General features: G+C 33.2%; 2 protein-coding genes across 2 annotated transcripts; one reads left to right on the top strand and one right to left on the bottom strand.

The window, feature by feature from the left end:
* The first annotated feature begins 5,340 nt into the window (after positions 1–5,340).
* On the top strand, positions 5,341–46,559 carry LOC143085639 (periodic tryptophan protein 2 homolog). Its single transcript, XM_076262114.1, has 19 exons — positions 5,341–5,435; positions 7,834–7,946; positions 8,695–8,789; positions 15,779–15,878; positions 29,958–30,101; positions 32,042–32,177; positions 32,698–32,809; positions 33,098–33,161; positions 34,108–34,263; positions 34,630–34,837; positions 36,712–36,860; positions 37,950–38,097; positions 38,860–39,010; positions 40,953–41,133; positions 42,066–42,213; positions 43,086–43,260; positions 44,662–44,880; positions 45,793–46,018; positions 46,351–46,559. Exons 1-19 carry the CDS (start codon positions 5,418–5,420, stop codon positions 46,544–46,546), a joined length of 2,739 nt encoding a protein of 912 aa, XP_076118229.1. The 5' UTR covers positions 5,341–5,417; the 3' UTR covers positions 46,547–46,559.
* LOC143085636 (uncharacterized) lies at positions 19,785–24,645 on the bottom strand. Its single transcript, XM_076262110.1, has 3 exons — positions 23,557–24,645; positions 22,752–23,340; positions 19,785–21,048 (listed from the first exon to the last, which is right to left on the bottom strand). Exons 1-2 carry the CDS (start codon positions 24,407–24,409, stop codon positions 22,778–22,780), a joined length of 1,416 nt encoding a protein of 471 aa, XP_076118225.1. The 5' UTR covers positions 24,410–24,645; the 3' UTR covers positions 19,785–21,048; positions 22,752–22,777.
* Positions 46,560–54,384: the final 7,825 nt, after the last annotated feature.

Genomic DNA, 54,384 nt, shown 5'->3' with positions numbered 1-54,384 from the left:
TATTGCTGCAAATAAAATACGTTTGAAAATGGACAAGTGCATGTAACTTTTCCCGTCAACAAATGTTACATGCACCTTTTCATTAGCTGATTAGCTTTGGAAACAAGTTATTGGTCCAGCATGGCAAATTTTGAAAGGTGTCAACAATGGGTACAATTTGGATTTTATGACTTTTATCAATCAACTGAAGTTTGAAAAATATAGAAGGTAAGAAAATTTATTTCATTTTCGTGTCAATACTGCCCAATAATACTCATCTTTTTATAACAGTTGTATACTTTTTATAGTAAGCATTACCATAATTATTTTTTTCACATTTCAACCCACTGACAATTACATTAAAATGTTGCTTTGTCATCTTTCACACTAGGCATCTACCAGTGATCAAGCAGATGATAAGAGAGTGGGACCAGGTTAATTTGACCTCACAATGAAGTGTTACATGCACTTTCTGTGTAAATTAGGTTCTTTGATAATGATGTGTGACTTGCTTTGCAATTTTGTCAAAAAATATAAGTTTATCTTGTATTCAAACAGGTTTGACCCTTACGATATTCATTTTATTGCTGGAGAGATTTCTGTACATAACATTGACACGAAAATATTTACCAAGGAAAGGTGTCTATGATACATGCAAAAGCTTTTTTTTGTACGGTTTGCCTTATCAATCTAATTTTTTACATGAAATACCACAGATTAATTGCCAATTTGATTAACTAGTACTTGTATTCATTCTCAGCATTATAAAGATAACTGGCCACTTAATTTGAAAACATAAAATGTAACATTGACACCAGAATAAAAACAATATTACTTTATTACACTTAAAGCAAAATTGGCCAGTGCATAATATTAAATCAAATGTAAATTTATGCTGAATTCTTAACAGAGAAGTTGTTGATCTTTCTTGATTTCTAGATTTTACAATATTTACTTGTAATTCTTATCGTTTAAAGGCATGTAACATTGACACATCTTCTGCGTCCAGGTTACATGCTACAACCTAATAAATGTGCATACAATTATTCAATCAATAAAATCTTGTTGAAATTTAAATTTGCTTCATTAAAATGATATTAAAGAAATAAATGAGTTTTAATTATTTGTGTTTATTTTTTTCCTGATTGACTAGCAATTTTCCTCATCATTTGTTGGTGTTCCTGTCAATGTTACGTACATAACCCAGAATTATAATGTTTTAAAAGCATTGATTTCCAAACCTCTGTTATGAGCTTTAAAATGAGTTTATCTGAGTTTATAAATGACTAACATCTGAAATATTGTCATCACACAATTTCTTTGATGCTCCTATGATAACTTTATGAGTAACATGGACTACGATTTTTGTATCAGGTCTTTTTTGTGTTACATGAGAAGATTTTACTGTGTTGAAATCAACAGTTAATCTAATTTTTAATATTCAAAGTTATTATTATGATACCTATTTTAAAAAATAATGTATAAAGTAAACCCAAATTAAACTTTTTTTTCATTAAGAAATTGTGTATGTAACATTGACAGAGTCTATTATTTAGACTTTTACATGTTCAGGCCAGTGTTACATGCGTAAACAAAACTTACTGCCATATGGAGCTATTATCTTATTTTTATTTTACAAAATTAAAGCGTTTTCATGTTTTCCTGTTTAATTTGTCTTTTAACACTAGTTAGTAACATTGACAACAATATTTTGTGTCAAGATTTTTTTATGTTACATGCAAAGGTATTACTTCCTTAAAGTCAGACATTTATATAACATTTTATAACCTAAATGATTAATTAGATATTACTGGGCAGCAATTGCATTATTTCTCCAAAGTTGACTATAAAGCACACCACTTTCATCTTCTGGTCTTCATGTATGTAACATTGACTTACAACCTCTTACTTTTCTGTCAATGTTACACGTATGAACAGAACTGATAACATTTACTTACTCCTTTGCTCTATAAAGAGATTATTGATAATTTAACTTGTTTTACCACCATCAAACTTCATCTTTATTTCTAAATATAGATATTCTTTTTAGAAGTGTATTTTCTTCATTGACAACAAAATTGGTGTCAGTCTTGAAAATTTACATGCAATTTTTAATAAAAAAAAATCTACAGGCAATATAAACTTAAGAATGAAAAAGATGATCAGCAATAAATGTGATGAAGAAAACTCTCAGGAAGATGCTGCAAAAAGATACTGTCCCTGTCAACCAGTCAGATGGTGATGTCGCTGGCAGCCAGACAGATGGTGATGTCCCTGTCAGCCTGGAAGATGGTGATGTACATATCAGTCAATCAGTTAGTTGGTGATGTTCCTGTCAGTCAATCAGTCTGTGAAGTTCTTGGTAGCCAGTCAGAGGGTAATGTCCCTGTCAGCCAACAGATGGTGATGTCCTAGTCAGCCTGTCAGATGGTGATGTTTATATTAGTCTGTCAGTTGGTGATGTTCCTGTCAGTCAGTCATATGGTGATGTTCCTGTCAGCCAGTCAGATGGTGATGTCCCTGTCAGCCAGTCAGATGGTGATGTCCCTGTCAGCCAGTCAGATGGTGATATCCCTTTCAGCCTGTCAGATGGTGATAACCCTATCAGCCTGGCAGATTATTATGTCTGTGTTAGCCAGTCTGATAAGGTCCCTATTAGTGAGTCAGGTGGTGACGGTCCTTTCAGCCAGTCAGATAGTAGTTCTGTGTCAGAAAACCAGATGATGGTGACTGTGTATGCAGACATACTAGTGATCTCCAATTTGACCATTCTACAGCAGTGAAGAAGATAGTTATTTCAAAATCTTGTTTATTTATCCCTTTTCATTCACCAGTCAACACATGTATCATGTGTATTTACTGATGCTCATTATAGAAATCATGAGGAATTCAATTTGTAACATTTTTTCTTTTAATTGCTATGCCATTAATTGACATTCCAGAATATCTTTTGCATTATAAGAGGTTCAGGCTCCTTCTGATTTCAAAATAATAATAATAAACTCATCATGGATACCAGAATTGAAATTTTGTAGGCCAGAAACGCTTTTTGTTTACAAAAGACTATTCAGTGACGCTAATGAAACAAAAAAGTAAAAGAAGGCCAAATAAAGTTGAAAACAGGACTATGGTCTAATGGGTGTTGGTTTTCTCTTCTGAATTGTTTTACACTGGTCATTGTGGGGCCCTTTAAATTGTGGCTTCCTGTAGTTTAGGTAACAAGTTTTCAAGATGAAATGGCATTGAACATGTTGAAAAATCGGAACAAGATATTTGAGAGTTTCTATATTATTGTAAATTTTATAATCTATGCATGGATTTTGGTTCTGATTGAGGGTAGATTAATTGTTGTTTTGTTTTTTTCTTTTTTCAGATAGATAGTTGAAGATGTTGGAGACAGAAAACAAGAAACAAGAAACTTGTTTTGAATGTTTGAAATAAAATTTATTGTTTAAACCTTAAAATGTTATCATAAATGTAAGATTAACCAGCAGAAATAAAACGAGATATAGGGTAATATGTCTATCATACAACAACCTCAAAGATGAAACCCAAATTGTTCTTTATAGAAGTTATGTAAACGATTGAAAATAAGATTTTCAATAAATGCAGCAACCTCTTGTAGATTTGTCCATATTTTGTCTTGGTTTTTCATACTATTAGTTTTAAGTGTAACTGTGTCACATGAATGAGGGATACATGTAATCATTTTGTACTCTTACTTTGTCAGTATTAGTTATTGAGTGAGAAACTTTGTGGATGCTGATGGTTGTGTGGTTGTCTTCTTATCAATTTCATCCCTGTGCATAAAAAAAAACGGGTTGCTTACTTACTGATATAAAAATGTTTCATGTTGTGGAAATTTTGGATGACTCCTTCATCAATTGATCTATCTTTAGTCTTAATTTTATTTTTCTGGTTATTTTGACATTTGAATATCTTTTAATTTAGCCTTCCATAGTGTACCACCATGAACAAGCATAACTACTGGTATAGTTAAAAAAATATGTCTGCTGTCTGAAATTTAGGTGAATGGTTTTGGTATAAACCACTATTTAAATAATATCATATATGAGAAATGTGGCAGTATAATTGTATAATTTACATTCAGATGGTTGTTTGGAGGCTTTTTATATCTTTTAAGGTCAATTCTGGCATGGTTCATTATTCATATTTTTTGTGTCCACGTTACATGCAACATTTAAGTCACTATTTTATGACAGAAATGAGATAATTGCAAAAATATTAATACAATTTTTTAATGTGAGGGTAACACAATGAAAAAGAGCCTTTACATGTTCAGAAAGAAAATGATTCTTACTGTATTTATCTCTTAAACATTGCATGTAACATTGACAGAAAAGTAGAGTAAACTTGTTTTCACAAAATTTCTGAAAGAAATGAAAATATACATTTTAGAGTTTTGCTGATAGACAATGTTTTGTGATCAATATATATGATATTGAATGTTGAATAAGTTAAGGAATCATTAATCTCAATTTGGAAAAAGTGTCCATGTTACATGCTCCAAATTCATTATTTGCTTTGGTTCCAAACTGATGCAAGTTTAAAAATGATTTTTTTGGTTACAAATAGAAGGACACCATTTGTAGCAATAATTTGTAAAAAATTTAGAAGCTTATAATGATTTTTATTTTTTTCTTACAATGTCACACTAAAGTAGCATTAGCGAATTCCTGCCCATATACCTTAACATGTATGTGTTATATTAAGGTATATAGGAATTTTTTTCTGAGACAAGTGCCTGTGTCCTCAGCCTACGCAATGTTTTACTGTAATTTGAATTTCAAAGTGGCTGAGAGAGTTTTATCTTTATAAGTCAAGAATTGTTGCATACAAAATAAATAGTACTAGTACATGGGAAATGGCAAAGTTAACGAAGTCTAGTCTGATTAATCATTTTCCAAAAAAAAAAAAAAAAAAAAAAAGTCCAAGCAAAAAGGGGGGGGGGGTACGCCCTCTACGCCCCCCTCTGGATCCGCCACTGACCGTGAAATTTGGGTCAAAACTCTAATTTGCCATTAACATTAGAAAGATCATATCATAGAGCACATATGTGTATATACTAAGTTTCAATTAAGTTGATTGGACTTCAACTTCATCAAAAACTTTAACCTGAAGCGAGACGAACGGACGAACAGACTTTTCATAAAGTTTTTAAAATCAAAATTACAGAATTGTTATTAAAAGCAAGCCAAGCTTCCAAGGACACATATTTTTTTATTATATAAGTCTAAAACGTGTTTTACCGTTAATGTTTATATTGAAGACTCCGTGTCCGATCCGTTTTATTTATTTATTTTATTATCCGTATATTATTCCGTCACCGATATAAATTTAGTTTATTTTCGAGACGAAAACATTGCCATGTGACAATCATGTTTTCATGTTAAAAGTCGTATTACGAAAGCAGAACAATGAAATTTGCATACAAAGTACATGATATAATATGCCTAATTCAAACACATACTTTAAATTAATTCAATATTTCACAAATTCTCTGGCAATCGTTTTTAATGAGTATACATGTAAAGTTGCATGTGCATAGACAAATTTTGCCTTTGGTGTCATCATGTTATCTGGTTTCCAGCAACATGTACATTTAAAAAAATAGAATAGATTTTTTTTCTGTATTAAGGTTCAACTTTAGTCAATATAAAGGACACTTCATAAACATAAACTGCTTGAATTTTCAACCTATAACTAATAAAGTCATAAAAAATGTCTATGGGCACATGTTCATTTTAACATATTAAACATGTACATTGTACACACTGTGCAAATTGTAAATAAACTTGAATTATTATGTGGTTGCTAAACCTGTTCTAGGGGTGAACACTAAATTTTCCAAAAAATTTGGAGGCCTGCTAGATGACTTTATTTGTTTAAAATAAGTATAGACAATGATAGACGAAAACTGTTACGGTGCAGTCCAGTGAATCCGCGCACCTAAGACTTATGACTTCACTTCATTCAACTGATAAAACTAATAATTGGATAATTTTGTGTGAACACATTCATCATGTTCATAACATACTTTTATTTCATAAAATCTTCTGTTTGTAAGGTTTCAGCCTCTAGATTTTGCGTAATGTGTGTCCAAAATTAGGGAAACTGTTCTGAGAGTTCCTCCAATGTCCGGTGATTTCGTGCATGCCTTCCAAAAAAAGCTTATTTGGAATAAAGGAAAGATTTTATGCTACAAAATATAGTTGAGTTTGTACAAAACACACTTCCAACATGTCCAAAATTATTTCAATCTGATATTAATTTGACTTTTAAAAATAAAACAAATGTTATCTGATGATGTAATTTTTTTTAATGGAAATTGGCCAAATATGGTAAATCACGGGATTACAGTTATTAATTAATTCTTGAACTTATCAATTTTATTCTTTTTTATTCCTTCTGAAGGCTTAAACAATAACAAGAACAATTTTATATGTGTAACTGTGTTGATATGACGAAATCAGCTAATGTGCGATATCACAGGCCACGCAGACATTGGGGACTCCACAGTACATGTAATGCAGTACAATTTATCTGCAGGAGTCACATCTAGATGAGTTGCCATTCCAGTTGTTGGTCATATTTTAAAACTGGATCAGGTTCAACTTGGCCCCTAGTTGTGTCAATCATTTCATCATATATTTTTTAGAACAATCAAAATGAAATGTGAAGAAATTTCAGATGGACAGAAGTTTGGATGTCAAGTTGAAGACATATCATTAGATGTCTTACTTGTTAAAAAAAAAAAGACAAGATACTATACTTATATAATCCAGCAAACGCCCAATTAATGCTTTTGGCAATTGTTACAACATTGCAATATATAAAACGAAAGAATAATTTCATACAGAGAAAATCCTGTGGAAAAATGATATCAAATGTTTAAACCTTAACAATAAACAAGTTTTAGATGTGATTGCCAATGAGGCAGCTCCCACCAGAGACCAAATGACATAAGTTTTAAAACAACTAAGTTTCTTTAACGCCTAAATTAATGAGTAACACCAAGCCACATATATTTTTAGCAAGATAAAAAAGGTCCTGAAATGACACGTTAAACAATACAAACAAGTAATTAAAATGATTCAACAGTCTGACTTGTGTAAAACAGTCAAACAAGGTTGGCAAAAAAGTGGTCAATACTAGTACATGTATTGACCATGCCAGCGGGAAATACTGACAAATACTGGTTGATTGAGATTTTGAGTGGTCATTACTATAAAAAAACTCTCTACCTAGTCAATTATCATGATTACTATTAGCATGATTAATTAATAATGAAATATCGAAAGTGTTGAATGTTGAGTCTCATTTCTATTTCTATTGTATATTATTAATAAACAGTGATCTACATTGATTAATGAGTACATACTATTATATGTATTATAGTATTTGCATTTGTGGCAATCTGCAGTCCATTTGCACCAATTTTTTCTTTCATTTGCACTGATTTTTTTAAAAGGAAAATTACAGGTGAATAGATATAAGAAGATGTGGTATGAGTGCCAATGAGACAACTCTCCATCCAAGTCAAGCTATTTTTCATTTATCATTAGACCTCTTCCATTAGCTAGTTGTACAAATGAGTCAAAACAATATTAACTAAAAAAATATAATATACAGCAACAAACAACAAAAACTGAATTACATGTTCACTCTTTCAAAGTTTTGATATGAAGTATGATGATGATGATGATAAATGGTTCAATATACATTGTCCATGAATAAATACAAAAAAATGACAGGCCATCAAATTCCTATAAAGTACATGGGACATATTACAATGTATAATAAGTGTTTATTTTCCTTTATATTTTCTTTCAGTTTTCTAACTTGTTAGGATCTGTTTACAGAAAGGGTAATGTTCTTTTTACCCCTGATGGCAACAGTGTCATCAGTCCTGTGGGAAATCGTATCTCCATATTTGATCTTAGAAAGTGAGTATTTATAAATTTCAATAAACATCCTGTATATATTTAGTGATTTTTTAAGAAGATAGGCATTTATAAAAGTTACTGTTTTTGATTTGGTACAGCCATGCTGGATCTCGGTGATCACAAGTCTACCGTAACATATGATGAAAATAGTAACAGTTATGTGTTTCTATGACTTGCAGAAACTTTTAAAGTTTATATACCATTTTAATCATCAACTACCAACTTTTGCTATGTTATTTGTTGTCCTTGAATTAAGAAAAGTTTGGGCATACAACTTTTTAGATATACACTTGCCTACACAGTCCAACCTCTTTATGTTGACGTCAAAGTGACTAGACAAAAGTATTAAACTTACACGAGGTTTGACTGGTACAAGTTCTAGTGAGTCATTATAAATTGTGGAATCCATGGCTTAGGGCGGTTAAGTTAGTTCATACTGAAATATCAGTGAAAGTAAAATTAACGTACAATGTAGCATGGCTAACCCTCTTTAGTTTTGTTATTTTTCATCATACATTGCTCATGTTGCTTATCAATTTTTCCAGAATTCAAAATCATACCAGATTGAAATAATTTTTTGTTTTGAAATGTATGTTGACTTAAATAATTTTTAATGAGCATGATGAGTTAAAATATTATATAGGAAATATGATTACTAGAATCTAAATTGGTCAAGGGTAAGAAAGAAATTGTTTGATATTTCAAATTTGTAAATGATTATGAAGAAAATGTCTTAATTTTTTTCCAGCAACAAGTCAGAAACCTTGCCGATAGAAACACAGATGAACATAACATGTATGGCCTTATCTCCAGATGGTTATACACTCATTGTAGTTAATGACAGTAAGTCAATAATAAATATGTATATATAAAAAAGAAGATGTGGTATGATTGCCAATTAGGTCACCATATGGCCTTCAACAATGCCCATACTGCATAGTCAGCTTTAAAAGGCCCTGCAAATGACAATTTTAAACAATTCAATTGAGAAAACGAACAGTCTTATTTATGTAAAAAAAAGAACAAAAAACAAATATGTAACACAACAACAAACTACAACAACTTAATTACAGGCTCCTGGCTTGGGACAGGCACATAAATACAGAATGTGGTTGGGTTAAACATATTAGGGGGATGCCAACGCTCCCCTAACATAGGACAGTGGTGTCACAGAACAACATAAGTAAGAACTATAAATATCAGTTTATAAAGGCTTAACTCACCAGATGGATACAAATAGAAATATATCTATCAAAAAACACAGAGTGGACATGGTTGGGTACTTGTATATCCCAACAACAAAAAGACACTTTATACTGATCTGAGAGTATTCACAGTTACTGACAGCTAGTTCAAAGCCACTAATAACTAATAAAAAAAAATATTGTATCTTAGACTTAGTTTCCTATTATTTATTCCTCTTACACTTGACTACAACCATTATAACATCCTTCATGGTTCACATTCACATAAAACTAATCTTAATTGTTGTTAATATCAAAATAAATAAATCTTATTATCAATCTGTTTGACTTTGGGAATTTGATTTAAAATGTATGGCACTTTTCTGTAATATATCTCATCAGGTATTGCTTCAGACTAGAAGATTTGAAATAAAAGACAATAAAAAAATTAATTGTATAAAACAAAAAGGGTTTACTAAAATACTACACGGACGTTCTTAAGAATGAAATTTTAAATTCATCTACATTCAAGTCCATCCGCTTCACAGAGAGTCATATAGTAAACAAGCATATCACAACCACATCAAAGCTTAAGGCTTCCTCTGAACATTTGAAGGTCCCTACTATGTATTGGCTACCTAAACTACACAAAAAACCATTTAAATATCGTTTCATCTCGGCCTCTAGTAAGTGTTCTACAACTAATCTGTCAGTGCTCTTAACTAGTTCATTAACTACTATTAAAGAGCTTATCATAAACTATTGTAATAAAATATATGAACATAGTGGTATAAACCATTTTTGGAGTGTAAAAAATTCTTTGGATGTTTTAGATAAATTACGGGCTTTTGATGGTCCTTTTGATTCTGTTAATAGTTTTGATTTTTCTACTCTTTATACTACACTTCCACACTATCTTATTAAACAAAAGTTTTCCTATTTAATTAAATGGTCGTTTGGTAAAGCTGAATGTAGATATATTTGCTGCAACTCATTTAAAGCCTTCTTCTCTAATGAAAAAGATAAATATGCTAGATATACTTACTGGAGGTGTGATGAGATGATTGAAGCTGTTAATTTTCTCCTTGATAATATTTATGTACGTTTCGGCAACAAAGTTTATCGACAGGTTGTAGGTATCCCCATGGGCACTAATTGTGCCCCTTTAATAGCAGACTTGTTTTTGTACTGTTACGAATCACAGTTTATGACTAAACTCAGTAAAGACCCGTCGAAATTGCATTTAATTGATAAATTCAACAACACTTACCGTTATCTTGATGATATTTTTTCGTTAAATAATCAAGATTTTTCTCAATATACTGCTGAAATTTACCCCAAGGAACTTACTTTAAATAAATCAAATTTATTCGGTAATAACTGTCCTTTCCTGGATTTAGATATTTCGGTTTTAAATGGGAAACTCCACACTAAAATTTACGACAAAAGAGACGATTTTTCGTTCCCTATTGTTACTTTTCCATTTTTAGATGGTGATGTTCCTTTGGCACCATCTTACGGTGTTTATATTTCACAACTTGTTCGCTATGCCCGTGTCTGTTGTGACGTTTTTGATTTTAACGAACGCAACCTATGTATTACTGGTAAATTATTAAACCAGGGATATTGTTACCATAAATTACTGAAAACATTTACTAAATTTTTCCATAGATATAAAGATTTGGTTTTGAAGTTTGGATGTACTTGTAGAAAACTTATTTCAAACGGGATAGCACATCCTCATTTTTACGGAAATGTTGTTAACCATGCCCGGAAATTTAGAAATGATCCATGTAAACTTGTCGCTCCTTTAAAAAAACTTATTCTAAAAGGTTACCTATTCAACACCGTAATAAGATCATTGAATATTGTTTTTATTGGAATAAATATTGATTTTGTTATCAGTAGATTAAAAGCTAACTAAATTTTACTAGTATGTTATATATATACATATTCATGGATCTACAATCTGTCGATACCTGTAACTTGGCATTGCACAAGGTCATGTTTTTCTCTGGCTGTTTATGATGTCTTTACACTAAATCCATAGGATGTTGGATGTGTACGGATTGATAGTTAAGTCTTAGATGCATGATTTTTTTATTAGTTGTTAGTGGCTTTGAAATAGCTGTCAGATAACTGCGAGTACTCTCAGATCTGTTCATTGTGTCTTTTTGTGTCGGGATGTATAAGTACCCGGCCACGTCCACTTATATTTTTGTCCATCTGATGAGTTAAGCCTTTTTCAACTGATTTTTATAGTTCGTTCTTATGTTGTACTGTTATGCCACTGTCCCAGGTTAGGGGGAGGGTTGGAATCCCGATAACATGTTTAACCCCGCCACTTTATTTATGTATGTGCCTGTCCCAAGTCAGGAGCCTGTATATTCAGTGGTTGTCGTTTGTTTATGTGTTACATATTTGTTTTTCGTTCATTTTTTTACATAAATAAGGCCGTTGGTTTTCTCGTTTGAATTGTTTTACATTGTCTTATCGGGGCCTTTTATAGCTGACTATGCGGTATGGGCTTTGCTCATTGTTGAAGGCCGTACGGTGACCTATAGTTGTTAATGTCTGTGTCATTTTGGTCTTTTGTGGATAGTTGTCTCATTGGCAATCATACCACATCTTCTTTTTATGCCCCATTTATTATGCCCCATTTAGGGGCATTATGTTTTCTGGTCTGTGCGTCCGTTCGTCCGTTCGTTCGTCCGTCTGTCCCGCTTCAGGTTAAAGTTTTTGGTCGAGGTAGTTTTTGATGAAGTTGAAGTCCAATCAACTTGAAACTTAGTACACATGTTCCTTATGATATTATCTTTCTAATTTAAATGCCAAATTAGAGTTTTGACCCCAATTTTACGGTTCACTGATAGAAAATGATAGTGCAAATTTCAGGTTAAAGTTTTTGGCTTCAGGTTAAAGTTTTTGGTCAAGGTAGTTTTTGATGAAGTTGAAGTCCAATCAACTTGAAACTTAGTATACATGTGCCCTATGATATGATCTTTCTAATTTAAATGCCAAATTAGAGTTTTGACCCCAATTTTACGGTTCACTGAACATAGAAAATGATAGTGCAAATTTCAGGTTAAAGTTTTTGGCTTCAGGTTAAAGTTTTTGGTCAAGGTAGTTTTTGATGAAGTTGAAGTCCAATCAACTTGAAACTTAGTATACATGTGCCCTATGATATGATCTTTCTAATTTAAATGCCAAATTAGAGTTTTGACCCCAATTTTACGGTTCACTGAACATAGAAAATGATAGTGCAAATTTCAGGTTAAAGTTTTTTGTCAAGGTAGTTTTTGATGAAGTTGAAGTCCAATCAACTTGAAACTTAGTATACATGTGCCCTATGATATGATCTTTCTAATTTAAATGCCAAATTAGAGTTTTGACCCCCAATTTTACGGTTCACTGAACATAGAAAATGATAGTGCAAATTTCAGGTTAAAGTTTTTGGTCAAGGTAGTTTTTGATGAAGTTGAAGTCCAATCAACTTGAAACTTAGTATACATGTGCCCTATGATATGATCTTTCTAATTTAAATGCCAAATTAGAGTTTTGACCCCAATTTTACGGTTCACTGAACATAGAAAATGATAGTGCAAATTTCAGGTTAAAGTTTTTGGTCAAGGTAGTTTTTGATAAGTAGAAGTCCAATCAACTTGAAACTTAGTATACATGTTTCCTTTGATAAGATCATTCTAATTTTAATGCCAAATTAGAGAATTTATTCCAATTTCACAGTCCTTTAAACATAGAAAATGATAGTGTGAGTGGGGCATCCGTGTACTGTGGACACATTCTTGTTTATATTAACAAAAACACCATTTTTATATGACCACAAAATTTTTGCGATCGTATATTGGTATGACGTTGGCGTCGTGGTTGTCATCCCAAGACATTTGATTTTCGCACTATAACTTTAGTATAAGTTAATAGAAATCTATGAAATTTAAACACAAGGTTTATGACAACAAAAGGAAGGTTGGGATTGATTTTGGAGTTTTGGTCCCAACAGTTTAAGAATTAGGGGCCAAAAAAGGGTCCAATAAGCATTTTTCTTGGTTTTCACACAATAACTGTAGTATAAGTAAATAGAAATCTATGAAATTTAAACACAAGGTTTATGACCACAAAAGGAAGGTTGGGATTGATTTTGGGAGTTTTGGTTCCAACAGTTTGGGAATTAGGGGCCAAAAGGGTCCAAAATTAAACTTAGTTTGATTTTAACAAAAAATGAATTCTTGGGGTTCTTTGATATGCTGAATCTAAACATGTACTTAGATTTTTGATTATGGGACCAGTTTTCAAGTTGGTCAAATTTGGGGTTCAAAATTAAACTTTGTTTCATTTCAACAAAAATTGAATCCTTGGGTTTTTTTGATATGCTGAATCTAACCATGTATTCAGATTTATGATATTTGGGCCTGGTTATCAAATTGGTCCACAGTGAGGTCTAAAGGGTCCAAATTCAACTTTATTTGATTTCATCAAAAATTGAATTCTTGGGGTTCTTTGATATGCTGAATCTAACCATGTATTTAGATTTTGGATATTGGAATACCACAAAGGGATGGTAGGAATTGTCTTTGGGAGTTATGGCTCAAACCGTTAAAGAATAAGGTGCAAAAAAGGGGAGATAAGGGTTTCCAGGTTAATGGACAATTACTTAAGTACAAAACATAATTTAAAAGCAGTGTAAGGTTGGTAATTGAAACTCATTTGAATATCTCACCTGAACTGCTTTTAAATTATGTATATTGGAAATTTGCCAAAAACTTTATTATTAATAAATTCCATTGGAAATTTGCCATAACTTTAGTTTAATGAACTTAATTGGAAATTTGCCAATATAAAATGTTGCTGATGAAGCTTTTTTGTTTATTTTTAACCATGATTATTATTCTTTGAAAATTGGAGTTATCTTTCTTTGTCCAGAATAGTAGTTGAATCAACTTAAATCAATACTATATACAATATACAATGCAATATTCACTTTTACTACCAACTGATAAATTAAAACAATCTTTGCCATTCAGTGATTACAAGCATTTTGATTACCATTCTAGGGTTATGCCTCTTTACAAGTGGAAAAATTGAAGATTTTTTTCCTTTCTGTTAACTGAAGTTTGTCTCAACTAAATTTAATGAAATGTTTATATAATTCTTAGTACCTCTAAACTCAGTTCAAGTTCAATTGTTGGCAGCTTCACTTTTACAGTTCTTGAGTTATGTCCCTTTTTAACGTTATATGCTAGTGGGGGCATCATCTGTGTCCCTTTGGACACATTCCCCATTTATTTTTAGCTCACCTAGCCCAAAGGGCCAAGTGAGCTTTTCTCATCACTTGGCGTCCGTCATCGTCGGTCGTCGTTAACTTTTACAAAAATCTTCTCCTCTAGAACTACTGGCCAATTTTAACCAAAATTGACCACAATCATCATTGGGGTATCTAGTTTAAAAAATGTGTCGGGTGACACGGCCAACCAACTAAGATGGCTGCCATGGCTAAAAATAGAACATAGGGGTAAAATGCACTTTTTGGCTGATAACTCAAAAACCAAAGCATTTAGAGCAAATCTGACATGGGGTTAAATTGTTTAACAGGTCAAGATCTATCTGCCCTGAAATTTTCAGATGAATCAGACAACCCGTTGTTAGGTTACTGCCCCTGAATTGGTAATTTTAAGGAAATTTTGCTGTTTTTGGTTATTATCTTGAATATTATTATAGATAGAGATAAACTGTAAACAGCAATAATGTACAGCAAAGTAAGACCTAAAAATAAGTCAACATGACAAAAATGGTCAATTGACCCCCTAAGGAGTTATTGCCCTTCATAGTCAATTTTAAACAATTTTCATAAAATTTGTAGATTTTCACTAACAATTTCCACTGAAACTACTGGTCAGAGTTCATTATAGATTGAGATAATTGTAAGCAGCAAGAATGTTTAGTAAAGTTAGATCTACAAACACATCACCATCACCAAAACACAATTTTGTCATGAATCCATCTGTGTCCTTTGTTTAATATTCACATAGACATAATATTCACATAGACCAAGTTGAGCGACACAGGCTCTTAAGAGCCTCTAGTTTTAGAAGTTACTATTAATTAAAATTAATTTTAACCATGACATTTTATATTTTAATATTTTATGATGTATTTAAATGAGTAGTTATTGTTGCAAACTCCATTAGAAATTTGAATTGAGATCATTTTTGGAATAAGGGAAAGGGGAGTTGAAAAAAAATTGGGGAGGGTGTTCAAGTTTTCGGATTTCAGAAATAAAAAGAAAATTTCTTCAAACATTTTTTATTGAGAGGATTAATATTCAACAGCAAAGTAATATGCTCAAAAGCCAAAAAAAAATGTTCAAGTTCATTAGACCACATTCATTCTGTGTCAACTAATTAATCACAATCCAAATTCAGAGCTGAATCCAGCTTGAATGTTGTGTCCATACTTGCCCCAAGCGTTCAGGGTTCAACCTCTGCAGTCGTATATATGCGGAGCATCTGGTTAACTTGTGTTTTTAGGTCAGGTTTGTTTTTAAGGAAAGTTCAACCTTAGTTCTAGTTATGTATGTATGATGAATTTTGATAGTAAAATAAACCTTTGTGGTTAATGACTAATGTTTTGTAGGTGGTGAAGCCCTGTTATGTAGTTTAATAAGTAAATCAGTTTTACACTCCTACCACTTCCACAGACCAATTCATCAGATCAAGTTCAGTCCTGACGGCAAGTGAGTATACCTTAATGTTAAAAGTTAACTGCTCCAACAAACCATACTCAGTCCTGATGGCAAGTGAGTATACCTTAATGTTAAAAGTTAACTGCTCCAACAAACCATACTCAGTCCTGATGGCAAGTGAGTATACCTTAATGTTACAAGCTAACTGCTCCAACAAACCATACTCAGTCCTGATGGCAAGTAAGTATACCTTAATGTTAAAAGCTAACTGCTCCAACAAACCATACTCAGTCCTGATGGCAAGTGAGTATACCTTAATGTTAAAAGCTAACTGCTCCAACAAACCATACTCAGTCCTGATGGCAAGTGAGTATACCTTAATGTTAAAAGCTAACTGCTCCAACAAACCATGTTCAGTCCTGACGGCAAGTGAGTATACCTTAATGTTACAAGCTAACTGCTCCAACAAACCATTCTCAGTCCTGACGGCAAGTGAGTATATCTTAATGTTAAAAGCTAACTGCTCCAACAAACCATACTCAGTCCTGACGGCAAGTGAGTATACCTTAATGTTAAAAGCTAACTGCTCCAACAAACCATACTCAGTCCTGATGGCAAGTGAGTATACCTTAATGTTAAAAGCTAACTGCTCCAACAAACCATACTCAGTCCTGACGGCAAGTGAGTATACCTTAATGTTAAAAGCTAACTGCTCCAACAAACCATACTCAGTCCTGACGGCAAGTGAGTATACCTTAATGTTAAAAGCTAACTGCTCCAACAAACCATACTCAGTCCTGATGGCAAGTGAGTATACCTTAATGTTAAAAGCTAACTGCTCCAACAAACCATACTCAGTCCTGATGGCAAATGAGTATACCTTAATGTTAAAAGCTAACTGCTCCAACAAACCATACTCAGTCCTGATGGCAAGTGAGTATACCTTAATGTTAAAAGCTAACTGCTCCAACAAACCATACTCAGTCCTGACGGCAAGTGAGTATACCTTAATGTTACAAGCTAACTGCTCCAACAAACCATACTCAGTCCTGAAGGCAAGTGAGTATACCTTAATGTTAAAAGCTAACTGCTCCAACAAACCATACTCAGTTCTGATGGCAAGTGAGTATACCTTAATGTTAAAAACTAACTGCTCCAACAAACCATACTCAGTCCTGATGGCAAGTGAGTATACCTTTATGTTAAAAGCTAACTGCTCCAACAAACCATACTCAGTCCTGATGGCAAGTGAGTATACCTTAATGTTAAAAGCTAACTGCTCCAACAAACCATACTCAGTCCTGATGGCAAGTGAGTATACCTTAATGTTAAAAGCTAACTGCTCCAACAAACCATACTCAGTCCTGACGGCAAGTGAGTATACCTTAATGTTAAAAACTAACTGCTCCAACAAACCATACTCAGTCCTGATGGCAAGTGAGTATACCTTTATGTTAAAAGCTAACTGCTCCAACAAACCATACTCAGTCCTGATGGCAAGTGAGTATACCTTAATGTTAAAAGCTAACTGCTCCAACAAACCATACTCAGTCCTGATGGCAAGTGAGTATACCTTAATGTTAAAAGCTAACTGCTCCAACAAACCATACTCAGTCCTGATGGCAAGTGAGTATACCTTAATGTTAAAAGCTAACTGCTCCAACAAACCATACTCAGTCCTGATGGCAAATGAGTATACCTTAATGTTAAAAGCTAACTGCTCCAACAAACCATACTCAGTCCTGACGGCAAGTGAGTATACCTTAATGTTAAAAGCTAACTGCTCCAACAAACCATACTCAGTCCTGATGGCAAGTGAGTATACCTTAATGTTAAAAGCTAACTGCTCCAACAAACCATACTCAGTCCTGACGGCAAGTGAGTATACCTTAATGTTAAAAACTAACTGCTCCAACAAACCATACTCAGTCCTGACGGCAAGTGAGTATACCTTTATGTTAAAAGCTAACTGCTCCAACAAACCATACTCAGTCCTGATGGCAAGTGAGTATACCTTAATGTTAAAAGCTAACTGCTCCAACAAACCATACTCAGTCCTGACGGCAAGTGGTTATACCTAAATGTTAAATGCTAACTGCTCCAACAAACCATACTCAGTGCTGACGGCAAGTGATTATACCTTATTGTTCAATGCTAACTACTCCAACAAACCATACTCAGTCCTGACGGCAAGTGATTATACCTTATTGTTCAATGCTAACTGCTCCAACAAACCATACTCAGTCCTGACGGCAAGTGATTATACCTTATTGTTCAATGCTAACTGCTCCAACAAACCATACTCAGTCCTGACGGCAAGTGATTATACCTTATTGTTCAATGCTAACTGCTCCAACAAACCATACTCAGTCCTGACGGCAAGTGATTATACCGTAATGTTAAATGCTTACCGCTCCAACAAACCAAGTTCAGGCCCCGGCGCCATAAAACTTTTTTTTGCTGAGTAAAAAAATATTCTCAGAATAAATTATTTTACTCAGCTAAGAATGAGAACTTTTTTATCCGCCATAAAAAATATTCTCAACGTTGAGAATATTCTCAGCTGAGAATTTTTTTTCTCAGCTGAGTATTTTTTTCTCAGTGATGTAAGTGGTAAAATAGTTGTTTGAAAACTAAAACGTATACCAAACTTCTCTAAAACGCAGTTTTATCTCTTAAGAAATAATGTAAAACATAAAAAGAATCTATGATAGATAAGATGACAAGTAGCATTTAGTAAGCATCTGTAACCACAGTCTTGACAAAAAGTCACAGAATATAAAGTCGGCAAATAATTTGTGTTATTATAAGAAATATAGAACCTAATAGATATTATAAGAGAAAGATCTTGAAATACTTGAGTTATTTACCCGTAGCTTCTTATAAATATGCATATATATTTTTTTATATTTCTTTATTTAGATCTATATTTTGTATTTTTTTAAAAGATAAAATGCAATCTTCGTTGACGTTTACGTGAAGAGTGCTTTCTTTCACGTCCGCACTTCTATCGAGTATGGCGTGCCAAATAAACATTTTGAAAAGATAATTATTACGGATCAATAACATACATTATGTATTCAGACGACATAAGACACCATGTGACAATTTTAAGAGAAACAGAGCTGCTTTTTTCTCACATCTACAATGGAAAAAAAAAACCCAAAAAAAAACGACAAACCAAATATTTTTAAATCAATATGAAAGCCAGTAAATAATTTGAATCCGTTTTCAATATTCAAGATATATAAATTTGTAATGTAACTTTAATATTAATATAAATCTGATACAGAATTTTACATGTTTAATACGATTTAACAATTATGCAAGTAGTCATAAAAATTGCTCTGCATAATGAGTTTAATATCATATTGCACAGGAAGAGAAAATAAAAGTATGACGTCGTGTGAGAAGGCATGGCATATATATTTAATGTTCATTGTAAAATTAAATGAGGCTTAGTTATAAGACGATATTTGATTAAAATTTTTATAAACCAATAGTTATGCTAAGAGTTAACATGAGAAGCGCATGCGCAGATAGAGGTCACTATTCAGAGATATTCATGTATAATTGAATAAATTTCTGGGTGGGTAATGATGAAAAAAGGGTGGGCATGTTAACTCTTAGCATAACTATTGGTTTATAAAAATTTTAATCAAATATCGTCTTATAACTAAGCCTCATTTAATTTTACAATTTTTATAAACCAATATTATGCAAGAGTTCCCATGAGATTTGAGAGCCAATTTACTTGAATACGTGTAATTTATACCTGTTGTGTAGGATTACAATAATGTATTGGATTCCCAAATTACTATAAATTAATATAGCAATCAGCTCACAATTAGTTATATATATCATGTATATCTATAACTGTTTCAACGACATACGGAATACCAATATATCTGTAGGTAACAAAGCCATTTCATAATATGGATTTTGGTAATGATAAAGACATTTTCAAATAATATTGTATTAACTTATATACATCATGAACATTGGTACATTATAAGCAAAAACAAAACTATTTTCCACGAAGTACTCGTACACTATAGTTATCATTGTACTCTTGAACAGTAACTGGTCTATTGTAAAATTGCCTAAAAGTAGACTCATTTGTCCATCCTGCTGATTTTAAAATAGAATTTACTGACACCCCAGCTCTAAGTGCTGCTGATGTACTAGCTCCCCTAGTACTGTGTGTTTTAAAAACAGAAGTATTTACACCTGCAAGCTTTAAAACCAATTTAATCCAATTACTAATTGTTGACTTTGTTGGGTGATGGTATGGTTTTACAAATGTAACAAAAAGTTTTTGAGATGTACGTATTGCAGATGTTCTTTCGATATAGGCGTTTAAAACTGTTACAATACACAGTCTTGTGTCATCAACAAATGCTGGCAAACATATTGGTGATAAATGTTTTCCTGGTTTTGAGGTTTTCAAAACCTCATTAATTTCAATTACAACATTGTCTTTTGTAATTTTCATAAAATCTAAATCTACACAATGTAACGTCTGTATTCTCTGTCCAGTAACTAGTGCTAATAACATGACTAATTTCAAAGTTAAACATCTCAGTGACAAAAGCTTTACAGGCGATAAAGTAATCAAAAATTCTAATACAACATTAACATCCCATGTTTGCTGATATCTAGGGAACATTGGTCGTTTATTATAAACTCCTCTGAGGAACCTTTTAACTAAAGGCCACTGACCAATCGGCAGTGTTTTTCCCAATGTCAAATATGACGATAATGCAGATCGTGCTGTGTTAATAGAACTATATCCTACACCGGACTCGTATAAAACTGTCAAAAATTCCACTACATCCACCTCAGTTGGCGTAAAAATATCAATCTTTCGTTGACAACAAAATGTACACCATTTTTTGAGATATGTCCAATACTGTTTTTGTGTGCTTTGTCTCCAGGATGAGATGACAATTTCTGCAGCCTTTTTTGATAGTCCTGTATTTTGAACAATTTGCCCGACAATCTGAAGACACCCAAAATCAGTTTTTTCAACGGATGTTTCTTTTGAGGATCTGTTGGCAGTATCAACAACTGTTGTCCTTTTTCCCTGGGTATTATGTAAGAATCCTGAACAATATGATGCAGTATTTGAGGGAACCAATGTTGAGTGCTCCACAAAGGTGCTATTAAGGTTATTTCTGCTTCCTCCAAAATCAGTTTTTGGATAACTTTTCCTACCATGCTAAAAGGGGGAAAAACAAATGAGTTAAAGTTAGTCCATCTTATAGAAAAAGCATCTACTGCTTCAGCATTAGGATCAGGTAAGTATGAAATATACCTCGATAACTGATGATTTATCCTTGAAGCAAATAAATCAATATCATGCGGACCATATATTGAATTAATACACATAAAAACATTAGTGTTAAGTTTCCATTCTAGATCTGTATTATTAGAACGTGACAATTTGTCGGCTTCAACATTTGTTTTTCCCGGTAAATGACAAGCACTTAACCAAATGTTTCTGTGTATACACCACTGCCATATTTCCCTTGTTAAGGTATTAAGAGATTGAATTCTACCTCCCATTTTGTCTATATAGGTCACAGCTACCATATTATCCATGTATATTCGAACATGTTTATCAGATTTTGTTGAACAAAAACATTTTAATGCTAAAAACGCTGCTTTCAGTTCTAAATAATTTATGTGTAATTTCTGCTCTTCATAAGACCAAAAACCCTTGGTTTGAAGTTGTGTATTGTCGACAACACCACCCCAACCAGTTTTTGAACTGTCTGTTTTTAAAATGATCTCAGGATCTTTTCGTACTAATGGTTTAAAACTAGACTCAACATGAGAAATCCACCAATTTAACACATCTACTGATTCATTTGAAATGATGATTTTAGTGTCAAAATCGCCATTGTTTTGTTTTAAAAACTTGTCTTTTTCTATTTCTAAAGATTTTATATATATAAGTGCATGTTCAACGCCTGGTTCGGCAGCAATCAATTTGCCTATAATCTGTGCAAATTGCCTGATTGACATTTGTCTGTTTTTAACATATTTACAGCATGTAAGTTTTATTGCTTGTGCTTTTTCAGTTGTAAGTTTAATTGTCATTGTTATTGAATTCAAAACAAATCCTAAAAATGTAATTGTTTGTGTCGGTTCAAATACAGATTTGACAGGATGAATAGTAAAGCCTAATTTATCCAATAAGGTGACTGTATCAGAAATATTAATTGCACATTGCGAATAACTATCACTGATCAAAAGACTATCATCAATGTAAGCTACATTTTTGTGTCCAATTTTTCTTAAATGTGAAAATGGCACTTTCAAAACTTTTGTAAATATCCTTGGCGCAGTTGTCAGCCCATTAGGCAAACATGTATATTCATACAACTGATCATTCCAATAGAACCGTAAATATTTTCGGTCTTTGTGGTCAATAGAAATAGAATAATATGCGTCTTTCAAGTCAATAGAAGCAAACCAGCAGTTTTGTGACACACATTGTATTGCTGACTTTAATGTTTCCATTTTGAAATGGTGTTTTTCAATATCATTGTTGAGAACTTTTAAATTTAAAATTACTCTACATGTACCATCCTTCTTTGGTCTTGTAAAAATATTTGAAACATATTGATTTTTAATATACGTCACTGGTTTTATAATTTGTTTCTGTAAAAATTTATCTATTTCTAACTGTACCATATTTGTTTCATCTTTATCAAATTGTAATAAATTTGGTTCTTTGTTTTGATATGGAATTTGCTCAAACTCAATTTGATACCCTTTTACAACATCTAAAACCCAGTTATCTGAAGTAAGACTCATCCAATTATCTAGGAATGTTTTCACTTTCCCACCAATGAAATTGTCTGGTGTGTTTGAAAATGTAAATTGTGTATTCAATTGCTGAACTGAAGTACTCACAGGCAAACTAATTTGCTTTGGCAAATCTAAAACTTCTTGTCCTGCTCTTGGAACTTCTTTTTGAACTTTTTCTTTTTGTAAGTGGGTTTCCCTAAAAAATCTTTCTTGTTTGATGGTTTGTCAAAATGACGTTTTGGTACATGTACATATGGCTTCTTAAAAGTTTTCTTGTCATCATGTGATTTCTTTCCAACATTAAAATTGGTTTTGCCCAGTTTCTTCCCTACTGTATATTCAGCATCCATTTCTTTGACTTTATCTTTGATGTCATTTCCAAAGAGAAAATCAGTTACTGGAACATCATCTTTGCATAAAGCTTTATATTTTGGTTGTATTTCTGCTTGTATTAAAGCTCTTCGTCTAAAAGTAATGTCTGCATACGTGACTTGAGTCATTTGGTACGCGTCCTTACAGAGTTGTGTAGCAGAGTGTACCTCTTCTGCCGTGAGTCCATCATTGGTTTGAGATTTACCAAGAAACATGTCCATTAAATACAGCATAGGACACGCTGCTTTGCCCAATAGGTTTTGAATTTTTTGTAGTTTGACGTCGTTCATTCTATTAGATATTGACATCTGTGACCAGATACCTGAAAAAGAAATGAATTCCTGTATTTTATGTCGGCCTCAATCAAATAATTTATATCGATTTGAGTTAAATTTTAAAAAATACATTTACATGTACATGTATATAAATATATATTTATTTTCAAAGAATTGAATTTTAATTAATTTTAAAATTTAACATGTACATTCTTGTACATGTATCATATGTTTAATAGTATATTTACTTTATATACACTCACCCAAATTAATTTTTGGGACTGTCAAACTGTGTACATTTTCTGGCTTTGCATACTTTTTGGTTAGCTCATCAACTTTGTTTTGCTTGGCCTTTTTTCTCAAGCCATCATTGACAACAGATGCCAGTTCATCATTTATCTTTGGACCAGCTTTCTCTTCAGTTACCATGAAGCCCTTCATATCTTCAATGACAGACATAGTGTCATTGTTTTTATTAGAAGTACTATTACTGTTAATGTTAGTATGTATTTCTTGTTGATCAAGTTCATTGTCAGAATTATTTGAGCTTTCTGATTCACTTTCACTTGAGACATCAGATAAAGGGCTTGCTTCCCTTTGATTTTGTTTGTTGTTTTGTGATTGGCAAAGTTCTTGAAGTTCTTTCATGTAACTTTGTGTCAAAGACTCAGATTGTACTCGTGATCCATGTCCGTGGCCACTTTCAGTTTCATATCTTTGTTTTTTAGAACTTGATGGGCTTGCGTCATCACTGGCAGATACAGTACATGTTGTACGTCGTTTGCCACATTTGTTTTTCTTAACTGGCGTGTTAGAATCAGTTCTTTCATTGTTCAACAATGCTTGTGTTATCATTTGAGTTTGTAGCAGTAACTGATACAGATCCGGTTGTTTGTCAACATCCGGTGTTTGGTTGATTGACACATGTGACAATGGAGCTCCGCCCCCTACGCACAAATTGTCTACATTTTCAAGTCTAGCTTCAAACACAAGTTCATTATTAGAAGCGTTATCAATATTGCAGTGTTGTTGATTAACTTCATGAAAATGAAGAAATCTACTGTCATTCGAAGAATGTCTTTCCATTTTGGAATGTTCTTCCTTTTCATCCGCCATTACGGTCGGATATTTGGACAGTCACACTGTGGTCACAAGAACGACCTCGACCGCAGTCGTCAGTCTTATAATGTTCAAGGACCTATAACAGCAAACGTTGCTGATATTACTGTTCATCCATTGAACATAATAATAAATCCAATTAATAAGAATAGAATCAAAACTTTCAATAATAAGTTTCTAAAATTTTCCACGTGTTAACCTCTTAAAATCTGCTAACGCAGTGACCTCTATCTGCGCATGCGCTTCTCATGGGAACTCTTGCATAATATTGGTTTATAAAAATTACAGTTATTAACAACACCTTGTACAAATATTATTTTCGAAAATAAAAACAGTTTAATAAAACAAACAAAACTATCCGATTTACGAGGGTCATGAAAAGGGGAGTAGGGGAAGATGTTCTATTTTTCTCTATTCAGTAAGAAATATTTCCTGTAAAATTCTGATCGTGCATATGAAAACAACGTTAAAACATGTATCTAAAATCTGTCAAATGCCGTTTGCGCTTGCGCGTACGTCCCATAGCATCAATTGATGCCATGTAAGAAAGTGACGTTATCCAATCAAAATGAACGTTACAAACGTTGTTGCATTAGAATTAAAATTTATTGGAAGTGAACCAAAAAATATAAAAATCGATAATTATCCGTCCTCGAGTATCAGTCAAGAGCCCTTACCAAAAAATGTTGTATTAAATTGCAATGAATTATGGATCTTACAAAACTGTATCATAAGACGTAGTAAGCATGCTGGCGAACGTGAGCTCAGACTTTTTTGATTCAGTAATTCTATTTAAAGTCATAATAAACAAGTGGCCGGTGGAAAATAATGTTATTCCAATTCTTGAACCAATGCATACAAACATCATAAACTAAGTCTTCTGTGCACGATTTTATCATTTTTTTCGCATAAATTTCGTATAATCGTCAATTTCTTTTTCAATCGGTCAGTGTTGTGAAAATATAGCAGGTAATTAAAGTTCGTGTTTTGAAGCCGAAGTTTAACGATTGAACAAAAAGCATGGATATTGAGCACGTGTTTAACATGTACAATCAGATAATAGTTTATTTTATATTGCGATCACCGGATTTTTACGAGATGGGTCACACGGAGGTCACTTTGCATACGGAAAATATGTCGGGGAATTGCTTCCTGGAAGGAAACAATTAGAATAATGTAAATTTCTTCTTAATATGAACAAATTAAAGAATTTTCTTCAGAAAAAAGTATATGTACATAAGTTTTATAATGAAAACTATCTATTGAGTTATAAAAACATATGCATTATTTTTAGCTCACCTGGCCTAAAAGGCCATGTGAGCTTTTCTCATCACTTGGCGTCTGTCGTCGTTAACAATTTTTCAAACATCTTCTCCTCTGAAACTACTGAATGGATTTGAATGAAACTTAGCATGATTGTTCCTTAGATTATCCTGCACAAAGTGTGTGCTTTGATTTTTGATCCGTCAAAAAAAATGGCCGCCGTTACTTAAAATAGAACATAGGGGTCAAATGCAGTTTTTGGCTTATATCTCAAAAACGAAAGCATTTAGAGCAAATCTGACATGGGGTAAAAAATGTTCATTAGGTCAAGATCTATCAGCCCTGAAATTTTCAGATGAATCAAACAAACCATTGTTGGGTTGCTGCCACTTAATTGGTAATTTTAAGGAAATTTTGCAGTTTTTGGTCATTATCTTGAATATTATTATAGATAAAGATAAACTGTAAACAACAAAAATGATCAGCAAAGTAAGATCTACAAATAAGTTAATATGACCAAAATTGTCAATTGACCCCTTAAGGGGTTATTGTCCTTTAATGACAATTTTTCACAATTTGTTCATCACATTTGCTAACTTTAAAAAATCTTCTCCTCTGAAACTACTGAATGGATTTGAATGAAACTTAGCATGATTGTTCCTTAGATTATCCTGCACAAAGTGTGTGCTTCTATTTTTGATCCGTCAAAAAACATGGCCGCCGTTACTTAAAATAGAACATAGGGGTCAAATGCAGTTTTTGGCTTATATCTCAAAAACGAAAGCATTTAGAGCAAATCTGACATGGGGTAAAAATGTTCATTAGGTCAAGATCTATCAGCCCTAAAATTTTCAGATGAATCAAACAAACCATTGTTAGGTTGCTGCCACTTAATTGGTAATTTTAAGGAAATTTTGCAGTTTTTGGTCATTATCTTGAATATTATTATAGATAAAGATAAACTGTAAACAGCAAAAATGATCAGCAAAGTAAGATCTACAAATAAGTTAATATGACCAAAATTGTCAATTGACCCCTTAAGGGGTTATTGTCCTTTAATGACAATTTTTCACAATTTGTTCATCATATTTGCTAACTTTAAAAAATCTTCTTCTCTAAAACTACTAAACCAAATTCAACCAAACTTCAACTGAATGATCAGTAGGGTGTATAAAATAAAGTTTGTGCTTTATTTTTTATTTCGTCAAAAAACATGGCCGGCATGGCTAAAAATAGAACACAGGGTAAAATGCAGTGTTTGGCTTATATCTCAAAAACTCCAGCATTTAGAGCAAATAAGACAAGAAGTTAAAGTATTTATTAGGTCAAGGTCTACCTGTCCTGAAATTTTCAGCCGAATTGGGTAACTGGTTTTTCAGGTATAATGCCCCTGAATTGATGATTTTAAAGAAATTTTGCAGTTATTGGTTATTATCTTGAATATTATTATAGATACAGATAAACTGTTAATAGCAAAAATGTTAAGCAAAGTAAGATCTACAAATAAGTCAATTTGACCAAAATTGTCAATTGACCCCTTAAGGAGTTATTGCCCTTTAAAGACTTTTTTCACAATTTGTTCATCATGTTGACTTACTTTAACAAATCTTCTCCTTTGAAACTGCTGTATCAATTTCAGCCAAACTTAGGCTAAATGAGTTTCAGAGTATCTAGTATAAAATTTATATTTCATTTCCTTGTATGTCAGAAACATAGCTCCTATGGCTAAAATAGAACATAGGAGAAAATGATTTTTTTTTTGCTTTTGAAGAAAATAGGACGATTCAAAGAACATTTAAATAAATTGAAAAGCCAAAATAATCATTGATGAGAGATTTAACCAAAAAAATTAAGGTGAGCGATTCAGGCTCTTGAGAGCCTCTTGTTTAATTTGAGGTTTCTTATGACTTTAATTACCGTTAGTTGTTCATTTATAAATTTAAAGAAACTGAGATTTCAACTCGGACAAAGTTGACCTTCGTCTCTTTGTCATATTTCTGATTTGTTGTTTTCCACTATTGCAGCGTTTTTGTCAATGATCATATTGGTCTGATCTCTGACACGAACTGTTTTATTATGGGGTAATGTTTGTGTAATTTCTGACACTATGCAGGAGAAGGATGTTAGGTTGACTTTGTCTGTAATAGTGAACGAAATGATACGTCAAGATTTGTTAACTCCTGATGAAAGATCGTGATTTTTGAGCAAAATACTGATGGTTATGGATGTACAGAAATTGCAATGCTTACGTACATCAATTGACCAATTCCGATTACGACCAGTTCAACATTTCACTTTATTCTTAATTTTTATATAAGAAAATAGTACATTTTAGCACCCCATTTTTCAGTCTTTTTTCTTTATTTTTTTTTTTGCACATTTTTTCTTCTTTTTTTTTCGAGGGGGAGGGGGGTATCTTTTTTTTCTGTTAATCGCCTCGTTTATTTGGGTAATTTCTAAGAAAGATCAGATATTCAAGTGTCAAGCGGGATATGTTAAAAGTGAAGAAGTATCTACAATGAGAAGCTGTTTAATTGGTCGCTTTTTTTGTAGTATCTTTTAAAATTTGGTAAGATTAATATGGTACAACCATCTAACAAAGATGGGGTTATCAACTTACATTTTTAATTTTCATATGCTTTTACAGAATTATGAGACATATTTTTAATTTTCATATGCTTTTACAGAATTATGAGACATATTGTAGTCGTTTTACCTTACTCTTATTTTTTATGTAAAAAAATGCACCCCATTAATCAGCTTTTTTAGACAACATTGATTTTGAGTATTCATCCTAAAACATTTATGAAAAAAAATATGTTAAGGAATAAAGATGTGTATGTTCCTTTGGATAGAATTTGATTTGAGGTGATAAGTGAAGTTCTTCATTGCAAATTTTAACAAAAACACTATCAACATTTGTAATTTTATATCAAATTACCTTAAAAAAAACAACATTTAAGATTTTTTTATATACTTAAGTATGGTTTTGGCTATACTCAAATATTTAAGAATATTCTTAACTTTGAGTAAGAAAATATCTGAGAATTTTTTTATGGCGGTGCATTTTGCTGAGAATAAAAAAATTGAGAAAATTCTCAGGCTGAGTAAAAAAACTTTACTCAAATAGTTTTATGGCGCCGGGGCCAGTCCTGACAGCAAGTGATTATACCGTAATGTTAAATGCTTACCGCTCCAACAAACCATACTCAGTCCTGACGGCAAGTGAGTATACCTTAATGTTAAAAACTAACTGCTCCAACAAACCATACTCAGTCCTGATGGCAAGTGAGTATACCTTTATGTTAAAAGCTAACTGCTCCAACAAACCATACTCAGTCCTGATGGCAAGTGAGTATACCTTAATGTTAAAAGCTAACTGCTCCAACAAACCATACTCAGTCCTGACGGCAAGTGGTTATACCTAAATGTTAAATGCTAACTGCTCCAACAAACCATACTCAGTGCTGACGGCAAGTGATTATACCTTATTGTTCAATGCTAACTACTCCAACAAACCATACTCAGTCCTGACGGCAAGTGATTATACCTTATTGTTCAATGCTAACTGCTCCAACAAACCATACTCAGTCCTGACGGCAAGTGATTATACCTTATTGTTCAATGCTAACTGCTCCAACAAACCATACTCAGTCCTGACGGCAAGTGATTATACCTTATTGTTCAATGCTAACTGCTCCAACAAACCATACTCAGTCCTGACGGCAAGTGATTATACCGTAATGTTAAATGCTTACCGCTCCAACAAACCAAGTTCAGTCCTGACAGCAAGTGATTATACCGTAATGTTAAATGCTTACCGCTCCAACAAACCATACTCAGTCCTGACGGCAAATAAACATGTCATATTCACCACCAAACCCTCCAACAGAAACAACTGCCATACTGATTCCAGTACTGTAAATTCAGAAATTATTGCATGCATTTATTGCGATTTGTCATTTTAGACTGAAATGCAATTTCAAGTTTTTTGATATTGAGAAAAATACTGTTTAATTTATATAAAAAATTTCGAAATGCTATTAAAAGTTCTTGTGATTATAACCTTGTCGCAATTTTCGGACAATAAAAACTTGTCAATAATTTCTGAATTTACAGTAATTATAAGATGTTCCATGCCAACCGATCCTACAAACTTGTCAGTCTTGATGTCAAGTAAATACACCATATTTCGATGCTAGCAATTCCTTTATAATAATAGGCCAAATGTACAAATAAAGTTCTGTTCTTTATATACATGTGGCCTTTGTTTATATTACAGGAAGTTTGCTGTCACCAGAGAAGATAAAATCATGTTATTCCATGCTCCTGGGAAGACCAGAGAATTTAATCCTTTTGTCTTACAGAGGACGTTTTATGGAGCGTATGATGAGACAGTCTGCATTGATTGGACTACTGATTCTAGGTAATTTTTAATGTCAGGTATATTGTTTTATTAGAACACCTTGGCTTATCAGTTGTATAAGAAAATAAGGAGATATCAAGAGAGCAATAAAATATATCTGACGCAGTGTATAAATACCAACAACACCATAGAATTGGACAAAAAGACAAATGGTACACTTTAAAATTAGCTTTATAGGTAAAGGATATATTTTGGTACTATAGAAACTAGTTTCATTTTGTTTTCTTTCTTTTCTCTGCTAGTTACTGTTTGTTTTCCTGAGTGATTTCTTTTCTGAATTAGTCAGTTATTGGTAGTTAACATGGTTAATATGGTTTGTTCACTAGTTTTTGAATTTCTGAAGTCTTTTTTTGAAGTATTGATCATACACAACGATTTTTTATGCCCCACCTACGATAGTAGAGGGGCATTATGTTTTCTGGTCTGTGCGTCCGTTCGTTCGTCCGTCCGTCCGTCCGTCCGTCCGTCCGTCTGTCCCGCTTCAGGTTAAAGTTTTTGGTCAAGGTAGTTTTTGATGAAGTTGAAGTCCAATCAACTTGAAACTTAGTATACATGTGCCCTATGATATGATCTTTCTAATTTAAATGCCAAATTAGAGTTTTGACCCCAATTTTACGGTTCACTGAACATAGAAAATGATAGTGCAAATTTCAGGTTAAAGTTTTTGGCTTCAGGTTAAAGTTTTTGGTCAAGGTAGTTTTTGATGAAGTTGAAGTCCAATCAACTTGAAACTTAGTATACATGTGCCCTATGATATGATCTTTCTAATTTAAATGCCAAATTAGAGTTTTGACCCCAATTTTACGGTTCACTGAACATAGAAAATGATAGTGCAAATTTCAGGTTAAAGTTTTTGGTCAAGGTAGTTTTTGATAAAGTAGAAGTCCAATCAACTTGAAACTTAGTATACATGTTCCCTTTGATAAGATCATTCTAATTTTAATGCCAAATTAGAGAATTTATTCCAATTTCACAGTCCTTTAAACATAGAAAATGATAGTGCGAGTGGGGCATCCGTGTACTGTGGACACATTCTTGTTATGTCTTAAAATTTTCCTTCAAAGTCAAAAATATATGGACAGCTTCACATTTGTTATTATTGATAGAAGTGATCATGAGCCCCTGTCAAGTATTAGGCAGATGGCTACTTTATTTGTGTTTTGTTTATTAAGGATTTTGGTGTTGAAGAGTCTGGTGTGTTGAAAATTCAGTTACATATTGTTGAGACTAAGGACTATAAAGAAAATGACATCCAGTTGAATTCTTATTGATGTATCTCTTTTTGTTTCATTTAGAAAATTCCAGATTTTTACTTGCCTTTTTTTATTATGCCCCACCTACGATAGTAGAGGGGCATTATGTTTTCTGGTCTGTGCGTCCGTTCGTCCGTCTGTTCATCCGTTCATCCGTTCGTTCGTCCATCTGTCCCGCTTCAGGTTAAAGTTTTTGGTCAAGGTAGTTTTTGATGAAGTTGAAGTCCAATCAACTTGAAACTTAGTACACATGTTCCTTATGATATGATCTTTCTAATTTTAAAGCCAAATTAAACTTTTGACCCCAATTTCACGGTCCACTGAACATAGAAAATGAAAGTGCATGTTTCAGGTTAAAGTTTTTGGTCAAGGTAGTTTTTGATGAAGTTGAAGTCCAATCAACTTGAAACTTAGTAGACATGTTCCCTATGATATTATCTTTCTAATTTAATGCCTAACTATATTTTTTGTCCAATTTCATGGTCCATTGAACATGGAAAATGATAGTGCGAGTGGGGCATCCATGTACTTTGGACACATTCTTGTTCAATATGTATTATGGTCTTCATACAGATAGGTTGACTTGAGTACTTTTATAGAATCAAATGCACTTCACCTGTCTGATCTATTTTTTTGCATGTCAGATAAAAACATTACAATTGATTTTACTTTTTATATTTTCTACAGGGTATTATGTGTGGGATCTAAAGATATGAACACCAGAGTGTATGGAGCACAACACTTCAAAAACCTGGTAGTCTATTCCATGGGTGGACACAGAGATGCTATAGTAGGATCATTCTTTGAGGCCGATTCTTTAGATGTATCCTTTGTCTATAAACTTTTTTCATATTACAGTGTAACCTGCCTAATCTGACACGTGAGTATTCCTACATCCTGCTTTAGCCGACACATTTTTATGGTCCCAAAATATACCTATCCTTTCAGAACAAACCCAAGTATTCCGACACCCTGCTTAATCCGACGTTATTTTCTGGTCTCCGAGTGTGTCAGATTAGACAAGTTACACTGTAACAACTTTTGACTCTCGAATATTTATATATTTATTTTTTGGACAGGATACCTGCTTTGTTGTAGGACATTATGGTACTGGTCTAGTAAGAGCAAGTTAAAGAAATTAGATCATTAAGTGCAATTTAAGGAGGGAAATTTTCTAATTTCCAACGAATTGGTAGTGTATAAAAAACACAAAACAGTTATCTTTTTCCATTAGTTATCTATCATACTTAAAGGAGATACTTATTTTTCATTGTTTAAACCCCTGTCTTTGATGTTCAGGCAATAGTTTGCATGTTTAGTAAGTCCTTAACTCTTGACTAAAGCTGTACAGTATAAGTCAGTGTGGACATCTATGTGTATATGAATGTGATACTGATTTAGATGGACTCATACCATATAAACCTACACGTACGGAGGAACAAGAAGACAATAAAGGTTAGATTGGTTTATTGTTAATTGAACATTTATGTAATATCTCCTATTTCAAATCATTTTTAGTTTGCATACATTCAGAATTATGACACATAACATTCCTTAAAAGATCTTGTTCATTTCTTTAATGAATTTGATTGTTCATGGTTGTTTACTTGAACATTTGTAACATTTTTGTTAAAGTCAAAAGTTTTTTTTCCTCAGTTTTTCCTTTTTACTAGAAAATAAGATATAGATTTATGAAATTGTGGTGGATGCATATTCAGTAATATTGTATTGATTGAAATTTAGATAAAACAGTATCAAAGACAGATGAAAACACAGAAGGAAAAGTCCTCTATAAAAGATTAGCGAAGTGAGTAATATTGTCCATGCCTCAATCATTACAGTCCTGTTTGATAGTGTCCTGGATGTTTCTTAATAAATTGGAGAAGTTATTTAACAGCTTTAAAATGCTTTTATATTCAGCAAATTTTTCATCTGGTCAGATATTTTTGGATTTTGTTGCTTTAAATTGTTTTGGAATTGGTGATTTTATTTCATTGTCCAAGTCAGTCTGTGAGATAAAACCAAGTTCACGAGATGTATACTCACACTTGCTGAGGTCATCATCACAGGATGGGCATTAATAAATCTTTAAACTTTATTTAGATCTGCATTAGCCTATTTTTGTTTTTTAAAAGAAAAAAAAATCCTGCATCCATGTAAGGTTTTAAAGGTGTTCCTTAGAAATTGCATACACTAGGCATTGAAACAGTTATCCTTTTAAGGCTCCACCCAAAATATTGGAGTGGAATTGAGTTTTTTCAGCCTGTGAATTTATCCATCCGTTATCAGACTAAACTTTTGCTTAAAGGTGGTTTGTGGTCTCGCTTACACATGTTTGTCATGAATTTAGCTTTTTATTATGCCCCACATAGGGGTATTACAGTTTTTCAATCTATTCTTCCGTCTGTTCATCTATTCATCTGTCTGTCCTTCTGTTATGCTTCAGGTTTTTTTTTAAGGTAGTATTTGATGGAGTAGAAGTCTAATTAACTTAAAAATTATAACTTATGTATCCTGTGATATTATCTTTTTAATTTTTATACAAAATTAAGAGTTTTTATCCCAATTTCATGGTCCACTGAACATAGAAATGATAGTGTTAGTGGCGCATCCATGTACTATGGACACATTCTTGTTTTAAATGTATACCAAATGAACAGTTTTAAACTTGATTTTGCAGGTCACTGAAGATGGAACTGTTATTGTCTATGAGCACTTAATTTTTGTTTTAACTTAATTTATTTTATTTGCAGGCATTCCTTCAAAGATTGTCGACCTGAAGGCTCATCGTATCCCAGGGTTACCAGTGTGGATTACCATAAGTCTACACATATACTGGTTACAGGGTTCTTAGATGGCTCTTTTTTCTTACATGAGATGCCAGACTTTAATCTCATTCACTCTCTAAAGTAAGTGGAAAAAATTGTTTATTTCAACAGAAGGCATTGTTTATTTCACAAATAGAAAATTACATTTGTAAAGTTTATCCACAGAATAGTTATATTGCTTTTTTTATCAAAATGTTATAGAAATTTAGGTTTACATATGAAAAATACAAGGCAAAAAGTGCATACTATTGATAAAAGGACATTCCAAAGAATGCTTAAATTGTGAAAAGAATCACTTAATATTGATGTGCAGTGTTTATAAAATGAAGAATGTGACTATAGATACCCATCTAGATGAGAGTTCATTTAAGTAAGAGTATGTTTTTTTATGAGTTACTAAACTTATCATTTAAGAATTGATTAAAAGACAAATTTTAATTATTGTAGCATATCTGAGCAGAGTATAGCATCAGTAAGATTTAACAACACAGGTGACTGGATAGCTCTGGCTTGTTCAGGTCTAGGTCAGCTACTGGTGTGGGAATGGCAAAGTGAGACCTATGTCCTTAAACAACAAGGACATTTCAATAACATGACCTGCCTAGCCTACTCTCCTGATGGACAACATCTGGTTACTGGTGGTGATGATGCTAAGGTAGGAATCCACAGATAAGTCTGGTACCAGGCTAGAAAATAAATAAAGTTCTGATCACATGTCTAGCCTAGATTGACTTTTCCTTTTTTTAAATAGATTATGATACTGAAGAATTTAAAATAGATAGGTCATATGATAGATATTTGTTTTGACAACACACATGTAGTCACCTGACTTGGGTATGGGTGCTCATACTTGGAAGTACTATTAATTCAGAAATCATTAGGGTCCCGCCAAAGGCGGTCCCCTATAGTGATCAGTCTGTCCGTCCGTCCATCCGTCCGTCCGTCCGTAACACTTTGTGTCCGCTCCATATCTAGAGAACCATTATGATTTCATATTTTATACTTTACATGTTTATTAACCACCACCAGAGGGCGTGTCATGATGTATGTACAACTTCCTAGGTCAAAGGTCAAGGTCAAAAAACTTTGGTTTCAGTTGACAACCCTGTGTCCTGTGGTGAAGATCTTGTCCGCTCTATATCTTGAGAACCGTTATGATTTCAAAGTTTATATTTGACATGTATATGAACCAACACCAGAGGGTGTGTCATAATTTATGAACGACTGCATAGGGCAAAGTTCAAGGTCAAAAACTTTGGTTTCAGTTGACAACCCCATGTCCTATGGTAAAGATTGTGTCCGCTCTATATCTTGAGAACCGTTATCATTTCAAAGTTTATACTTGACATGTATATAAACCAACACCAAAGGGTGTGTCATAATTTATGTGCAACTTCCTAGGTCAAAGGTCAAGGTCAAAAACTTTGGTTTCAGTTGACAGCCCCATGTCCTATGGTAAAGATCGTGTCCGCTCTATATCTTGAGAACCTTTATCATTTCAAAGTTTATACTTGACATGTTTATAAACCAGCACCAAAGGGTGTGTCATAATTTATTTACAACTTCATAGGTCAAAGGTCAAGGTCAAAAACTTTGATTTCAGTTGACAAACCCATGTCCTATGGTAAAGATACAATTTTTTAATGCACATTATTCACAGCGGGGCCCACAGAGATGGCTCCCATCTCAATGATATCTAGTTGTGATTTTTTATAAATGCAAATAAAATGCAACAGTATCAGGTCTGCAATAATAAAAACTTAAATTCATAATTGCAGAGGTAATTTTCCTTTAAAAATAGTTTGCAATGAAACTAATAAAATGTCACATTATTTCATTTAATCAGTGATTTGAGTTTTACAAATGTATGCATGTTTTGACTTCTGAATTTACAGTAATTGAAAAGATCACACGCTTAACATTTGTCCAAAATACGTAGAAAAAGTCACATTATCTTCCTTACTAATTATAAAGAATCACAGAAAATTGTATTTTATTATAACTCTTCTATTCTCTCAGAAAAAAAATATACAAGGTTTACAAATCATTTTATTTTGTCATAAAAATTTTTGAGAAAAAAATTGTAACATATTTTGATAGGGCTATAGAGTTTAATGTAGACGGAAAGGAAGCTCAAATGGAAAATTATGTCCTATAATCAGAGACATAATACAAGTTGTAAGGTTGATCTGTTGTGTCATTCCATTGATGTCTGAATGAGGATAAGACTGAACTTTTCAGTGTCAAAAATTAAGTTTACTTTTTGCATTTTCAATAAAGGTTTTTATAAATCTCAAATATTTTAAGTTATGAGCTTGACCTGAGTAGAATGATGGTTGTGACAAACTTCAATTAAACAGCAATACAATAAAGGCAAATATATGCTGTTACTAACAGTGCCTGATGATACATCTTTCACTCTATTCTCTTTAATTAGACAGCAACCCTAAAATATGTTGAAAATAAAATGACATTAAAAGCTCATCAAATAATAATGTTTTATATTCAGTTTCTTGTTTAACTTTACAGGTAAAAGTATGGAACACTTCTAGTGGTTTCTGTTTTGTCACATTTAATGAACATTTAGGAGGGGTGACGGGAGTAATCTTTACACAGAATGGACAGGTGGTGTTAACTTCATCGTTAGATGGTACAGTTAGAGCTTTTGATCTCAACAGGTAATTTTAGGAAAACAATAATTAAAAAACGATATGGGATATCTATCCATCACTTCAAATCATGTACATGAGCATAAGAAAATACACAAAATGCAAAGTATCAGCACTTTTATTGCTGATCTTCATCTCAAAATCACATTGAGGCCTGCAATAAGACTTTTTACAAGACAGTTGATAACAAAGGAAACATCTTTATAAATCATTAGGCATAATCCCTGTATTCACTTCAACAGCAAAGCAGTAATTAAACTTAGAAGCAAGGAAAAAATGGAACTAAAATGGCATCAGGAGAGTGACATTGTAATACAAATTATTTTTAGATATTTTACAATTCAATTATTTTCTAGATACACTATTTATCTATTCTTTATTCAAGTGTTGCTGATGAGTCTTTTGCAGACCAAATGCTTATCTGGCGTACAAATTTTAATCCTTGTATATATATGATGAGTTGATTTATAATGTTATTTTTGGTTATCATATTTCAAATTCATGACTATGTTTCGAGTAAAGGAAATGTAGGCTATATTTCAATGTGACAGCAATCCAAGAACTAAAACCAAGCACATGTAGAGGTCAACATACAGTCCTCAACAAAAGACAAGTTTCATATATACAGAATTTAGTCCTGGTATCTATGATGAGTTTATTTCCATACATTATATCAAGCTATAAATAGCATAAAACAGTTGTGAATTTTAACAGACAATATCAACAATAAAATATCTTAAAAGTCTGGTATTCAAAAAGAGGAAGGTGTTATTTGGACAACTAATGTGCTTTAAAATTTTTTTTAATCTGCAATCAACAAACTTACCTAAAATAACAAAAATATTCAGACACCCAGTGGAAGGGTATGAATTAAAAAAGAATTGTTACAGTATGAATTGTCTTTACGGGAGAAATTTCAAATAACATAAAGGCATACAGACTTTTTGAGTAATTTCTCGCATACAGATTAATCAAATTTATAATTTAAAATAAACCTTAAAGAAGTTCCATTTAGATAGGATCAAGTTACTGTTTTACACTAAGGAGAATGTCTTTAGTTTTGTAATTTACTGTATATTAATATTTTTAATTTTTAAGGTATCGTAATTTCCGTACATTTACATCACCTAGACCTGTACAGTTTTCATGTATAACAGTAGACAACAGTGGAGACATAGTTTGTGCCGGAGGGTTAGACGTGTTTGAAATATTTGTATGGTCAATGCAGACGGGGAGATTGTTGGAGGTTAGAATTAAGATATTGATATTCCTGGTAAAATAATTGGCATGAAACAGATATAATTTGAGACTATAGTTTTGTGATACAATTTATTAGGCTAATTGACAAATATCACTTTTGTATATATTTACGACTTATTGGAATTTTTGTCAATGAGAACGAAAATCTACATCTAAAACAAGATCATACACCAACATAATGTGAGAAACACACGTCAAACATTTACCCACAGTTCAGTGTTCTCCCCAGACATTTCATAAAGCATCCTGTTCACAGGGAAATTTGAAATACCATTTTGTTTCTAAAACAGATAGCATCACATTCATAACACAATCAATAATAAATTCAATTCAGATAGCATCACATTACCATGATGCTAAAAGGCCCTGGAGAGAACACTGAGTCACTGACTCTAAAAATAGTTTTTCAAACAGAGAAGATATAGGTTTTGGTTGATTGAATCTTTAAAATATCAAAGTGGAAACCTTTTAAAATTTAACCATCAAAAGATTTTTGAAAATCAGGTGATACATTTCAAGAAAATATTTTTCCCCATTGTTGGTGATAGTTGAAATTAAATCAACAAATATTAATGAAACAGCAGTATTTATTGGTTCTATTTTTAGACAATTTTCTTAATTTATTTAATTTAAATTAAACAGATCTGTTGCAATAACTGAACAATCAGGTATCTATAATGATAACAAAAAATCTAATTTTTTATCATTTGCACTAAACAAATATCTGTCTTTAATGTTTTGTTAACAGGTGCTTGCAGGACATGAAGGGCCAGTTAGCTCCCTTAGCTTCAGTCCAAAGCAATCATTATTAGCTAGTGGATCATGGGATAAGTCAGTCAAACTATGGGATGTATTTGAGAATAAAGGAGCAAAGGAAAATATTATTGTCAATTCAGATGGTAAGAATGCAAAATTATAATTTAAAGAGATGACTTTCTGCAACAATATTTGATGATGTACTGCAGAATTGAAGCCAGGTTTATTAGACATTGAAAAAAGTGATGAGTAAATATTAATTACAGATCAGGTGGATATAATTCATTAGTAAATATACTGTAAGCAAACTTATTTTGACAACCTACCAGACATTAGGTTCTGACAACCTGCCAGACATTAGGTTCTGACAACCAGCCAGACATTAGATTCTAACAACCTGCCAGACATAAGGTTCTAACAACCTACCAGACATTAGGTTCTAACAACCTACCAGACATTAGTTTATGACAAACTGCCAGACATTAGATTTTAACAACCAACCAGACGTTAGGCTCTGACAACCTACCAGACATTAGATTCTGACAACCTGCCAGACATTAGATTCTAACAACTTACCAGACATTAGATTCTAACAACCTGCCAGACATTAGATTCTGACAACCTACCAGATATTAGGTTCTGACAACCTACCAGAATTTAGATTCTGACAACCTGCCAGACATTAGATTCTGACAACCTACCAGACATTAGATTCTAACAACCTACCAGACATTAGATTCTGACAACCTGCCAGACATTAGATTCTAACAACCTACCAGACATTAGATTCTAACAACCTGCCAGACATTAGGTTCTGACAACCTACCAGACATTAGTTTCTGACAACCTGCCAGACGTTAGGTTCTAACAACCTTCCAGACATTAGGTTCTGATAACCTTCCAGACATTAGGTTCTGACAACCTACCAGACATTAGATTCTGAGATTCTGACAACCTGCTAGACATAAGGTTCTGACAACCTACCAGACTTTAAGTTCTGGCAACCTGCCAGACATTAGATTCTAACAACCTACTAGACATTAGGTTCTGACCACCTACCAGACATTAGATTCTGACACCCTACCAGACTGTAGTTTCTGACAACCTGCCAGACATTAGATTCTGAGAACCTAACAGACATTAGATTCTAACAACCTACTAGACATTAGATTATGACACCCTACCAGACTTTAGGTTCTGACAACCTTCCAGACATTAGATTCTTACAACCTATCAGACATTAGATTCTGACAACCTACCAGATGTTATTTAGGTTCTGACAACCTGCCAGACATTAGGTTCTGATAACCTTCCAGACATTAGGTTCTGAGAACCTACCAGATATTAGATTCTGAGATTCTAGCAACCTACTAGACATTAGTTCTGACCACCTACCAGACTTTAGTTTCTGACAACCTGCCAGATATATGGTACTAACAACCTACCAGACTTTAAATTCTGACAACCTCCCAGACATTAGATTCTAACAACCTACTAGACATTAGATTCTGACACCCTACCAGACTTTAGGTTTTGACAACCTGCCAGACATTAGATTCAAACAACCTTCTAGACATTAGGTTCTGACAACCTACCAGACATTAGATTCTGACAACCTACCGGACAACAGGTTCTGACAACCTACCAGACATTAGATTCTGACAACGTACAAGACATTAGGTTCTGACAACCGACCAGACAGTAGATTCTGAGAACCTGCCAGACATTAGATTCTGACAACCTACCAGACTTTAGGTTCTGACAACCTGCCAGACATTAGGTTCTGACAACCTTCCAGACATTAGATTCTGACAATCTACCAGACATCAGGTTCTGACAACCTACCAGACATTATATTCTGACAACCTACCAGACATTAGATTCTGACAACCTACCAGACATTAGATTCTGAGAACCTGCAAGACATTAGATTCTGACAACCTACCAGACATTAGGTTCTGACAACCTGCCAGACATTAGATTCTGACAACCTGCCAGACGTTAGATTTTAACAACCTGCCAGACGTTAGATTTTAACAACCTACCAGACGTTAGGTTCTGACAAATATGATTTCTCTATTCCAGTGTTAGCTGTTGTGTTCAGACCTGACGGAGAGGAGATAGCAGTGTCAACGTTAGATGCACAGATAACTTTCTGGAATACACAGAATGTAGTACAAACAGGCTCTTTAGAGGGAAGACATGACTTAGGTTACAGTAGGAAAGAAATTGATAAGATCACTGCTAAGAAATCTTCATTTGGGAAGTAAGTTTTTTTTTTTTTTTTTAATTTCAAATTCACACTATTTTCCAATTATGTCAATTAGGCAATTTTCCTAGTGAATTGTGAACAGTTCAAACATAGAACAAATAACAGGTTACTTTAATTTTAGATTTCATCCATTGGAATATATTTGCTTGCATTGCAACATGAAAAAAAGAGCAGCTTTTAAGAGGGGGAGGGGCAGGACCTTTTTTGGGTCGTCAAGATCGGGTGTTTTTAAGCTTGGGAATTCGTGATTATCCATTTCGGCATCAAGATTATTTTTTCGAATGGCTGGATGTCGTGATTTAATTTTTTTTTTAAATTGGGGACCTGAGGATTTCATGTTTTAAAGATAGGGATTTCCGAATCAGGCCCCCTCCAATCCGCCCCCTTTTAACTATATATTTAATTAATTCAATCAAAATATTAATAGTTATGTTTTGTTAGTTGCTACATACAGGTGGACCTTTACAAACATAAAGCAATTGAATATTGATATTAGATATTTTCCCATAGATTTTTAGAATCATAGCAAGCTGTCCTGCTTTTCTCTATGTTCCCAAATAACTTCATGAGTGTTGACTTCTAACTTTAGAATGTACAAGACTGCAAATTCAAAGATTGGATGGTATTTTTGAAAGCATGCATCAAAACATTGTGATTGGTTCAAGATATGTTTACAATTGGTTTTTGACACATTGTGTTTTGTTATTTTTCATCATGTTTGTAAAGTGATATTCCAATATACTTGGTAAGCATTTTACTGCTTTAAACTATTAATCTTTTTAAAATCTTTAAAACTTCATTTTTTTATATGGATGAAAATACTGCTACATGTACAAACAAAAATACTGAATCATAACTATTAGATGATTAAAAATGCATGTCATTATGAAAACCTGTCGCTACCAATTAACGAATTGTTCTTTCAGAGCTTTTAATACAATATGTTATTCTGCTGATGGTAAATGTCTACTTGCTGCTGGTCGGTCAAAGAATGTGTGTATATACTCCATCCAGGATCAGATACTGATGAAAAAGTTTGAGATCTCCTGTAACATGTCTTTTGATGGGATGGAGGTAGGCCATAAATTAGAATATAAGAATATTTTAATGACTCTGACTTAGCACAGAGGTCATTACATTTTTTCCCTGCCCTTCTGTACGTTATAAGTACCCTCGATATTGTTTCTGTTCTCCAACTTTAGTTTTCCTCAATCAAATGTTATGACACTTATACACAAAACTTATTACCACAAAATACAGGTCAACTTTGAATCACTATTACTAGAGTTATGCCTCTTTACAAATGGAAAAAATACTGAATTTTTTGTTTCCAGTCTCTAACTTTAGTTTGCCTCAATCAAATTTTTGATACTTATACACAATGTTTATAACCATAAAACACAGATCAAGTTTAAATTTTTGTGGTGTCACTTATACTATTAATTGTAGAGTTATGGAAAATATGCCCCTTTATAGCGCATGAAAGTGGGGTCATCATCTGTGTCCAATGAACACATTCCCCATTTGTCCTTTTAAAATCTATGACATTCCTTTTTAAAACGAACATATTGCTTGACTTCAAGGGGACTTACTACTGAAGATAGACTTTATAAATCTTCATGCAGAAAAAGATTTAGTCTAAAGTATCATATCCTTAAAATTAGAATCAGTTGATTTGTTTTGTTTTACTGGATACCAATTTTCATGGATTTAGGAAAACTTTTCTTTTCGTGTATATAGTTGTGGGTTTGCCAAAGTTAAGATAAAATTCTATAGAAAATGTTTACTTTGTGGAAAAATTTAATTTTGTTGTTTTTGACCTATTACCAACAAATCCATAAAAGTTGGCTTCCAACAAATTACAATGAATCCATAATAATGCTAAATATATTTGGTTAACTCAGTTCCATTTCTGAAATAATACAGATTTTTGTTTATCATTTCAGGAATTTTTAGATAAAAAGAAAATGACAGAGTGGGGAAGTTTGTCATTGGTAGATCAAGGAGAGGGTGATGAACAAGGTCAATCCCTCAGTTTACCAGGGGTCAAGAAAGGGGACATGAGTTCTCGACACTGGAAACCAGAAGTGAGAGTGTCATGTATAAGGTTCTCACCTACAGGTAACATATCACAATGTCATTTTATCTATTGAATTTATCATTGGCAAAACATGCCATAAATTCATTTGATAATATGTTAGTTAAAGATAATTCTGGGTCATTTTATCTGTATGTCTTTATCTGTTTATAATCAGGACAAAAAGCTTTCTTGTTGTATAAAAGTTTATGTGGTAAACATGGTAAAAGAGAAAGCATTATTACAATGATTTTGCTTACCTAATTAAAAAAAAAATCAAATGAGTTGTTTCCCTTTGAATGTTCTGGGAAACTTGGTCGGATATTTTTTTACAAGGCAATGTTATGATTTCATGTTTACATGATAATTATTCTTTATATAGCTATAGGAAGGTATAGGGTATGTGTATATGAGACAACTTTCCAATAGCAAAGAAGAAGAAAAAGATATGCATGTTCTTACATGTCTTTATATAGATTAAAAGTTTAGGTCAAATCATAACACTTAATTGATCTAATTTTTAAACAGGTAGAATTTTTACAATTACCTGAAAATAGGGCTACATTTTCTACTATGGAAAAGCCTAAAGCTACTTTTTTTCACTATATCAAACCTTTCATGGGCATGTATCACATTTATTTAGTTTTTGAAAGTCTTTAGTCAGTGTAAAAAATAAGAGGAAAAAAGAAAAAAAAATGCAAAAATAGTTTTATTCAGTTAAAACTTTAGGGTTAGGTGTCTTTTTTTCCATGTGCTGAGCCACATTCTGGATTGAATGTTCATGTGCTTATAACTGTGGTTATGTAGATTCAGAAAAGAATTTGGAATTTCAATATAGGACACATGAAAGTACCAATCACATATATAAATGTTCAAAGAATGATTTGATGTATTCAGCGAAACCTCTCAATATAGGACACATGAAAATACCAATCACATATTATAACTAGTATAAATGTTCAAAGAATGATTTGATGCTCTCTGAATTTTGGGTCCTCAATTACTTTTTACTTTGTTCTGTGTTAAGCATTTTCAACATTAATATGAGCATCACTGATGAGTTTAATATATAAGTAAATATAAGAAGATGTGGTATGAGTGCCAATGGGACAACTCTCCATCCAAGTCACAATTTGTAAAATTAAACCATTATAGGTCAAAGTATGGTCTTCAACCTGGAGCCTTGGCTCACACCATAACACATGTTTGGCATACAAATTTTGATCCAGGTATCTCTGATTAGTTTTATGTCCCAAATTTCTTTATTTCACAATTTTTATGCTTTATAACATATTGCACATTATTTTTTTTATGAGTAATGTAGAGTAAGAACAAAATACCTCATTCTGTTTGGGTTTTTATTTTAGAAGATGTAACAAGGAGTTATAAACAGTTCATAAATAATTTAATTATTTGAAAAGGACTATTTACATTTTTATTATTAGGAAGATCATGGGCAGCAACTACAACAGAAGGAATGCTAATATACTCATTAGACCAGAACCTGGTGTTTGACCCCTATGACCTTGAAATAGAAATTACACCTGTGAATGTGAGGAAGAAGCTCTTTGAAAAAGAATACTCCACAGCACTTATACTTAGCTTTAGACTGAATGAAAGCAAATTAATTCAAGAAGTATTAGAATCTATACCATATTCTGACAGTAAGTACAATAAGATTTCAGTCAAACTTTAAGGAGTTCAAAAATAGAGAGGTGACATATAACAAAGGGATTATAAAACTGATAAGTTGAATACAAACTGACAGTGCCATGGCAAAAAATGAAAAATTACCTAAAGACAAACAACAGTAAACAGAAAGCTACAGACTTAGCAACACAAAGAGTACTGAATTAAGACCACATCAAGTATGAGAAGTATTTTAATTTGTCTTGCACTTTCGATTCATTTTTATTTATATGCCCCATTAATGGGCATTAAGTTTTCTGGTCTGTACGTCTGTTCATCCATTTGATCGTTTGTTCGTCTGTTCGTCTGTCCCGCTTTAGGTTAAAGTTTTTGGTCAAGGTAGATTTTGTTTTGATGAAGTTGCAGTCCAATCAACTTGCAACTTAGTACACATGTTCCTTATGATATGAGCTTTCTAATTTTAATGCAAAATTAGAGAATTAACCCCATTTTCACGGTCCACTGAACATAGAAAATGATAGCAGAATGGGGCATCTGTATATTTAGGACACATTCTTGTTAAGATGCTAATTTTGGTTGAATATTTGTGTTAAAAATATATGCTTTAAACACAAAATTCCTCAACATCAAAAATCATAACTAGGGAACTGAACATCATCATTTGATTTATCTATAAACAGAAAAGGGATCTAGCACATCGTTTGCTTATCCAATTTCAATGTAAAGTACTAAGATATTATATGATTCTTAATAATGCAAATATCAACCAAAATCCAAATGCCATTGGTTTAGGCAGCTTTAGGTCACCGTACAGCTTTTCAACATGACTTCATGGTCAGGTTTTTGCTCCTACATGTCATCTAATTTATAAAATTGTATTAAAAAACTATTTTATGTTATTAACTAAACTTTATTTTTGTTTTCAGTTGATGTTATTAGTGAGAATCTCCCAGAAATATATGTAGATAAACTGTTAAATTATCTGGCATCAGGAATAGAATCATCAGCACATATACAATTCTATCTCAAATGGACAAATAAACTTCTAATGTGTCATGGACCTAAACTAAAACAAAGGTCACAGAAAATTATGACGACACTTAGATCAATGCAGAAAAATATAACTAGAAAATATGATGACATTGGAAAATTGTAAGTATTTTTAAATGGCTTAGGAGATGGCTTCTGTCATTGATTACTGGTAAAGAAGAAATTTAAATAAAATTTTATAAATATTTATTTACTAATAATGCAATATAGTCATGATAGTGTTACTGACAATTTGACCATTTCACTTTATATGTCATAACTATAATATAGTATAGTTTTCAGAGTGGTCTAGAGCTCTGGATGCACAAAAATACAGGTTATGCAATTAACTTGTAATGTTAATTTTGAAAAAGAAATAAATTAACATTCCTTTGACATTTTCATCTAACAGACAGTGACTGTAATAAATTTGAATGTGACCATTCTTTTTTCAGATGTGATCATAATAGATACAGTATGGACTATATAATAGCATTGTCAAAATCTAAAAGAAAACACACAGATGATGAAGATGACAATGAATCTGATAGTGAAGCTTCAGGGTCAAATGATGGTGAAGGTTTAAAGGAAGTTGGAGATGCATCATCAGAAGATGAAAATTTTATGTCAAATTTCATGGATACTGAATAAATGAAAACATAAATTTGTGTGTTTATATTATGTGAGGTATGCCTCCAAACATAAGCTGGGAATTTCTTCAGTCCTATTTTAAATAAGACACATTGCTTATTACAACCAAACACAAGATCAATTTCCAAACTGGGTTGTGTCAGTTTTACAGATCTTGCCTTTGCCATGGCCATTTACAAATGAAAAATTGTAAAAAATTCTGTTTTACACACTCAAAGCTCAAGCAATCTCTAGTAACAACATGCATAAACAAATCTCACAAGATTTTAAAGGGAACAAGTTACATGTATGTCCCTTCAAAAATGGACCATTTACTGAAATTGCCAGCAAACACTGATCCCGTATGAATTTGAGTGGTGTCCCTTTCACTGATCTGACAGATAAATTGCTGAATTGTTTCTGCACTCTAATTTTAGCTTGCCTCAACCAAATATTATGAGACTTATACACAATGCTTATTAACATCAAACACAGAGCAAGATTGAATTTTGTTGGTGTTACCTTCACTATTCTGGAGTTATTTCCCTTTACAAATGGAAAGCACTCCTATCTATAGCTTGCCTCAATCAAATGTTATGAAACTTTAACATGTTATACAGAAAGCTAATATTACTCGGGACTACCATTGTGACACAACACAGATCTAATTTGAATTTAAGTTGTGTCATTTTCACTTTTTATTGACACTTCAATTTGGTATTTGGCACAATCAAACTCACAAGCATGCTTTTATGGTTTTGAGCACTCAACCTCCCAATTACATGTAACTTGTGAGAGTTGTGTAAGAGCAAACATCATTGACATATGATTGTTTAGGACAGGAACACAGAGAATATATGGTTTTGAGCACTCAACCACCCCCTTACCTGTGAGAGTTGTATAAGAGCAAAACATCATTGACATATGATTGTTTAGGACAGGAACACAGAGAATATACATTTGTATGGTTTTGAGCACTCAACCACCCCCTAACCTGTGAGTGAGAGGTGTAAGAGCACAACATCATCGACATATGATTGTTAAGGACAGAAACACAGATAAAATATGGCTTTGAGCACTCAACCCCCCCTAACCAGTGAGTGAGAAGTGTAAGAGCACAACATCATCGACATATGATTGTCTAGGACAGGAACACAGAGAATATAGGGTTTAGAGTACTCAACCACCCCTTATCCGTGAGAGTTGTGTAAGAGCAAAACATTATTTGCATATTATTGTTTAGGACAGGAACACAGAGAATACATGTATATGGTTTTGAGCACTCAACCGCCCATTACCCGTGAGAGTTGTGTAAGAGCATAACATTGACATATGGTTGTTTAGGACAGGAACACAGATAAAATATGGCTTTGAGCACTCAACCCACCCTTTATTGTGAGAGAGGAGTTAGTACACAACATAAATAACAAGTACCTGGTTAGGACAGGCACACAGAAAGTAATCAACCTGGGAGAATGGTGTAAGGGCACAACATTAATAGCAAGTGATTGGTATTGGTTAGGACAGACACACTGAGAATATATGGTATTGAGCACTAAACCCTCCACCTAAGCTGGGAGAGTGGTGTCAGAACATACCATTAGAAGATTTTTCTACTATATGGCAACTTTAAAACTTTTCATATACATATTATTGTATTTTCATTTATTTATTTCAGTTTCAAATGTCAAAATATTACTAAATATAACCAAAAACAAAGCAAAGTCTACATGAGTGTAAGATCGTTGATTTATTATATTTTTAAATGTCTAAATACATTGAATTAATAAAAATAACTGAAATAAAGATTTATTAGAGAAAAGTGCATTACATGTTAATATCTGATTTCCCCGAGGTAGCAAACTATATATATATATACAAATTTCCTGTGTCTTTAATAAGACAACCGTCAAAAACGTTTTAGGTGTAATACCACCAAATCATGGTACGTCACATCCGGTTGAATACGAAAATAGGTCGAAAAATGTTCTGATTTTTTTTTCTCGACAATTGTCATCACGCAGCAGTTTTTAGATTAAAGAAAGCTGACCAAAATATATAATAAATAGAGAATAATGGTGTGCAACTCTATAAAGAAGAGTAAGGTTATACATTTCTGATAATATGGAAGTGACTGTAAAGAATGTATAACTCTCACAATTATTTACAAATTTAATATTAAATTATTTTTTATGAGAACTGTGCAGAATAATTATAAAAAAAGAAGATGTGGTATGATTGCCAATGAGACAACTGTCCACAAGTAAACAATATATATATTTTTTAATCTAAACCAAGTAATAAAGCAATTTTGATTAGGTCCGGTAAAAGAGGTCATCTCGGTTGCAGGTCGAGGAAATTTGGAATGCCACGAGAAAATGAGAGTATATTGGATAGGGACAGAAATTTAGCCTTTTAAACAGAGAATCAGTTTTTGCAAGGGTTTTCTACACGAGGCAGCGGATCTAACATCTGTATTTTGACTGGTCGTGGCTGCGTATTTGATACATCCTTCAAAGCCAAACGGACGCCTCACTTTGACAAGGGTTTTACTGCCGGTCGAAAGATGACCTGTTGTGACCAAATTTCTATTCTCCAGTCACCCTTTGAGGTAGGATTGATGATACTTGAAATGAAATGGAATTACTTAATCCGCACTATTTGTTAGTAACTGCAGGTGTGATACGGTGATGGACGTCAAGTTGGTTACCTATTCCCTATTCCCTATTCGTTACCTATTCCCTATTCCCTATTCGTTACCTATTCGTTACCTATTCCCTATTCCCTATTCGTTACCTATTCGTTACCTATTCCCTATTCCCTATTCGTTCCCTATTCGTTACCTATTCCCTATTCCCTATTCGTTACCTATTCGTTACCTATTCCCTATTCCCTATTCGTTACCTATTCGTTACCTATTCCCTATTCCCTATTCGTTACCTATTCGTTACCTATTCCCGATTCCCTATTCGTTACCTATTCGTTACCTATTCCCTATTCCCTATTCGTTCCCTATTCCCTATTCCCTATTCGTTACCTATTCGTTACCTATTCCCTATTCCCTATTCGTTACCTATTCGTTACCTATTCCCTATTCCCTATTCGTTACCTATTCGTTACCTATTCCCGATTCCCTATTCGTTACCTATTCGTTACCTATTCCCTATTCCCTATTCGTTAATACCTATTCGAACAAAGTTTGGAGACTTATTGTTTTTGCTCAGTTCTTATTATTAGGTCTTTCCACTTTTCTGTGGAAAGACCTATTGTTTTTCTTCTGATTATTTTTTTCTTCTTTCGCCTAATTTTGTTCTTGTGATAAATATTTGTTTCGCAATATGTCGCTTAGATATTTGGTATATGATATCGAACAGTTTATGCGCTTTTGAAATTTACCCTGCGTAACCGAATACTTTTCTTTGTAGGAGTTATCTCCCCAAACACTGTTTTCCTTGTGATCACGACTCCTTCGCAACCGTAAGAGATTACGACAAATTTATTTTATAAAATTGCTCGTTATATCCTTCGCATGATTTGTCCAATTTCGACCGAAGCAATATCAACGCTCCATATGAGAGTTATTTCCCTTTTTGTATTTGAAATTTTGAAATGTATTTTAAACTGGAACACCATAAGTGATAGAGACCTAGGATCTTTTGATTTGAGGTCCTTGGTCCAAAAAAATGTAAATTAGGTCAAGGTCAAAGGTCAAGGTCATATTCTAATTTTTGAATTAGGCTTATTTCCACTCATTTCCAGAAACCGTATAAGATATCGACAAATTATTTTGACTAAATTGTTAGTTGCGACATGTCGTAACTTAATAATTTTAGTTGAAAGGGTGCGTAGACAATGAATGGGAGTTTTTGCCCCTATCATATCTAAAATTATGTGTAAAGTGATATAACTTATTAACCATACGTATTAGAGACCTAGGGTCTTTTGATTTGATATCCTCAGTTTGTGAGCTTCAAATTGAGGTCAAGGTCATAGGTTAATTTGACGTTCTAGATTTTCACTTTTGCTTTAAATTCATATCTATACATCATAAAGCCATATGAACTGACATTTTAGACTGATTTTAATATTTTAATATCAAAATATATATTAACTGGTGGAAAGACCTTCAATTGTTCTCTGAACAATTGGTTTTTAATTTTTATTATTCTTCTTCTTCCTCTTCTTCCTCTTCTTCCTCTTCTTCTTCCGCCACTTTAAAAATGAACTTGTCCTCAGCATTTCTCCAAAACTACTTGTCAGATTTACTTAGGGTTTCATGAAATGTTAGACTAATATGTCTAGGTGAGCCATCAATCGTTCATTTGTTCATTGGGGTCTATTAAGGGGTATTTTGGGGGGCAGAAAGAAGGGAGGGGTTTACTATAGAACCCTATGGGATTTTATTTTCTAAAATTTTCAAATGAATATAACTTGAAAACTGTAAGTGATAGATACATGCAGTCTTCAGAAATGATTAAAGGACAATAAAACAAATTATATGAAATATAGGGGAGTCCCTGGGGGTCAACCCTACCCCCTTCAATTCGAGAATATGCTTTTAACTTGTAAACGGTCCAGATCCCCACCCCTAAACCATATATATTCTTGTATGGGACAATAAAACTAATCAAATGAAATTAAATAAAAGTTCCTGGGGGTCACCCCCACCCCGTTCAATTTGAGAATGTACTATTATCTTGTAAACGGTTCAGATCCCCACCCCTAAACCATATATTGTCTTGTAGGGGACAATAAAACAAATGAAATGAAATAAAAGGAAAGTCCCTAGGGGGTCACCCCACCCTTTCTTGTTTGAAAACTTATAAACGGTCAACATCCCCACCCCTAAACTATATATATTCTTGTAAGGGACAATAAAACTAATCAAATGAAATTAAATGGAAGTTCCTGGGGGTCACCCCTACCCCGTTCAATTTGAGAATGTACTATTATCTTGTAAATGGTCCAGATCCCCACCCCTAAACCATATATTGTCTTGTAGAGGACAATAAAACAAATGAAATGAAATAAAAGGAAAGTCCCTAGGGGGTCACCCCACCCCTTCTTGTTTGAAAACTTATAAACGGTCAACATCCCCACCCCTAAACTATATATATTCTTGTAAGGGACAATAAAACTAATCAAATGAAATTAAATGGAAGTTCCTTGGGGTCAACCCCACCCCGTTCAATTTGAGAATGTACTATTATCTTGTAAATGGTCCAGATCCCCACCCCTAAACCATAAATGTTCTTGTAGGGGACAATAAAACAAATAAAATGAAATAAAAAGGAAGTCCTGAGGGGGTCATCCCATCCCCTCTTGTTTGAAAACTTGTAAACGGTCAACATCCCCACCCCTAAACCATATATTTTCTTTTAGTGGACAATAAAACAAATAAAATGAAATGTAGGTAAAGTCCCTGGGGGTCACCACCATCCCCTCCTGTTTGAATACTTGTAATTGGTGGAGATCCCCACCAGTAAGCCATATATATTCTTGTATGGGACAAAAAATCAAATCAAATGAACATGGGACCATATGAATAGCGAGTTATGGGAGCTTTATTTGGGAGACTTCGTAACAGCATCCTGTTACAATTACTTCTTGTTGTTTATACTCTTATATCTGGTAATAGTTCTAAATTTGTTGAGGTAAAATGATCTTTTTATGACCTATTTATATGTGTTTGTGCTCAACCGATCCTTTTACTTTATGTTCGGTACTCATTTGTTCCTTATTTGATTTTTATACGTTCTACCTTTTAACTGCTTTATGTCCGTATGTTTGAAGATGGATCTTGGTTCGAAGGGATGAAATCACCGTGTTAGCGCTTGCATAAAAAAAGATGTGGTATGATTGCCAATGAGACAATAACCCACTATAGACCAAAATGACACAGAAACTATCAACTATAGGTCAATGTACGGCCTTCAACAATGAGCATAGCCCAAACCGTGTAGTCACCTATAAAAGGCCCAGATATGACAATTTCAAACAATTCAAACAACAAAATTAACGGCCGTATTTCATATACAAAAAAATAAACGGAAAACAAATATGTAACACAAAAACAAACGATAACTACTTAATTTCAGGCTCTTGTCTAGGGACAGGCACATACTAACATAATGTGGTGGGGTTAAACATGTTAGCAGGGTGTTCATCGTTTCGGAGCATGCTATTACCTTGTTTAATTCGTTCCATCACTCGCTTATAATTCGCTTATAATACATGTATCATATGTTGCACCTTTTAAAACATGATTTTCAATTGTTTTGTTGTCTCTGGTGGTAGATTTGGGTTCTTAGAGGTGATATAACTCTATAAGCGCATATGTACCCGTTCCAGCGCTCGGATAATACCCTGTTAAATATTCGTTACTTATTCGCTTTTAATACGTTTGTTGTACGTTGCACCTTTTAGAAAAGGATTTTCAATTGTCTTCATATCTCTGGTGGTAATAATGTGTTCTTATAGATGAAATATCCCTATTAGCGCGTATGTACCCGTTCCAGCGCTCGGATAATACCCTGTTACTTATTCGTTCCTTATTCGCTTTTTATGCGCGTAGTAAGTATACGTTGCACCTTGAAATAAATCGTTTTTTAATTGTGTTCATGTCTCTGGTGGTAACAATGTGTTCTTAGAGAAGAAATGACCCTATTAGAGCGCAGGTACCCGTTCCAGAGCTCGGTTAATACCCTGTTACCTATTCGTTACCTATTCGTTACCTATTCACTTATAATACGTTTGTTGTACGTTGCACCTTTTAGAAAAGGATTTTCACTAGTGTTCATGTCTCCGGTGGTAACAATGTGTAATTAGAGATGAAATGACCCTATTAGCGTGCAAGTACCCGTTCCAGCGCTCGGTTAATACCCTGTTACCTATTCGTTACCTATTCGTTACTTATTCGCTTTTAATACGTTTGTTGTACGTTGCACCTTTAAGAAACGGATTTTCAATTGTGTTCATATCTCTTGTGGTAATAATGTGTTCTTATAGATGAAATACCCCTATTAGCGCATATTACCCGTTCCAGCGCTCGGATAATACCCGGTTACTTATTCGTTCCTTATTCGCTTTTAATGCGCAGGGTATACGTTGCATCTTGAAATTAATCGTTTTTTTTTAATTGTGTTCGTGTCTCTGGTGGTAACAATGTCTTCTTAGAGATGAAATGATCCTATTAGCGCGCGTGTACCCGTTCCAGCGCTCGTTTAATACCCTGTTACATATTCGTTACCTATTCGTTACCTATTCACTTATAATACGTTTGTTGTACGTTGCACCTTTTAGAAAAGGATTTTCAATTGTGTTCATGTCTCTGGTGGTAACAATGTGTAATTAGAGATGAAATGACCCTATTAGCGTGCATGTACCCGTTTCAGCGCTCGGTTAATACCCTGTTACCTATTCGTTACCTATTCGTTACCTATTCACTGATAATACGTTTGTTGTACGTTGTACCTTTAAGAAAAGGATTTTCAATTGTGTTCATGTCTCTGGTGGTAACAATGTGTTCTTAGAGATGAAATGACCCTATTAGCGCATATGTACCCGTTCCAGCGCTCGGTTAATACCCTGTTACCTATTCATTACCTATTCGTTACTTATTCGCTTTAAATACGTTTGTTGTACGTTGCACCTTTTAGAAAAGGATTTTCACTAGTGTTCATGTCTCTGGTGCTAACAATGTGTAATTAGAGATGAAATGACCATATTAGCGTGCGTGTACCCGTTCCAGCGCTCGGTTAATACCCTGTTACCTATTCGTTACCTATTCGTTACTTATTCGCTTTTAATACGTTTGTTGTACGTTGCACCTTTAAGAAACGGATTTTCAATTGTGTTCA

This window comes from Mytilus galloprovincialis, chromosome 8, assembly GCF_965363235.1.
Source record: "Mytilus galloprovincialis chromosome 8, xbMytGall1.hap1.1, whole genome shotgun sequence".
Lineage (NCBI taxonomy): Eukaryota > Metazoa > Mollusca > Bivalvia > Mytilida > Mytilidae > Mytilus > Mytilus galloprovincialis.
The sequence above is the reverse complement of the archived record's forward strand: the minus strand, read 5'-3'. Positions and strand labels throughout refer to the sequence as shown.

What these genes read in the sequence shown, in the direction of transcription:
- LOC143085639 (XM_076262114.1), top strand. An exon ending in TTGAGGCCGATTCTTTAGAT is followed by an intron (nt 32,178 to 32,697) that starts GTATCCTTTGTC and finishes TCTTGACTAAAG; the next exon opens with CTGTACAGTATAAGTCAGTG. An exon ending in AGAGCTTTTGATCTCAACAG is followed by an intron (nt 36,861 to 37,949) that starts GTAATTTTAGGA and finishes TTAATTTTTAAG; the next exon opens with GTATCGTAATTTCCGTACAT.
- LOC143085636 (XM_076262110.1), bottom strand. Translation starts at nt 24,409, where the DNA reads ATGGCGGATGAAAAGGAAGAACATTCCAAAATGGAAAGACATTCTTCG. An exon ending in AGTCCCAAAAATTAATTTGG is followed by an intron (nt 23,341 to 23,556) that starts GTGAGTGTATAT and finishes TTTCTTTTTCAG; the next exon opens with GTATCTGGTCACAGATGTCA.